Consider the following 72089-nt stretch of genomic DNA (forward strand, 5'->3'; position numbering starts at 1 on the left):
TAAAAAATGTTAATGTATTTATTTAAATTGAAGTTAGTTAACATACGATGTAGTATTGGCTTCAGGAGTAGAACCCAGTGATTCATCACTTCATATGACACCTAGTGCTCATCCCAACAAATGCCCTCCTTAATGCCCATCACCCATTTAGCCCATCCTCAACCCACCTCCCCTCCAGCAACCCTGTTTGTTCTCTGTGTTTAAAAGTCTCTTATGGTTTGCCTCCCTCTCTGTTTTTGTCTTATTTTTCCTTCCCTTCTCCTATGTTTATTTGTTTGGTTTCTTAAATTCCACATATGAGTGAAATCATATGGTATTTGTTTTTCTCTGACTTATTTTGCTTAGCATAATACACTCTAGTTCCATCCACATTGTTGCCAATGGCAAGATTTAATTCTTTTTGATCGCCAAGTAGTATTCCATTGTATGTGTGTATGTATCTTCTCTATGCATTCATCTGTGGATGGACATTTGGGCTCTTTCCATACTTTGGCTATTGTGGATAGCACTGCTTTATAAACATTGGGGTACGTGTGTCCCTTCAAATCAGCGTTTTTGATTCCTTTGGATAAATACCTAATAGTGCAATTGCTGGGTCATAGGGTAGTTCTATTTTTAATTTTTTGAGGAATCTCCATGCTGTTTTCCAGAGTGGACTTCCAGTTTAATTCATAAAGTTTAGTTTTGAATCTAATCAGGCTCTGAATTTTCATGTATATCTTTTTTTTTTTTTTTTTTAGTTTATTTATTTTGAGAGAGAATAGGGGAGGGTCAGAGAGACAGTGAGAGAGAGAATCCCAAGCAGGCTCCACACTGTCAGTGCAGAGCCCAATATAGGGCTTGAACTCACAAAATGAGATCATGACCTGAGCTGAAACTGAGAGTCAGATGCTTAACTGACTGAGCCACCCAGGCACCCCAGTTTTCATGAGTATCTTAAAAAGCAAGTATGTAACATGAGTATGTGTATTTTAACAATATTCTACCAAAATTAACACAAAAGGTTATAAATGTTGATGTTTTTCTATATCGTTACCTTATTCTCCTGTTGTTTTGTATTAATTTCATATTTATTTCTATGTTAACATGTGAAATTAGATTTGTAATGTAAATATAGATACAAGTAATATTAACAGAATAAGCACCATTGTACTCACCCCAGAAGAAGTAGTAAGCCTTAATTATTTTTAAAAACTTAGCACTTCCATTTCTGTAAGTGAAATAGTAAATAAATTTATGGTCATGTTAAGAAACATTTCTCCATGTATTGCCATCAAATTTTGCTTAATACATTTCAAGGCTATTTTATTTAGATCTACAGAAATTAATAAAATTTCTTCTTGATGGATTTTCTCTTTTAAAACCATTGAGCAACCCCAGGTCCCATTCAGTGCTTCTAATTAGTCCGTTCTCAGTACTGTTTGCATTTGCCTTTTTTGGTAGTATTTGCTATACTCACTTTTTCATTTTCATCTTGATATTCTTGTTTTGTGAATAGAGCATCCTATTCAAGTACTGGAAGCCACAGTCAGAACAATTAGGTAAGAAAGATAAATACAAAGCATCTAAATTGGAAAGGAATAAGTGAAACCATCTCTATTTACAGACATCATTTTATATATAGAAAATCCAAGTGAACTCAAACTGATAAAGCTAATCAACAAATTGAGCAAAGTTATAGAGTACAAGATCAACAAACAAAAATCCGAGAAAATAGAGAATTCTGGTTTCTTGAGGGATCTTGGCTGATGGGTTGCCACTGAGTAATGAATTGGGTGACCATGGGGGTATGAGTACTATATACCCTTTAACTCAAAGTTTCTTAGATTTGGCCAATGGGAGCCCCTTCAAGCTGGCCTCTTGTGTCTTGCTGACATGTTTCCATCATTCATTAAGCATCTCCTTAATTTCTGACAGATAGTAAAGGCTCATTTTGTTCTTTCTCAGCCCCGGCCCTGGAATTCACCATTTCTCTAAGAAATTATAGTTGCTTTCAGTGGAGAATGATATTTAGGAACCAAGACCTAGGTAATAGGTGTGCTCATTGGTCTTAGACCATCTCTGCTGACAGAGCTAGGAAATTTACGTGTGTGTGTGTGTGTGTGTGTGTGTGTGTACACAAGTACCTGTTTATATCTGAAAAAAAAATCAGTTCATATGGATACTTCCAATTTCAATCCAACATCACAAAGTTTATTCTAACCTTCCTTTCCACATCTGTAACTCCCTTTTCTTTCTTTTTTAACGTTTGTTTATTTTTGAGAGAGACAGACAGCATGAGCGGGGGAGGGGTAGGGAGAGGGGGAGACACAGAATCTGAAGCAGGTTCCAGGGTCCTAGCTGTCAACACAGAGCCCAATGCGGGACTCAAACCCACAAACCATGAGATCATGACCTGAACCGAAGTTGGATGCTTAACCGACTGAGCCACCCAGGTGCCCCTGTAACTCCATTTTCTTATAGTGAAAAACCTGGTTCTCATTATCCATCATATATTTACTTATTTGCTCATTCTTGGAATACATATTAAGTAGTTTCAGAATTGCTAATGCATACAATTGTGATAAGCATACCTACTCATTGGAGTTCATTATTTTTGTAGATCTTTTTGTCTTTGGCCTGAGGACAAATTACTTACTACATTTGGATTACTTGGGTTAGTTCTTTTTCCACCCTTCACTGTGGTTATGTTATTCATTTGATTTCTGTTTGTGTTTAGTTTTAGGGTTCTCTTCATCTTTGCTGTTGTGAACACATTTAGGGTGTCTCCCATGATTCTCACTCCTAATAACCACACTGTTGAGTAATCCCCTCCCCTTGAGTGTGGGTGGGACTATGAGCAGCTTCTAACCAACAGAATATGGTAAAGATTATGGGATATCACTCTTGTTTTTATGTTAAATTGTATGGCAAAAGTGAAGGGATTTTGCAAGTGTAATTAAGGTTCCTAATCAGTTGACTATGTAGGGGAAAGGGAAATTATACTAGGTGGCTCACCTAATCTGGTAAACACTTTAAGAGGGCCTCAGTCAGGGCACCTGGGTGTCTCAATCAGTTAATCGTCCTTCTGGCTCAGGTCATAATCTCATTGTACATGAGTTCAAGCCCCACTTTGCTGACAATGCAGAGCCTGCTTGGGATTCTCCCCCTCTCTCTACCCCTTCCCCACTCACTCTTTCTCTCTTTCTTAATAAATAAAAAACTTTAAAAAAAAGAGCCCTGTGTTGGGCTCTGTGCTGACAGTGTGGAGCCTGCTTGGGATTCTCTCTCTCCCTTCTTTCTGTCCCTTCCCCCACTCTCTCTCAAAATAAATAAGCATTTAAAAATTTAAAAAAAAGAGAGACTCTGAGAATCAAAGATTTTCTCTTTATTGCTAGCTTTGAAGAAACAAACTGCCATAAATTATTTTTTCTTTCTATTCTTTTTAAAAGTAGGTTTCACATCCAGCACAGAGCCCAATGTGGGGCTTGACTCACGACCCTGAGATCAACACCTGAGCTGAGATCGAGTCAGATGCTTAACTGACTGAGCCACACAGGCACTCCAAACAGACTGCCCTGAATTCTATAGTCACAAAGAAACTATTTCTGCCAACTACCTAAAAGAGCTTGGAAGCTAACCCTTTACTTGTCAAGCCTACTGATGAGACTCCAGCCCACCTGACAGTTTAACTTCAGCTTTGTAAGACCCTGAGTAGAAGAGCCAGCTAAGCCCAGATTCCTGACCCACAGAAATTGAGATAATAAATGGGTCTGTAGTAATTGTTTGTATAACAACAGAAAACTAATATTTGTTAATTTTATCTACTCTTTTAATATGTGAAACACTAACATTTCTAAAAGTCTAAACTACACAAAACAGTTCACTCAGGGAAGTATAACTCCCTCAATCACTTCTATTCCCTCCCCTCCCCATATGCTCTTCCCCTTCTGGATTTGGACACAAGGCATCAGAATGTCTGGCTGTGGGCTGATGTGCCAAAGCCAACAAGAAATAGATACTGCAAGAATTAGGTTCTCTCAGCCAACATGCAGAAGCTGCAATGAAAATTAGGTTAAAAAAAGCTGGGAGGCTCTTGAGAGAAGAAGAAAGTCATATAAATTCCTTGTGATACATCAAAATACAGGTAAATGCATTTAAATGCATTTAAATATTTTAGGATAAAACTCAAATGGTTTTGGCATGTATCATTTTTTCATGATTTCACACTAAATTGAGTAATTTTGCAATTACTCAACCAACTGCATTTGATAAAAAGTATCTACTATGAAAATAAATGATATAAAGTACTTTTGATATAATCATTCAGCTGCTAAGCCAACTGAACGTTTTGCCAAGTGGAGAAATAAATACCTTTATTGTAAAAGCCACTTCCACTTGGGCATTATATAACTTCCAGCTAAAAGCATCTTAATTGAAATTCCCACATTCTTACTCCAACTGCCAACCTTTCCACTGAGCTACATCCACGTCTAAATGCCTACTTGACATCACCTCTTTAACATTCAACAAGTATCTCAAACTTAACATGGCCTCACCCTACATAGTCACTGTTTACCATCTTAGTAAATGAAACTACCATTCATGTAGATGTTCGGGATGAAAATTTAAGCATTGTATTTAACTTCTTTCCTTCCTATTCACATCCAAGCATCAGCCAGCCACTCCTGTTACTTCTACACTCAAATTGTATCATTTTGACCATTTTTCATTGCCTCCAACATTTACTTCCCTAATTCAAAGCACCCTATCTTAACAAAATCAGTGGTGTCCAAATAGATTGTAGAGGAAGCAAACCTGCCACTGACATTTAGAGACCTGGGTCAACATACAAGTAGAAGTCGCCAGCCAGCTCCCTTCTCTTAACCATCTCCACCTTTGTCCCACACCAAAAAGGGGCCTCATGTTCACATTTGTGGGCACTCCAGATTGTATGTCTAAGCTGTCTAGTCTCACCATGTAGCTACCACTTGGCCACCTTGTGCACATAGGCAGCACATTGACCTTCCAGAGGACAGATGGAGGGAGGGAGCTTTGGACACAGAAGAGGCACAGACTCTGGTAGCAGCCTTGAAGCTACTTGAGTGGAAAATTCGCAGATACCCTGAGCACGGTCTAAAGGAGGTTTCACGCTCTGGACACGAATGTGTCTTTGCATCTCGATTTCTCACCAGGAAGGAAAGGGGCTTGGCCAAATGAGGGCCAAACTGTGACCCTTTGTATGCTTAATAATTATTAAAATGTAAAATATATTTGTTACTAGATACTGATAATTGTATTAACCGAATCTTTAAAAATCTTTTTGACACTTATAGAGTGTTTTGGTCACAGGGAAAAATTAAAATTTCATTTTTGCTGCAGAGAAGTAAATCAAGATGATTAGTAAAAGATTTTTAAGGATAGGCAATTATTGCATTAAGACAAAATTCAGTGGTGAAAGTTGAATGGAAACGATTTCAAGAAAAAGGCACAGTGCACACTTTCCAAACGTTAAAAAAGCTTATGTATGTTTAATTGATATTGGTATAGAAAATATGCTACAATGGTATCTTTGAATCATTTAAACTTATAAAGAAAATACTGTAGATGTCAATAATGTAAAAGGGGATACATTAGTTTTTGAAACTGTTGTAAGGGGAAGGTAGCAAAACATTTGAAAGACCACTACTCTGATAAAAGAAGATCAAGTTTAGTAAATGATGTATCAAGGTGTACCATCACAGACACGTGATGCTAAAGAGAAGTAAATGAGGTTGACTCCTATCTCATACCAGCTATCTCAACTTTTACAAGTTGTCACACTCCTGAGTCCCCCAACTGAAAAATTGGATAGGAATATTTATTTGTACTATTGTGAAGAACAAATGAAATAACATTTATAAAGGAAATTGCACAGTGTTTGGATCTTAGAGATTCCCCAGAAGTCAGCCATTGGTTTTTTATTTATCTGGATTTGACATTCATGAATTATGGTGTGAGAAGATTCTTCACTAGCATTAATAGTAGGGTCTGGATTCTTTACAAATGCCCCAATAGGCAGTGCTAAGTAAGCCCTGGTAAAATTGTGCTTTATCCGTCCCTAGGCGGGATTAGAGAAAAACATTCTAGTGTAAAGAATATGGGTGGTCCCTCAAGCCAGTCAGAGTGGCCAAAATGAACAAATCAGGAGACTACAGATGCTGGCGAGGATGTGGAGAAACGGGAACCCTCTTGCACTGTTGGTGGGAATGCAAACTGGTGCAGCCACTCTGGAAAACAGTGTGGAAGTTCCTCAAAAAATTAAAAATAGACCTACCCTATGACCCAGCTGTAGCACTGCTAGGAATTTACCCAAGGGATACAGGAGTACTGATGCACAGGGGCACTTGTACCCCAATGTTTATAGCAGCACTCTCAACAATAGCCAAATTATGGAAAGAGCCTAAATGTCCATCAACTGATGAATGGATAAAGAAATTGTGATTTATATACACAATGGAGTACTATGTGGCAATGAGAAAGAATGAAATATGGCCCTTTGTAGCAACGTGGATGGAACTGGAGAGTGTGATGCTAAGTGAAATAAGCCATACAGAGAAAGACAGATACCATATGTGTTCACTCTTATGTGGATCCTGAGAAACTTAACAGGAACCCATGGGGGAGGGGAAGGGAAAAAAAAAAAGAGGTTAGAGTGGGAGAGAGCCAAAGCATAAGAGACTCTTAAAAACTGAGAACAAACTGAGGGGTGATGGGGGGTGGGAGGGAGGGGAGGGTAGGTGATGGGCATTGAAGAGGGCATCTTTTGGGATGAGCACTGGGTGTTGTATGGAAACCAATTTGACAATAAATTTCATATATTAAAAAAAAAAGAATATGGGTGGTCAATCAAAATAACTAACACAAGAAATCTTTCTTGGCTTCTTCATTCTAAATTTGATTTTATTCTCAATTCAGAATGACTGCCTTCAAATAAGAAAAAGCTAAAAAAAGAAAAAAACCTAAACACATCAAAGAGGGGCAGCTGGGTGGCTCAGTAGGTAGAGCATGCAACACTTGATCTTGGGGTCATGAGTTCAAGCCTCACACTGGGGTTTAAAAATTTTTTTTTAATTAAAAAAAAAAAACACATGAATGATACAGAACAAATTGGTGGTTGCCAGAGGCGGGGTATGCAATCTAGGTGAAATGGGTGAAGGGGCACCTGGCTGGCTCAGTTGGAGAAGCATGCAGATCTTGATTCCGGGTCGTAAGTTAGAACCCCATGTGGTTTAGATATTACTTAAGTAAAACTTAAAAAGAAATAGGTGAAGGGGGTCAAAAGGTACAAACTTCCAATTATAAAATAAATAAATCATGGGGATGTAATGTACCGCATGGTGACTATAGTTAATACTGTATTGCATATTTGAAAGTTGCTAAGAGTTAAAAAGTTCTTATCACAAGAAAAAAAACTTTTGTAACTATGTATAGTGATGGATGTTGACTAGACTTATTGTGGTGATCATTTCACAATATATACAAATATTGAATCATTATGTTGTACACCTGAAAATGATATTATATATCAATTATATCTCAATTTAGAAAAGAAATAACTAATATAATCTAAGTTTATTTTTAAAAAATCACATACCATGAATTTCACACTTATTAGGATATTGTGAACTGTTAAGTCATGGGGGCAATTAGTGGTTCACCATGAAATATTTATATTAGATGACACAAAGTTAGAAAATGTATAAATCAATATTTATTATCAAAATTACAACCAAATAGGTAAAAACATGAGTTCATCCAAATAGCTACATGTTATATACTGATAGCTATTTCAGAATTTGAATTGCTTTGTTATTAAGATACTATTACTAAATATGCACCATTTTTTGTTATTTAATAGGATTCCTTTATAAGGAAGTAGTGACAATGTTAAGAAAACTTTCTACGAAGAAAAAGTAACATGAAAAATTATATGAATTAATTTATTTTCCAGAAAATTTAAAAAGGATCATAGACTGATCATTTCCCTGTCATAGTTTTGGCTTCAAGCATGCCTTTCTCTATTCTGAGATGCTGGAGCTGGGACTTTGACAAAGATGTCCCAGTCTCCCTTGCTACTGTTATAGTTTGCCAATGGAGGCATTAAAGGGAGACTGGAAGGCTCAGTGGGGAGAAGAAAAGGGGAAAGGGAGAAGGAACTCACTTCGGTTTTCCAGTTCTTTCAGTATCTCTAGCAGTAGAGGAGGGCTATAGCTTGCCTGCAAATTCTTTTTGCTTTCTCAGCACCAGACTGCTAAACCCAGTTAACAGCCATGTTAACAGACTCCTCTTCCAAACTGTTAGGTTCTGGTAAATCCTTCCTCTCTCCTTTGTTCCCTAAGCTCTATGGTGTTAGCTGTTTCTTGAAGTTACAAATCTGTCCCCTTTTTGCTCTTTCAGTCATCCAACATTGTATAATCAATTTCCTGTAATTAAATATTGTTTGAAATTACCAGTATAGTTCTGCTTTTTTTTACTATATCCTGATGGACATAGTCCTAACCACAATTTGTTTTAGCAGTACAACCGCTTACTTGTGGGAATACTTTGAGGACCACTGTCCTACTCTACTGGAGATGACTAGACTCAAACCAGTGTTGGACTTGGTGGTATGACATAAGAAAAGTAAATAAGGGACAAAAAGTCTTCCTATGATCAATTACTGACATTTGAAGAGATAGTCGTACACAAACTTCCTCTTTAAAAAAAAATTTTTTTAATGCTTATTTTTGAGACACACACACACACACACACACACACACACACACACACACAGAGTGAGAGTGGGGGAGGGGCTGAGAGAGACTGGGAGACACAGAATCCAAAGCAGGCTCCAGGCTCTGAGATGTCAGCACAGAGGCTGACATGGGGCTTGAACTAAAGAACCGCGAGATCATGACCTAGGCCAAAGTCTGATGTTTAACCGACTGAGCCACCCAGGTGCCCTCAAAGTTTCTCTTGAAGGTATATTATGCCAGTCAAGAATGGAGTATCTTAAATTTCTAGCATTTAGTATGAAATGTCCAAGATGATCTCTATCCTGCACTGATAATCAGATCCAGGGAAGAGCTGTTTGATGTATTGGTCAAGTAGCCAATCACAGTTATCCAAAGAACACTTACCTAGTACATTTCCCCACTGAAGCAACCCAATTATTAAATGTTCTAGAGCCTTAAAAAAAAAAAAAAAAAAAAAAAAAAAAGGTGCTTGACTTCTTCTGAAAGTAACAGTGCCCAATTTCACATTATAAACAGCAAATCGCTCAACCCTACTAGCCACACTCCTTTTGTCCAACTCTCCAGCCTTAGCTACTAGAGGTTTCTTGATGGGATGGGGATCGGAGGATTTATTCTCCAAAGATTGGTTCTCATTTCAAGAACTTCCCCCTCTTGTTTCCACATACCTCTATTTATCAAGATCTTGACTTGGGTGCACCTTCCAGATCTTCCAGGGTCTGGGGGTGGGGAAGAATGCTGCTTTGTTCAGAATTTTGACTGTTGGAGCACCTGGGTGGCTCAGTTGCTGAAGTGTCTGACTTCGGCTCAGGTCGTGATCTCAGGGTTTGTGAGTTCAAGCCCCGCGTGGGGCTCTGTGCTGACAGCTCAGAGCCTGGAGCCTGCTTCGGATTCTGTGTCTCCTTCTCTCTCTGCCCCTCCCCCACTTGTGCTCTGTCTCTCTCTGTCTCTTAAAAATAAGTAAATGTAAAAAAAAAAAAAAAAAAAAGAAAAGAAAAGAAAAGAAAAAAATATATTGACTGTCAAATACTTCCTCCTTGACCAAATTTTAGTTAGGCTCCTCTGGACTCTCTTCTCAACTAGGATTCAACTTTTGGCTTCAGTGTTTGTCTTTGCATTACCCAGTTTTAGCAAGAATTCTGTCAACTCAGTTTAGCCAGAGCTCTTGATATCTCATTACTCTTAATATCTAATTAAAGTCTTCATCCACCCAGGCGATATCTGATATCAAGAACTCTCTTGGTCAGTCCAGCAAGAATTTCCCCTTACCTTTGATGTCTCCTCTTAATTTTCCATCCACTGACTTCCCCCCACTCCCACCAACTTGCTATTGCATATAAACCCTATTTGTTCTTTCTGTGTTTGGAACTGAGCCTGGTTCTATGCTGAAGTTCTTCTCCCCTATTGCAGTGTTCCTGAATAAAATCTATTTTTGAACTTCTTTAACTACTGTTCAGTTTTGGTTTTCTTTATCATCACTCAGGGCCTCGCTTTCTTGTCTTCCTGACTGTGGATAGTTTTCTTGAAGCTGGACCCTAATTGAAGTTGTAAGGTAAAAAGGTGGAAACAGCATCAGGAGCACCCCCAGAGCTACTGGCTATCATATTATAAAGGGCTCTGGTGCAAATGAGCGTCTCCCTAACAAACGGAATGTAATCACCCTTCTGTGGTATCACATTAGGTCTTAGTAGAAAAGGGATATAAACATGAAGGTAGCAGTGACCCGGCCCATGGCCGGGGATGAGGGGTGGCGTGGGGGGCTGGGAGAACAGTTAGATCTGGAGACAGTCACACACAAAGGCACACAAAGAAACCTCTTCCACAGGCTCAACACTAAAAGCCAGCCCAGAAACGAATAAAGCTCCACCTCTGGTCACAGGTAAACTCCTTCGACCTCTGGCGTAAGAACACAAAGAAATGCTCGTCCATTTCAGGCACAGTCCCTCTCACAAACCCACAGGCACCCTCACATTCTCGGCGTCACACATCGACCCACAATCACGGGACGTGATTTTAAATACAGAAGCTGACTGCACTGACAGAAGGCTTCGCCCCGTGGTGCACAAGCACAAAAGTGTGCAGCGACGGTCACACAGAAATCGCCACATCTGAGAATTCAGTAACAATCACGGACGTGCGCAAATTCACAGTTTCCTCACGCACAGCCGCCCACAGTCACTTGCGTGCCCAAGATCCGCCAGGGTGGCACACGGTTCTCGGGTCAAGACTCCCACGGCTGCGGCCACCTGCGCAGGCGCGGAGTAGAGGCGGGCCTTGGGGCCCTCTGGGAAATGTAGTTCAGCAAATGAAGGCCGCGGCGCAAAGCTCTCTGGGGCTGGTGGTTCGAAGGGTCCTAAGGAAAAGCTGAGCTGCGTCCAGTCCAGCTGGATGTGTCCCCAGAGGAGCTCGGGGTCCCGCACGGCTCAGTCCCTGCTCCGCTTCGCTCCGCGGGGCATTCTGGGAGGGGACGTCGTGGGTCTCGGGTCGCTGGGCGGGTTTCCAGAGCCCGCGGCGACGGGAGGTGAGTTGGGCCTGGCTGAGCGCGGGAGCCAGAGGTCAGGGCCGGGCTTGAGGTGGACCGTCAGGGACCGGGATGGGGCCAGGGGGGTGCCCTCAGGGGTTCCTGTATAACTGTGTGAGAGGTCGCGATGTGACAGAATGTGATCTTGTGTGGCACCGTGTGTGTGATTATGAAAGATTGTATGTCTCAGGTATAAAACTGTGTGTGTCTGTGTGTGTGTCTGTTTCTGCAAGTGTAACTATGTGTTACTGTATATGGGTTTGTGAGAAACAGCGGGTGTGACATTGTGTCGCTGTATGAATATGTGTGATTATGTTTGACTACTTGTCTCTGTGGATATAACAGTGTTTGAATGTGTGTGACAGCAGGTGTGATTGCGAACCCATGAGCATCTTTCTCTGCAGGTATAAATTTGTATGAGTAATGGTGACCGGATGTGTGACCTTGTGTCCCAAGTCACTGCGAGATTGCGTGGGACTGTCTGTCGGAGTAATTGTGTGTCATCATCTCTGTCTTTGGGTTAATGCCACTGTGTATGTGTTTGACATTACAGGTGAGCTTGTGTGACCATGTATAGTGTATGTGTGTGACTGGGTGAGAATTTGTATGTGTACGTGAGACTGAAGGCTTGATTGTGTGGGACCTAGTGTGTGATTGTGGGCGCAGAAAGATTAAAATTACTTGCCCAAGTTCAGACAGTTTATAAGTGACAGAACAGGGTCTTGAGCCTAGGCAGAGGCCTTGCTTTTAATTACTAAACTCTCTTGGTCTTTCCCATACTGTGAGAGTGAAAACTGGGGGCCTTGGATTCTGAGGGTGTTGGAGAGGATTGTCCCTGGTCTTGGACGAGGAACTGTCAGGATATGGGAATTTAATGTGGGTCTCGTCCTTCAGTCCCCTTGTGAGTCACAGAACCCAGTCTAAAGACATTGTAGTGAGACCATCCTCAAACTGACTGCTCTGGGGATAGAGAGCTCAGTCTGAAAGCCAGGTCTTCCTCACCTTAGGCCATGCAGTTTCAGATTTTAGCTTTGTCTTTGTCAAAACTCTTCCACGTTTGGTGCTGAGAGAGGCCAATCCATGGCTCTTTTTCTGATATACCAAGTTAGCTAAATTTTGCTTCTGACTTTCATAGTTAATAAAGAAAAACGGTCTCATTTCCTTTCCAGATGTGTGTAGAGAATGTAAGCAGGGACGAAGGTAGCACTTCTTTACACCAGCAGTTGGCAGTGAGACAGTGAGGAAAGAAAGGTTCTGAGAGATGGAGTAACTTGCCCAAGGTCATGCAGCCAATGAATGAAGGAGTGGAGAGTCACCATGCGCCTGGGGGCTATGTGAAGCCCAAGTCTTTAACATCACCTTCTTTCGGAGACTGATGGCTTATCTCAAACTTTGGAAATATTACCCAAGTGATGCACCACTCTTTGCAGACAGAAATATAAAAGACATTTTTTGGGGGCGCCTGAGTGGCTCAATCACTTGAGCTTCTGACTCTTGATTTCAGCACAAGTAATGATCCCAGGGTCCCCGGATCCAGCCCCATGTTGGGCTCTGTGCTGAGTGTGGAGCCTGCTTAAGATTCCCTCTCTCTCTCTCTCTCTCTCTCTCTCTCTCTCTCTCTTTCTCTTTCTCCCTCTGCCCCTCTCCCCTGCTTGCGCTTTCTTTCTCTCTCTCTCTCTATAAAACAATAAAAAAGTAAAAGACATTTCTTTTATGCAGATGCTATGTAGGGCTCCCAGATGCAGAGAAGGCTTCATTGATTCTCCTCTCAGGTTGCAAAGGCTTTTATGGACAATTTCAAGCTGTGTTGCACTAAGGAAATAACTTTCTCAGAGACTGATTGGCCAGTGCAGAGTAGCCCAGGTTTAGGAAGTCGTATATCCTGAATTCTAGGTCAAACATGACTGTCCTCGTTTTCAGATTGAAGAAATGTTGGCTCTGAGAGAACAACGAATATTTCAGGCTGTGCAATTTGTTATTGGTTTGTATTAAAATTTAGCAATGCCTGCCTCAAGCTCTATTTCTGTGAAGTAATAAAGGTAATATCTGCATCTCTGAAAATGCCTCTCTAGTAGATATATGGCTTTGATTCCCAGGTTATGTTAAATAATTCCCATTCAGACATTGTAGGCTCTTGAAAGAGGACCAGTTTTGAGTCTCGTTGCAGTTGATTCTTACGACTTTGAGTTAGTTGCTTTAGCTTTTTGAACCTCAGTTTTACTTGTTGGCAAGATAAGGATAATAATATTTACCTTTGCGTTTTGTGAAGAATAAAGAAAACAATGACATATGTAGGGGTGCCTGGGTGGCTCAATCAGTTGAGCATCTGACTCTTGGTTTCAGCCCAGGTCATGATCTCAGGGGTCGCTGACAGCGCAGAGCCTGCTTGGGATTCTCTTTTTCCTTCTCCCTCTGCCCCTTCTCTGCTCGTGTGCGTGCGCGCTCTCTCTCTCAAAACAAATAAATGTTAAAAAAAAAAGATAATGGCATGTACAACATGTGTAACATCGCTATTTATATTACAGGAGGCCCAGTAAGATTGATTTATTCATTTAATAAATATTTTTTAAGCTTTTATTTTGAGAGAGAGAGAGAGAGAGAAAAAATGAGTGAGGGAGGGAGGGGCGGAAAGAGATGGAGAGAGAGAATCACAAGCAAGCTCCATGCTGTCAGCTGGGAGCCCAATGCAGGGCTTGATCCCACGAACCGTGAAATCATGACCTGAACCAAAATCAAGAGTTGGATGCTTAACCCTACTGAGCCACTCAGGCGCCTCCATTTAACAAATAATTTTTGAGTGCCTGCAAAGGTTCTGGCATTATTCTAACACTAGAGATACAATCAGTGAACCAAACAAATCCTAGTTCTATTAGATCCCACACTGTTGTTTGGGGAGACAACAATAAACAAGAGAAAAAAAGTAACATGTCCAATGGTGTCAAAAGCTACGAAGAAAAATCACAATAAGGAAAAAGAGACTGGAAGGGAAGTTATCTTTAGATAGAATTTTCAGGAAAGTGCCTCTCATGTGGTAACAACTGAGCACAAACAGGAATGAAGAGAGGGAGTGAGCCATGTCCAGGCAGAAGGAAAATCAAAGGTAACGGCCCTGAAGATGGACTGTGCACAGTGTTTGAGGAACTGTAAGAAAACCTGTGTGCCTGGAGTGGGGCGAGCAAGCGGAATGAGGGTAGGAAATGAAGTCTAAGGGGCATCCAAGGGCCAGATCATAAACCACCTTGTTGGCCATTTAGATTTTGTTGAGTTCAAGCTATATGTTCTTAATACCAGTGAGGACTTCAGGGGTTAAATTAATCTGCGGCCTTTTCTCAGATCTTAGAAGGCTTAGGGCTGGCCTATGCAAGGAGGCTGTAGAGACCATAAAGGGACAGGTGTTCTATCTTTGTGAATCTCAGATCAGCAATCTGGGGCTGGTTTGCCATTTTTTTTCCCCTTTAATTCTCGTTTCTCAGGACATTGTTCTCCAAAAGAGAAGATTAAAGAAGAAAGGAAGAATGGCTGTTGGACTTTGTAAAGCCATGTCTCAAGTAAGTTGGTGTTTTCACTTTGTTTCCAGAAATTCTACTTCTTTTTTTAGGACTTTGTGACTTCAGAAAGTCACAAATAGCCCAGTGAGCACTCTCACACTTGTCTCTCTCAACTACTTCATATAATCTCTCTATAAATCACTTAGTATCTTTTTTACTCAGTGCTGTGCTCAAATATGTGATGGAAGAGAACTATCCTTTTTAGATAGCTCATGATTTGTTATGCTGGGGATTAGTGCAAGTGGAATAAAGGACAGAGGTGTGATTATTGAGCACCCTATTAAATAGGGAAGTCAAGGATGGCCTCTCTGAGGAAGTGACATTTAAGCAAAGAAAAACTTCAGTGAAAGTAGGGATTAGGTTTCGTGGAGATTTGGAGAAGACCTTTAAAAGTAGAAGGAATAGCAAATATGAAGTTATTATGGTGGGAACATGTTTGATGAGCTCTAGGAATATCATTGAGCCAGTATCCTCAGAGGGAAATGAACACTATGAGATCAGAGGAGTAGCTGGGGAACAAGTTATATAGGCCGTTGAAACTCATGACCAGAACTTTGAGGTTTGTTCTAAGAGTGAAGGAGAGTCATTGGAGTGTTTGTAATGTAATTTGATTTATATTAAAACAAATTTTTTTATGTTTATTTTTAAGAGAGAGAGAGACACAGAGCACAAGCAGGGGAGGGACAGAGAGAGAGGGAGACACAGAATCTGAAGCAGGCTCCAGGCTCTGAGCTGGTAGCATAGAGCCCCATGCGGGGCTCCAACCCACAAACCATGAGATCATGACCTGAGCCAAAGTCAGATGCTTAACGAACTGAGCCACCCAGGCACCCCAATTTGATTTATATTTTAAAAGGAAAATAGAAAGGAATTAAGGGTGGAGTGGGCGATCAGTTAGGAGACTACCACAGTAATCTAGGTGGAAGGTGATAGCTGCCTGGACTGTGGTGGTATCATTGGAGCTGCTGGGATTGGGGTATATGTTGGAGATAGAAAATGTGGGATTTGGTCAGGGGTGGGTTGCGGAATGTGAGAGGAAGAAAGAAGTCAAGGATAACTACAAAGATTTTTGACCTGGGCAACTGTACAAATGGTTGTGCCATTTACTGAGATGGAAAGACAGGGCAGAATGAGATGGGAACAAAAATTGAGTTCTAGATATATTAAGTTTGTGAGATTGGGTATCCAAGTACAATATTGATTATACACTGGAATCATGATTGGCGGTGTGAATTTGAGAATGATTAGTGTATTTAAAGCCGTAGGACAGGATAGGATTATCTGATTGTGAGTGTCTATAGGAAAGATGCCCAAGGACTCAATTTAGGTATTCAGTATCTAGAGGCTGACAAGAAGAAGAGGAACCAGCAAGAGAGACTGAGAAGGACTGATGTAGAAGGAAAACCAGAAGAGTGGGGAAGTCAAAAGTACAGAGTATTTTATAGAGGATGTGACCAACAGAATTAAATTCTTCTGAGGAAGATGCAGACTGAGAACTGACCATTGGATTTGGTAACATGGAAACTACTGATATTCTTGACAAGAGCTACTTCATAGAGGGGTTGCGATGAAAGCATCATTACAGTGGGTTCATGAGGGAACACTGGCCTAAAAGGTGAGAATAGAGATGAGTCTAGACCTACACTGCCCAGTAATGTACCCAGTAGCCACATAAGACTGCTCTGAATTAAGATGTGCTATAACATATATACCAGATTTTTAATTTTTATTAGTATTGTTATTTTTTTATTTTAGAAAGAGAGAGAGAGAGAGAGTACAAGTCAGGGAGAGGGACCAAGGGAGAGAGAGAGAGAATTTTAAGCATGCTCCAAGGAGCCTGATGTGGGGCTTGATCCCAGGACCCAGGGATAATGACTTGAGCTGAAATCAAGAGTCAGACATTCAACCGACTGAACCACCCAAGTGCACCAAATATATACCAGATTTTGAAGATTTAGTACAAAAAAAGAATGTAAAACATCTCATTAATAATTTTTAGATTGGGTATATGTTGAAATAATATTTTAGATATAACGGGTTAAATTAAGTATATTATTAAATTTACCTATTTCTGTTAACCTTTTTTTCCTTTTTTGCAATATAACCTAGTGATTCAGCATGACATTTGGTCTTAAACATCTATAAAATGTGTTTTATACTTTTTTCTTACTTTTTTAAAATAAGTTTTACAGTGAGATTAAATAAGATAATAACTGTAAAATGCTTATTAGGGTGTCTGAAATGTAGTAATTGGGCAATAAATAGCAGAATATAAATAGCAGTTATTCTTATTTTTTCCATTATTAAATCTATTTGCTTTGTTGATGTAGCTACTAAACAATTGTCAACATTTATTCATTTTTGAGAGAGAGAGACAGAATGCGAGTGAGGGAGAAACAGAGAGAGAGGGAGACACAGAATCTGAAGCAGCTTCCAGGCTCCGAGCTGTCAGCACAGAGCCTGACGCAGGGCTTGAACCCATGAACTGTGAGATCATGACCTGAGCAGAAGTGGGACATTTAACTGAGCCACCCAGACGCCCCCTAAAAAAATTTATTACGTGGCTTACATTGTATTTCTATTGGATATTGTTGATGTAAACAACTCTTTGGAAGAGTTTTCTTATTTTTTTAAAAGTTTCATTTAAGTAATCTGCACACCCAACATGGAGCTCGAACTCACGATCCCAAGATCAAGAGTTGAATGTTTCTCTGACTGAGCCAGTCAGGCACCCCTGGAAGAGTTTTGTTAAGAGCAGTAAGGAAATGGGACAATAACTACAGTGAGATTGTGGAAGGGACTTTATCTATTTATAAGATGAAAAGTATTGCATCAGTTTGTATACTGATAGAAATAATCTAGTAAAGTGAGAAAATACCGATAAGGGAGATATCTTATATCTTCCTGATAATTACAAGGGAGAGAGGTGACAGTGTCTTTGTATGGACAAGTGAAGGGATTGGTCATAGATAGCAGCCTAGAGTTTTATGCACTGAAACAGAGGGAAGACAGAATATATGAGTATGGATACAGGGCAGCAAGGACTTGTAATGAACAAGAAGATGAGGAAGTTCAAAGAAAGAACAGAGTTGGTGGTAGTTTGAGAAAGAGAGACAGAAACTATGAGAGTTGGAAAGTGAATTTATTAGGGAAGTGTAGTGGTGCTTTTGTGGAATCTCTGGTCATATCCTAGAAGTACATTGGGTTAACATTTTATCAGTCAGGGTTCCAGCAAGAAACTCAAAAGGGGACTCTTTATAAGCTATGATCAGTGTATAAAGAAACCACAGAGGATAGTGCTATACCCTGGGACTCATAACAATAAAACTTGGGCCTGAACCCAGAGACAGAGAGATCTGAGTGCAGAGGGCCACTGACAGACATTGTGACCTAGGAGTGAAGGACAGGGGCCACACAGGGCGGAGCTGCAAGGAGGGTTCCAGCAGAGTAAAAATTGTGCTTCGCTTGCCTCTCTCTCATCTCTTGTCTGTGGCTGAACCCAACTGAAGATGGGGTCGGGAAAGGGAGTCTATTAATGCAATTAATACAGGGCAACCTCACAGGACATAGAGAAGTGTAGAGGGGCACACGGAAGTTATACAACAGTATGTATTTGTCTGATGTTTTTTCTCTGGCCACATTCAACCACATTTCTACTATGTAGAATAACCATATTTAATATTTATTTATTTTTGCAATTTGATGGACAACAATGGAACATTTAATTTGAAAGCACTAGCAGAAGAGATTATTTTCTCCATAATTTTAAAATATAAAGACCAGCTCAAAAAATAGAAAACTAAATAGAGCAATGTGCAAGAAAGAGTTAACATAGCAGGCCCGAAGCTGCTGTGTTTAGAAGAACCCACTTGCAGGTTGATTTGGCTGGCGTCTGAGATCTTGGCACTAGATTCATTCTCGGCACTGATAGCGATTTTATTATTTTTAATAAAAAATGAGATCATACTCTGCAAAACGGAACTTAAAATGTCATTTTAAGCATTGAGTACTCTTCCTTCCTATGGATATACTATAGGAAACTACCATTTATACACTGAGTGGCAAATATTTACTGTTTACAATGTGACTGGTTTTATAATAGACGCTGGATAATCAAGAGATTGTAAAACAGATATCCTTCCCTCATACAGGTTATAGTTCAGTGGTGTAGGCTAAACTCTTATTTTTTGATATGTAAGTTTTTTTCCAGATGTAACCTTCCAATGAAAATTCTATCTAAATATCTTCACATATACTTTATTATGTCTTCAGGACACATTTTTGGAAGTTTTTCCTTACATATAGAGTCTAAGTTTCAGACCATACCCTTTAGTCAAAGCCCAATTTAAGGCCTTTCTTCACTTCTCTGACCCATGTGATATCCCAGTTTGGGGAATATAAAGGAATCATCCCTGTAAGAATTTCCTGATACATAGTGTATGTAACATAAAACAGCCTTGTTCACATACTTGCATGCTATAAACTCATGTTTCATGCCATAAGCTATTTTTTTCCTGTGTATAGGTCTTTTTTTATTTACAAAAATGTGAAATGTTTTTCTCTCAAAATATTCGACAAACCTGGACATGTACTTGCTCCCCAATAATCAGTTTCCTTGGACCACTTAGAGAACTCTGGCAGAATTCATCTTTTCTGCCAGGACCATATGGGAGCACTTGGCAAATGAGATTTTTTTTTCTTTTTTCTTTTTTTATAATTTCAGGGTTTGGTGACCTTCCGAGATGTGGCTCTAGATTTTTCCCAAGAGGAATGGGAATGGCTGGACCCATCTCAGAAGGATTTATACAGAGATGTCATGTTGGAGAACTACAGGAACTTGGTATGGCTTGGTAAGGATGTCTCCCCCATAATTCAGAATCTTCCCTCGGGTGTTTTTGCTTCCTCCATTAGGACATTTAGGTCATCTTAAGTGCTTAGCTGAATTTCTTCTTCCTGTTCCCAGGAAATAATTTGAAGTAGTTTCAAAGAGTTAGAAATGAATAGTTCCCATTGTTGCAGAAGGATGGTTTGGAATAGCAGCATCAGTATCGCGTAGGAATTTGTTAAATTGAAAATTATAGGATCCCACTATAGACCTACAAAATCAGAAACTCTGGGAATAGGCCTAGTAATTTGGGTTTTAATGAGCCCTCCTAATGATTCTGATGCCCATTAAAGTTTGAGAACCACTGTGGTTTCTGATTCAGTAGGTCTGGGTTGAGGCCTGAGAATTTGCTTTTTTTTTTAAATGTTTATTTATTTATTTTGAGAGAGAGAACACATGTGTGCTGAGCAAGCAGGAAAGGGGCAGAGAGAGAGACTCCTAGGCAGGCTCCTATCTGTCAGGGTGAAGCCCAGCTTGGGGCTTGAACTCACAAACCATAAGATCATGACCCGAGCTGAAATCGAGAGTAGGACTCTTAACTGACTGAGCCACTCAGGCGCCCTGAGAATTTGCATTTCTAATAAGTTCCTAGGTGGTGGTGCTTCTGCTCTAGCACTTTGAGAACCACTGCTACGGAAAGAGTTTCATCTTCATCCTTTATACCAACATCATTCCCTTCTCTGGCCCTTCCTCTAATTGCCTTTCTTGCTTAATGACCAAAAGATTGCGTTTGAGTCCTAGAAAGGCTAAAGCAAGTTGATTGTCTCTGTGTGTCTCTTTCTTGCTCTCATTTTTCTTCTCCTGTAAACAGGACTCTCCATTTCTAAGCCCAACATGATCTCCTTATTGGAGCAAGGGAAGGAACCTTGGATGGTGGAGAAAGAGATGTCAGATGGTCAATATGCTGGTGAGTGACAGGGAACTGGACAAGGAGTGTTGTTGTAAGGTGCCAGCCCAACTGGTCATGAGAATGCTTCCCTGCACTTGAGGAGGCTACCCTGGGCTTGGTGGGGGTGGGTTTCTCTCTATTTCTATCAAAGTATATGCTCTATGATTCGTCTAGAAATAACCCAAATCTCAGTCCTTGCCAGCTCTTTTCCTTTTAGGATCGGAAATGTGTACATTTCCAGATTTCATTTTAGAGTTTTTATTTTTATCCAAGTTATTATAAAAGTTATACATGCACATTTCTTAACGAGTCAAGTAGGTTTACAAGGCATATTCCCTTTAAAAAGGCAGTCTTTTGTCCACCTCCCTAGCTTCCCTCTCCTTAAATGGACCAACTTTCTTTACTTTTGCAACTTTTTTGATGTTTTCTTCATTTCTTTAACAAATACGTATATGTTGCTATTTCTTAATTACTTTTTCAGGTTTAGTCCTCAACCAGTATCTTCTAAGAAAATAAGAATTTTGTTTTTGAAAATAAGAATTTAATACTTTCTTATCCTAAATCAAATACATGTATGTGCTCACACACATACACACATACACACGTGCACAACACACACACACACACACACACACACACACACACACACACACACACACTTCCCATCTCCTCAGTATCATAATTTTGATTGAATCACTGTTCAGGGTTTATATTATTGTGTTTATATTATTGTGGCTATTAAGTGCTAGTCATAGCCATTCTGTGTACATACCAAGATTACTTTTCCTACACAACTTTTTTTTTAATGTTTATTTATTTTTGAGAGAGAGAGAGAGAGAGAGACAGAGCATGAGTGGGGAAGGGGCAGAGAGAGAGGGAGACAGAGAATCTGAAGCAGGCTCCAGGCTATGAGCTGTCAGCACAGAGCTGATGTAGGGCTCGATCTCAGAACTGTGAGATCATGACCTGAGCCGAAGTCAGACGCTTAACCAACTGAGCCACCCAGGTGCCCCTCCATACAACTTTTTATTTTTCCTGGAGTTAATAATTTCTGGGGTGGCGGTGGGGTTGTCTATTTGTTTGTTTTTTTTTCCCCCTTGATTTTCTGTATACCTATTCCTCACTCAATTCCCAACTCTCCATCAACTATCTAAATCTCTTAAGACAGTCAGACACATTAGCTAATCTATTGATTTTATCATCTTGGAGGAATCTCTCCCAGACTCTTCAGATATACTTCAGTCTGGACAAATCGCTCATTACATCTGCTTGTGCTCAGTTGGGGTTTACCTGATGTTTTCTCGTGATTAGATTGAGGTAACGCATTTTTGGAAAAAGTGCAACAGAAATAATGTTAAGTTCCACTCAGTGCAACATACTAGATTCATAATATTGATATGTCTTTGATCACTTGGTAAGGTAGTGTCTGTCTGGTTTCTCCAATGTAAAGTTACTATTTTTCTATTTGTAATTAATAAGTATCTTAGGGGAGATACTTTGAGGCTATTCAGTGTCTTTGAAACTTTTGCCCACTAATTTTAGCATCCATTGCCCCATTGGATCTTGTCTGCAATAGTTATTACTGTGATATTGACCTAATGTTGATTTTTCCATTTCCCTCCTTTACATATATTAATTAGGATTGTCTTAGAAAAACTGTTTCTTTTCTCCCATTTGTTTATTTATTCAATTATTTCTTTATGGAATCATGGATTTTTATTTTTTCTGAGGGAGATAAAGCCAATAAATCATTATTTTGTTGCTCAAATTGCCCTAGCTTTGACCATTGGGATTTCATTCCGGTTGGTTTCTTTGACCTTTTAACATGCTCCTATCCATTTTTGAGCACTTCCTTCCTCCCCAGCTCTGGGTGTTCCCGGTTCATCTTGTTTTCCTTGCCCCAGCCTTGAATCAGGTCCTGCTCCTAGGAGCTCTGGTTCCTTTTATTGGGAAATGATGTTTAGAAACCAAGGTATAGGTGCTATGAGTGCTCATTGCTACTGGGATGTCTTTGCTCCTAGACCCTCACAGCAGATTGAGCTGGAAAATATATGTATATATACCAACACACACAGGTACACAGACACTTCTATATTTATTTCTGTCTCAGTTTTTTTTATATATATTAAAATTACCAGTTTATTTTGATATCTTGATTCTAGTTTTACTCCATAGGGCTTATTGTAACCTTCTTCCTTATCTGTAATTTGTTGTTCTAACAATAAGAAACAATGTATTTACTTATTTACTCAATTTTAGCATACACAAAATTTCAGAATTTCCAAGATACTCCTCTGTGAGAAACAAATTTACTAACTAGATTACATTATTCATATATGGTTCCTTTTGTCTTTAGTCTTATAGTATTCAGCCAAAATACTATTTTTCAAAGTTACTTAGGTTAGGGGCGCCTGGGTGACTCAGTCTGTTGAGCGACCAACTTCGGCTGAGGTCATGGTCTCATGGTTTGTGAGTTCGAGCCCTGAGTTGGGCTCTGTGCTGACAGCTCAGAGCCTGGAGCCTGCTTCGGATTCTGTGTCTCCCTCTCTCTCTGCCCCTCCCCCACTCATGCTCTGTCTCTCTCTGTCTCAGAAATAAATAAACATTTAAAAAAAAGTTAGGTTAGTTCTTTTAGGTTCATTTGTTACTGTTTGTATTCTGTTTGGGTTCTTACCACATCCTGGTTGATTTTAATTACTTATTTTTTTGGTATCTGAAACATTATTATGCTTTTAAGAATCAGAGCTATACAAAAATACGTCCTCAGAAATGTGTTACTCTCTCCTCATCCCCACTATCCTATTTTTATCTCCTTAACTTCTTCCTCTCTCTTATCTGCTTCTTGTAGATACCAATCTCTGTATTTTCAGGTTTGTCCTTTTTATGTTTCATTTGTACAAATGAGCCAACATATGTATAGTTTCTTGTAAGTCTTTGTACATTACATGAAGGGTAGCATACTGTAGATACACTTTGCATTTTACTTTTCTCACTTAACTATATACACAGGCAATCACTCCATATTATTCATGGAGATCTTCCTCATTTTTTTAACAGCTGCAAAATACTTCATTATGTGGGTGTTATGGTAATTTATTTAACTACTTTCTGATGTGTGGACTTTTAGCTGTTTGCACTATTTTACAGTTATAACCAGTGCTTCAGTAAATAACCATGTTCATACGTATTTTCATAATGTCAAGGCTATGTTTTCAGGAGAGTTGGAAATGGGATTCCTGAGTAAGTGCATATGTAGTTTTGTTAGGAGTTGCCATATTCCCCTCCAGAAAGGTTGTGCCAGACTACTTCTGTATTAATTTTGTATTGCTGCTGTAACAAAGTACCACAAATTTAGTGGCTGAAAACAACAGGAATTTATTATCTTATAGCTCTAGAGGTTAGAAGTAGAAAATGGGTCTTACAGGACTAAAATCAAGATGTCAGCCAAAAAAAAAAAAAAAAAAAAAAAAGTCAGCAGCCTGCCTTTTTTGTGAATGCCCTAGGGAAGAATCGGTTTCTTGCCTTTTTATGCTTTTTTTAGGACCTTTACTCAGACTTCTATTTTTAATTTTTAAAAATCACTTTATTTTAGAGGCGCCTGGGTGGTTCAGTCAGTTAAGCATCTGACTTCAGTTCAGGTCATGATCTTGTAGTTTGTGAGTTCGAGCCCTGTGTCGGGCTCTGTGCTGACAGAGCCTGGAACCTGCTTTGAATTCTGTGTCTTTCTCTCTCTGCCCCTCCCCTGCTCACACTCTGTTTCTCTTTCTCTCTGGAAAATAAATAAACATTAAAAAAAAAAAAACCACTTTATTTTACATGTGGCATTTACATACAGTATAGAATTGAGTCTTGCTTTGTGAACCAATCTAAGTATCATTTCAATTTAATAGGTGAAAATCCAGGTACATTTTTGATATGTTTGGGCTTAACTCTGTATATTGTTTTATGTGATGTTTTCTGGTATTTACAGTTTTTAAAAAAGACTTTCACTTGTCTGTTTTCCTAGCCTTTATTTTGGTCATCTAATACTATAGCTTTTATAATAATGAGGAAGATTTTTTGTTGTTGTTGTTCTAGTGTTGTCTTTGAATTTTTTTTTTTTTTTTTTTTTTTTGGCGGGGGAAGAGAGACAGCAGGGGAAGGGCAGAGTTAGAGAATCCTAAGCAGGCCCCAAGCCCAGTGCAGAGCCTGTCTCAATGGGGCTTCATCTCTTGACCCTGAGATCATGACCTGAGCCAAAATCAAGAGTTGGACGTTTAACTGACTGAGCCACTCGGCCATCCCCTTTTGTTCTAGTGTTATTGTGCTCTGTTTCTATACACAATATTTATTCTTTCTATTACTTAATAAGTTGGCTTTAAATAAACTAGCCCTTGATTTTTTAATCTATTACAGATGAGTCAATTTGTTGTTCTCTTCCCAAATTTTGTTAGTTGTATGTTTTTTATATTGTCACAGCATATTATATTTACATGCTGTTCTGTCACATTTATTCCAGCCTTTCATTTTGTCTTTTATGGGTAAATATATTCAGTGTTTTTCACTAGATCCTTTTGCTAAAATTTCTCTGGAAATTTCTCTAGATTGTCCTCTAGCAGTTTCCTCAAAAAGAGCTCATGAAAATAATGTCCCCTCCCCCAAGTTCTATCTTGTTCATAATTGGCCATTCTTTCCTTAAATTTATTATAGCATAGTATTAATGTTGAATATTGTTTATGAAGAAGTCTGATGCCAACTTGATATTTTCCCTTTAAGTATATAATTAGCTTTATATTTTGTTCTGGTCTCCTAGATGGTTCTTTAATTAAAAAAAATTTTTTTTTGTCGTTTATTCATTATTGAAAGATAGAGACAGAGCATGAGCGGGGGAGGGGCAGAGAGAGAGAGAGACACAGAATCCAAAGCAGGCTCCAGGCTCTGAGCTGTCAGCACAGAGCCCGACGCAGGTTTTGAACTCACAAACCATGAGATCATGATCTGAGCCAAAGTCGGACGCCCAACCGACTGAGACACCCAGGCACCCCGGTGGTTCTTTAATTTTAAAGTTATTTAATTAGATACGTCTCAGTCTGACCATTTTGGATCACTTTTTCCTGAAATGTGTGTTGTCTTTCAGGATGTAGAATCGAGTTTTTATTTCAGGACATATTTTTATTTCTTTTTATAGACAAAGTGAAGAATACAGGAAAGTACAGTGACTAATACAATAAATGGCTACCACCCGGAATTGATCATTGTTAATGTTTTGACATATTTTCATTTTTTGATGAAGAGATAAACTGTCTTAAGTACAAGTTCTCTTTGTTTCTCATTCTCAGTTCATTTTTCCTCATCTGCTTCTTGCTCTGAGAAGCAACAACAGTCATGGGTTCATCATATGTCCTTCTAATTCATTTTGTAAACATATTTTGTAAATATCTATGCATTTGTTGAAAAAAGTTATTTTCTTTTCTTTAATGTTTATTTATTTTGAGAGAGAAAAAATGTGTGCATGCACACACAAGCCAGGGAGAGGCAGAAAGAGAGGGCGAGAGAGAATCCCAAGCAGGCTCTGCACTGACGTGGGGCTCAATCCCACAACTGTGAGATCATGACATGAGCCGAAACCAAGAGTCAGTTGCTTAACTGACTGAGCCACCCACGCACTCCAAGAGTGTTTTTATTTTCATAGGTAGTATTCTTTACATTTTCTTCTACAACTTGCTTGAATTACTCAACATTTTCCTGAGATTTATCCTTGGTAAATCTATATGTAATATATTTCCATTTTTTAAACTGTTGTATACTATTGCATGTTTTGAATTTGCCACGTTTTATGCAACTCTTTCCCTATAGATGGCCATTTAGATTGTTTCTGTTTTTTGCTAACTCACATAGTAGCAGGGTATGTTTCTATGCACATGCACGTAAGAGTTTGTCAAGGATTTGTACATAGTAGTAAAATTGCTGGAGCATAGGAGTGCACACTTTGTTTTACTTGATACTCAAACTGCTCTTGAACATGATGGTATTATTTATACCTCTACTAACAATATCTGAGAGTTCTAGTTTCCTTATTCCCTTGATATTCTCCAACTTAAGTTTGTGATATTGCCCTTGATAAATTTTTACCAGTATGATGAAAGAGAAATGCTCTTGGAGTTGTTTTAATTTGCTTAGTAAGACTGAGCATTTTCCCGGAAATGCACTGTCCATTCAGAATTTCTGTTCTGTGAATTACCTTCTCATATTTTTAACCCATTCTTTCAGGTAAGGTTATTTGGCTTTTTCTTACTGACTTTTAGAATTTCTTTTTGTTAAAAAAAAATTTTTTTTTTTATTTTAGAGAGAGAGAAAGTGCATGTGAGTGGAGTGGGGTGGGGAAAGGGAGAGAGAGAGAATCTTAAGCAGGCTCCATGCTGAATGTGGAGCCTGACCTGGGGCTTGATCCTGCAATCCTGGGATCATGACCTGAGTCAAAATGACCTCAGTCAACTGACTGAGCCACCCAGGTACCACTAGAACTTTTTTAAAACATATTCTGAGTATTAATCATTTTTCTATGATACGTGTTTTTGTCGTCTTTTCCAGACTCTCCCTTGCCTTTTACCATTGTGGTGCCTTCTCTCACCCAGTTTTTTTTTTTTTTTTTTTTTTTTTATGTTTATTTATTTTTGAGAGAGAGAGAGACAGCACAAAATAGGGAGAGGCAGAGAGAAAGGGAGACAGAGGATTGGACCCTTAACCTACTGAGTCACCCAGGTGCCCCGACTCACCCAGAGGTTTTTTTTTTGTGTTTTGTTTTTATTTTTTTATTATTTTTTTTAATTTTCTTTTTTATTTTTTAAAATTTACATCCAAATCAGTTAACATATAGTGCAACAATGATTTCAGGAGTAGATTCCTTAGTGCCCCTTACCCATTTAGCCCATCCCCCCTCCCACAACCCCTCCAGCAACCCTCAGTTTGTTCTTCATATTTATGAGTCTCTTCTGTTTTGTCCCCCTCCCTGTTTTTATATTATTTCTGTTTCCTTTCCCTTATTTTCATCTGTTTTGTCTCTTAAAGTCCTCCTATGAGTGAAGTCATATGATTTTTGTCTTTCTCTGACCAATTTCACTTAGCATAATACCCTCTAGTCCCACATAGTTGAAAGATTTCATTCTTTTTGATTGCTGAGTAATACTCCATTGTATATATATACCACATCTTCTTTATCCATTCATCCATCATTGGACATTTGGGCTCTTTCCATACTTTTACAGTCTTCTCCTATAATCCATCTGAGCTTTAATTTTAAAATATGATGTATTAGGCCTTTTTTTCCACATGGAGTTTTCCCAGTACTGTTTATTTGTCCATTTCTTCTCTATTAATTATAATGTCACCTCTGAAATATGCTAAGTCCTTATGTTTGCATGAATCTTGTTTCTGTCCTCTGTTTTTTTGTTACATTGATCTATTTACTTATTCCTAAGCCAATGCTATACTATTTTCCTTACTATGTAGCATTATATACCTTTAGATGTTTGGTTATTGTTGGTATATAGAAAAAGTATTAATTTGCATTATTGTATCATCTATCTAGCCAGTTCAATATACTCTTTTTTGTAGTAGGTTTTCAACAAGTCTCTGAGTGTATTAGTCAACATAAATCTAATTATTTTAACAAAGCCTCAGTGAATAAAAACAATAGGGATTGTTTCTTGCACATGTCACGTCCAGTGTGAGGTTATCCTGGGCCTCTGCTGCATGCTGTCATTCAGCTATACAGCTCTATTTCATCTGTTGGCTGTGTCATCTCTTAGGACTCACCATTGCCTGGAAGTCCTCTGCTGAATCCTCTGAAGCCAGCCACTGAGAAAGAAAGGGGGAGATAGAAACACACGCACACACACACAAATGGATGAAGGATCTCTCAGGACGTTTTTATTTTTTTTTATTTTATTTTATTTTTTTTTTTTTTTAATTTTTTTTTTCAATGGTTTTTATTTATTTTTGGGACAGAGAGAGACAGAGCATGAACGGGGGAGGGGCAGAGAGAGAGGGAGACACAGAATTGGAATCAGGCTCCAGGCTCTGAGCCATCAGCCCAGAGCCTGACACGGGGCTCGAACTCACGGACCGCGAGATCGTGACCTGGCTGAAGTCGGACGCTTAACCGACTGCGCCACCCAGGCGCCCCTCTCAGGACGTTTTTAATGGACTGGTCTGGAAGTACCATTTGTGGCATCTATCACTTCTGATTAGCCAGGATTCAGTCACTTGGTTGCAAGGGAGTCTGGGAGATGTTTCTATGGACTTAAGAGGAAAAGGCAAACTATTTGCTGGATGTAATAATACCTTTTCAGTATATATGTTCCCTTTTCCCTTTTCTTATTTTAATTCTACTTTATCAACCACAGTTTCCATATTTGTGTTGAACAATTGCTATAATTTTTTTCTTTCTGATATGATGGGACATTTTTAGGGGTTTCAAACGAAATGTGCCTATTTTTTTCTATCCCTAGCACTATGTATTGTATGTACGGATGTATATATTTTAAGCATGAGAGGCTTTTGAATTTTATATATTTTCAGCATCTTTCAAGGCAATTATTTTTTTCTCTTTTACTATTTTTTCTTCTATAAGAGTTATAGATGAAAAATTCTATAAGAATTTATAATAGGGGCACTTGGGTGGCTCAGTTGGTTAAGCGTCCAACTCTTGATTTTGGCTGAGGTCATGATCTCATGAGCATGAGATCAAGCCCTGTGTTGGGCTCCATGCTAAGCATGGATCCTGCTTAAGATTCTCTGTCTCCTCCACTCATGCTCTCTCTCTGTCTCTCTGTCTCTCTCTCAAAATAAATAAATAAACATTAAAAAAAAAGAATTTAAAAAACAAACAAAAAAAGAATTTATAGTAAAGATTTCCTCTTGCTGAACTATTTTTATATTTCTGGATTGCATACTTGCTTCTGTGTATTATTCATTCAATATAGTGCTTGATTCAATTTTTAATATTTAAAGTTTTGCCTGTTATCTATGGGGGAGAATAGTCTGATATAAAGGCAGTGAAATAGATCAGTGGAACAACAGAGAAAGTACAGAAATATACCCATGTACACATGAGAACTTAGTATTTGATAAAGGTAGCTTTTCCAATTAGCAGCATGGAGAGATTTTTTTTAAAGTTAAGGATGGTATTTTTATAATACTGGATTTTGGAAAGTCTTTCTTAAAATGACATCAAGGCAAGACTCTATAATGGAAAACTGGGAGATTTGACTTCATAACATGTTTTCAAAAATTTTATCGAAAGCACTATAAATGAAGATGACATGTGACAATAAAAAATGATGATTTGAAAAAAGTGGGAATTTGAGGGAAAAAAATATTATAAAGCCTTAATGCCATAAATGTATAAATGACTTCTTTAAACCACTTAAAAGAAAATGCTAGTGCAATTAAAATATGTGTAAAGGATATGAATAAAGAATTCACCAAAGATGAAACCACAAAATACATAGTCAGTACATGTATTTTATATCAATATATAAAAATCCTCTTTTTTATAATCAGAAATTTGGAAATTATAAAATAATGAGGTACTCTTTCCTTACAGGGGCAAAGATTTTAGAATGATGTTAGGATAGATGAGTTTGATGACATGTACTTTATGTTCTGGTAGTAATGCAAATTGATAAGAATTATTTTGGAGGGCAGTTTGACAATGGATATTAATAGTTAAAATATGTATCTATATAGTGTTATTTAATTCTTCTTTTATAAATCTTAGAAATATAAAATTGTGCAAAACAGACTGCTGTTTATTTGATTTGTAAGTGATTACTTTTTTAAAAAGTTGGTTATGAGGAATCATGAAAAATACACACGTGAGACATTTTATTTTAACTGTATAACATATATATAAATATTCATTAATTTTCTGATATAGTTATAAAGCCTTTATTTGAATATGATCTGTTGGAGTTTAGCACTGTCCTCCTTGTATAAGCCACACTCGTGATGCACTATCTACAATATCTATTGCTAATTTTTTTAAGCAAAGCATAACATTTCAAACCAATGTGAGTAAAGAATCTTTGTAGAGATTTTAACGTTTTTAATAGGCTTTCACAATTCTTTTCCACATGGAATACAAAAGCAAGTTTTTAAGTGACACACTTTTAGCCTATTTTTCTAAAAACTTTCAACTTAGTTTTCATTAAAAAACAACTTTCTTAGTCTTTCTCCCTCTGAGTTATTTCACTTAGCATAATTCCCTTTAGGTCCATATGTTTTCACTCATATCTGGAATCTAAAAAAAAACAAATGAAACAAACTCAAAGTAGAATCAGAGAACTCAAGTAGAATGGAGAACAAACTGACATTTGCCAGAGGGAAGGAAGTGGAAGGATGGGCAAAATGGGTGAAGGGGAGTGGGAGATACAGGCTTCCAGTTATGGAATGAGTAAGTCATGGGAGGGAATAAAACACACAGCATAGGGAATCCAGTCAGTGATACTATAATAGCATTGTATGGTGACAGATAGTAAGTACACTTGTGGGGAGCATAGCATAAGGTATACAGAATTTGGATCACTGTGTTGTATATCTGAAACTAATGTAACATTGTATTTAAAAATTATTTTTCTCCAAATTTTTATTTAAATTCCAGTTAGTTAACAAACAGTGTAATATTAGTGTCAAGCATAGAATTTAGTGATTAATCACATACATACAAACTCAGTGCTCATTACAAGTGCCCTCCTTAATACCTATCACCTATTTAATCCATCCCTCTGCCCACCTCCCTCCAGTAACCATCAGTTTGTTCTCTGTAGTTAAGAGTCTGTTTCTTAGTTTGCTTCTCTCTTTTTTGCCCCTGCTATATTCATTTGTTTTTGTTTCTTAAATTCCACATGAGTGAAATCATATGGTCTGTGTCTTTCTCTGACTGACTTATTTTGCTTAGCATAACATTCTACAGCTCCATCCACAGCATTGCAAATGGCAACATTTCATTCATTTTTTATGGCTGAGTAATAATCCATTGTATATATGTACCACATCTTTATCCATTCATCAGTCAATGGACATTTGGGATGTTTTCATAATTTGGCTACTGTTGGTACCTCTGCTATAAACATCAGGGTGCATGTATCCCTTCACATCAGTATTTTTGTATCCTTTGGGTAAATTCCTAGTAGTGCAGTTGCTGATTTGTAGGGTAGTTCTATTTTTAACTTTTTGAGAAACCTTCATACTGTTTTCCATAGTGGCTGCAACAGTTTATATTACCACCAATAGTGTAAGAGCATTCCCCTTTCTCCCCATCTTTGTTAATACTTGTTTCCTGAGTTGTTCATTTTAGCCATTCTGACTACTGTGAGGTGATATTGCAGTTTTGATTTGTATTTCCTTCATGATGAGTGATGATAAGCATCTTTTCATGTGTTAGTTGGCCATCTGTATGTCTTCTTTGGGAAAATGTCTATTTATGTCTTCTGCCCATCTCTTCACTGGATTATTTGATTTCTGGGTGTTGAGTTTGATAAGTTCTTTATATATTTTGGATACTAACCCTTTATTAGATACATCATTTGCAAATATCTTCTCCCATTTTGTAGGTTGCCTTTTAGTTAGTTTTGTTGATTGTTTCCTTCTCTGTGCAGAAGTTTTTTATTTTGATTAAGCCCAATAGTTTATTTTTGCTTTTGTTTTCCTTGCCTCAGGAGACATATCTAGTAAGAAGTGGCTATGGTCGATGTCTAAGAGGTTACTGCCTATATTCTCCTCTAGGATTTTGATGGTTTCAGGTTTCACATTTAACCAATATTGAATTTTTTTGTGTGTATGGTAAAGAAACTAGTCCAGTTTCATTCTTTTGCATGTTGCTGTGCAGTTTCCCCAACACCATTTGTTGAAGAGACTGTCTTTTTCCATTAATATTCTTTCCTGCTTTGTTGAAGATGAATTGACCATATACTTGTGAGTTCATTTCTGGGTTTTCTATTCTGTTTCATTGATCTATGTATCTGTTTTTGTGCCAGTAACCATACTGTCTTGATGATTACAGCTTTATAATATAACTTGAAGTCTGGAATTGTGATGCCTCTAGCTTTGCTTTTCTTTTTCAAGATTACTTTGGCTGTTCGGGGTCTTTTGTGGTTCCATACAAATTTTAGGATTGTTTTTTCTAGCTCTGTGAAAAATGCTGTTGGTGTTTTGATATGGATTGCATTAAATGTGTAGATTGCTTTGGGTAATAATAGACATTTTAACAACATTTGTTATTCTTCTGTGGCTCCTGTAATATGAATGTTACTACTTTTGATGGAGTCACTGAGTTTTTGAAGTCTATTCTTTGATCCATAATTCTTTCTCTCTTTTGTTCACCTTCATTATTTTCCATTATTCTATCTTTAATATCACTTATTTGTTCCTCTGCTTTTTCCATCCTTGTGGTCATTACATCCATTCTGTTTGGATCTCAGTTATTATATTCTTCATTTCCCACTGATTGTTTTTTTAACTCTTTTATCTCTGTGGTAAGGGCCTCCCTGAAGTCTTCCATTTTTTTTCTCAAGCCCAGTAAGTATTCTTATGATTGTTTCTTTAAATTTTCCATCAGGCATATTACTTATGTCTGTTTCCATTAGATCTCTGGCTCTGACCTTGTTCTTTCTTTTGGGATGAATTCCTACACCTTGACATTCTGTCTCTGACTTCTTCTGTATGTTAGAAAAGCCTGTTATGTTTCCTGCTCCTGAGAGTAATGGCTTTATGAAGAAGAGCTCATATAGTGTCCAGGGCATGGCGCTTCAAGGAATGTCTCTGGTGTGTACTATGTGCCCTCTGTTGTTATGTTTTTTGGCTGCTCTTTCAGGCCAGTCATCTGCAGAGGCTCTCCTTGCCTGCAGTGGGCAGTGTTTGGTCCTTGGCCAGAATGTAGTGAGTTTTAACTAGATGTGGTTATGTACCTGAAACTATGTAACATTATGTGTCAGCTATACTCAAAAACATTTTTTTTTAAATCTCTTTCAACACTCATTAAAATTTTTTTTGAAAAATGTTTATTTATTGCAACTAGATGGATGGAACTAGAGGGTATTATGCTCAGCGAAATTAGAGAAAGACAAATATCATAGGACTTTACTCATATGAGGACTTTAAGGCATAGAACAGATGAACATAAGGGAAGGGAAGCAAAAATAATATAAAAACAGGGATGGGGACAAAACATAAGAGATTCCTAAATATGGAGAACAAACAGGGTTGCTGGAGGGATTATGGGAGGGGGGATGGGTTAAATAGGTAAGGGGCATTAAGGAATCTACTCCTGAAATCATTGTTGCACTATATGCTAACTAATCTGGATGTAAATTTAAAAAATAAAGTAACAATAAGAAGATGTTTATTTTTGAGACAGAGAGACAGAGCATGAGCAGGGAAGGGGCAGAGACAGGGGAAGACACAGAATCCTTAGCAGGCTCCAGGCTTGGAGCTGTCAGCACAGAGCCCAATGCAGGGCTCAAACTCACAAACCGTGAGATCATGACCTTAGCTGAAGTTGGACATCCAACCAACTGAGCCACCCATCCACCCCAACAGTATTTTAAGTTTTTTAAAATATATTTTTTTTATTTGAGTAAACTCCATCATCCTGAACACACTTAGTTGAAGGGAATCTTATGGAAAAAACACATGGAAGGATTCCATATCTATCTGAATATGTATGAGAGGTGCAGCTAAGGACCAGCTAACATTTTCCCTTTTTTTTTTTTAAGTAATCTCTACACCCCATGTGGGGTTTGAACTTACAATCCCAAGATCAAGAGTCACATGCTCTACTGACTGAGCCAACCAGGCACCCTTTTCCTTTTTTCTTTTATTAAAAAAATTTTTTTAATGTTTATTTTTGAGAGAGAGAGAGAGAGACAGAGACAGAATGTGAGTGGGGGAGTGGCAGAGGGAGAAGGAGACTCAGAATCCGAAGTAGGTTCCAGGCTTAGAGCTGTCAGCACAGAGCCTGATGCAGGGCTGAAACCCAAGGACCGTAAGATCATGACCTGAGCTGAAATTGGATGCTTAACTGATTGAGCCACCCAGGCACCCCTCCTTTTTTCTTTTAAATAGAAATAATATTTATTAGAAAATATTCAAGCAATTAACAAATGTATAAAGTAGAAAGTATACTCTCTCAAGATATCATCCAAAGACCACTCCTATTCATGGTTGGATCTGTATTTTTCTACAATGTCTCTTGCACAGATACACACACACACACACACACACACACACACACACACACACACAATTTTTATATGCATCTATTTTCAACTTGCTTAAAAAAAACTTTTTTAACTTAAAACATTGTATTGATGAGGATGTGGAGAAAAAGCAACCCTAGTGTACTGCCAGTGGGAATGTAAACTGGTACAGCCACTGTGGAAAACAGTATAGAAGTTACCCCCCAAATTAAAAGTAGAAATACCATATGTTACAATTCCACCAGTGAGTATTTACCTGAAGAAAATGAAAACACTAATTCAAAAAGATATATGCACCCATATATTTATTGCAGCATCATTTGTAATAGTCAAGATATAGAAGTAACCTAAGTATCCATCAATAGACAAATGGAGAAGTAAGATATGGTGTATATATGCACAATGGAATATTACGAAACCATAAAAAGACACAATCTTGCCATTTGTGACAACACTGATGGACCTCTACGGGGCATTATGCTAAGTGAAATAAGACTGAGAAAGACAAATACCATATGATTTTACTCAGAAGTGGAATCTAAAGAAACTAAAACAAAAAGCAGAATCAGACCTCTAAATATGGAGAACAAACTTATGGTTGTGAGAGAGAAGTGGGGAAGGGGATGAACTACAGAGCTCTTTGCTCTGTTCTCTACATCCCATAAGCTTGCATGCTTCAGGTGTTTCTCTTGACATTTCCCTATAATATTAGAGAATTTTACAAGTCACCCTGGTTGAGTCCTTTCCTAGGGATTTTAATGAAATGAAGGTATAAAATGCAATGCTTAGGTCATATTATTGGTCCGGAAACTTTTTTTCTTCAGAATTTTTTTTTATATTATTGCTCATTTTTTGCCATGAATCCTTTAAAATAATTTCATAAGTTCAGAAATAAAATCCTTGATTTTATAAAAATAAAATTCTGATCGAAACTGACCTGATACAAATTAAGTTGGGGTAAACAAGCATGTGTATCCATTTTTTTTTTCTTTTGGTACAGTTATATCTTACATTTTTATTTACTTAAATCTTCTTTGAAAAAATCTTTGAAATAATTTCATACCATTTTATGGGACCTTTTTGGTGTTTCTATATACCATGTTCCCTTCTCTCTTCCAGTCACTTCTGTACCAATTGTAATCTCATTTCCTTTACTTCAAATTCTCTTGCATTGTCTTACCACTTGCAGTCTGGCTTCTACCCCTCTAATTTTGCTAAATCCAGGTATCTTTATTTTTCTACTTGTCAGCATACTGAGATGTATAAGATAGTTCTGCTATCCTTTTTCTCTGTCCAAAGTTCTGTTTCTCTCTCCCTTTAACCTACTCCTGTCCCTATTTTTCTGTCTTTTCCTCATTCAAACATAAGATCTTTGTCATGTTACTTTGGATCTCTATCCAGTGCTGTCTAGTAGAACATTCTGTGAGGATGGTTATGATCTGTGTTTGTGCTTTCCAGTATTGTAGCCACTAGCCATATTTGGCTGTTGAGCACTTGAAATATGACGAGGCATTACTGAAAAACTGAATTAAATTTTTTTTTATTTTAATGAATTTAAATATGTGTTGAATTGCCATATGTGGTTAGTGGCTACCATATTGGACAGCATAGCTCCATACAGGTTTTGTTTTTGCTTTTTGGTTTTATTTTTGGAGAGAGACAGAGCACAAGTAGGAGAGAGGGACAGAGAGAGAGAATCCCAGGTAGGCTCCATGCTCAGTGTGGAGCCTGATGCGGAGCTCAATCTTATTACCCTGGGATCATGACCTGAGCTGAAATCAAGAGTCAGATGCTCAACTGACTGAGCCACCTAGGTTCCCCTCTATATGGCTTTTTAAAGGTGAAGATCCAATCTCTAAGTCTATGGGTCATTGGTCAGTCAGGCTATTCATTGGAACATGAATTCTGGGCTTTAGCAGTAAACTTTCTCCTTAAGATTTCTCCTTAGGTCCTGTCCTTTTTTCCCCAGATTTCCTACTAGAATCTTCTGGGTTTCATGCCAGGAGATTACTTACTTCATCAGGATATCTACCAGTTTGTCTACTGCTCATCAGCTCAGCATGTGAGAGACTCTACAGTCTAGTAAGAAAGAACTTTTCCTCTTCCAACAATAAATAACAATGCTTAATACTTTTTGTGCAGTTCTGATTGGATTCCAAAGTTGATCATTCTTTGATTTTTAATTTCATCCATTTGTAGATTATAATTAGTTGGAAATCACACATCTCTAATTGAAATCACACATCTCTAATTGCCTGGATATATTTTAACCCCAAAGGGTTTACTTCTCCCATTCTGTGTCTTGCCACTTGACCATCAGTCTATTTCATAATCCCTTTTCAGACATAATGGTGTACGTATAAGAATAACTGAATGAATACATATTAATTTGTTTCATTGTGTGATAAGTGTCACTGAATACCTATAATGAACCAGATACTCCTAGATATTTTCTAAATTTATTATCCTTTATTCTTATACCATACTAGTAAGGTCACCTCATTTTGCCTGCTGTGAAACTGAGGCTTAAGAGGTGGGTTAATCAATTTGTTAAAGGTAGAATAACTAGCTAGCTAGATGCAGAAGTAGGATTAAACTCGCCTATGACCCCAAACCCTATGTTGTTTCCATTGTGACACATGGATGCCCATTTGGCTCTCTCCCAATTTACCTGAATCCATAACTTCCCTTTTCCCCTCAATCACTGATATGAGTGAGTTGTCTTCTCTCTTTTGCTGAATGTCACCATAATATCTTAATACCACTGATTTCTAAGTATTTCTCTACTCCAAGCATAATGAATATGTCTTCCTTCATACTTACTTCTTGCTGTATACTTTCCCTAGGCTATACTCTATACTTTCCCCTGGAGTGCCCTATATGGAGTTCCTTCCCCTATAGTATTCATTTGCCTAAGTACAGAATATCTTTTTTTTTTTTTTCCACAAAAAAGCTTGGAGCTCTAGGCATCTGGTTGGAGCTCTAGGCATCTGATGTTGGAAAATGTTTGTAGTCTTCTCCCATCAGTCTTCTTTTACTCAGCATTACAGTAGGTATTGTGTAAAGCTTCTGGAATAGAGAATAGGTTTATTCTTGGTAAGAGGAAATGTAGTGACCCTAGGTGATGAATATAGGAAAGGAGGTTCTAGGAGAGTTGGTGAGGGAACAGAATGAGTTTCTGCCAAAAAAAAAAAAAAAAAAAAAAAAAGAAAGAAAGAAAAGAACAACAGTGTAGACCTAACAGAGGATAAGTGAACAAATTCCTCTCAGGCCTTGGTTGAGATAGAGCCCCAAGTATGAGAAAATCTGTGGCTGTGCATAGGAGGGATAGGTAGGGATGGGGCTTTCCTTGAGTGGAGGCTGTATTGGAAAGAAGAAAGATACAGATGCATAATGTGTTCTTTGCTTTTTAATTTGTGCTGACCTGGGCTGGAAGCAGCTTTTCTTTCAATAGATGGGATGCGGTTCTGGAAAAGACTATATCTAATTAACTAAAAAAAAAAAAAAAATGCTAACATATACAGTTCTAAAATAATCCCTGTGAATATCAAAACATGAAAGTGACTGTTAATAAAATAATCACTGCATTTTGGAAGCTTGATCATAGCCTTGAAAATAAAGCTCAGATTCTCCAGGAATTATTCCTTAACTAAACTAGTGAGTTTTGATCCCTCTTTTCTGACACTTATACTACTAATAATCTGTATCATATTAGCTAGTCCTTCATTATGTTGTCATGTTGAATTTTTGTATGCACAAGTTTCACCTCCTTAGAGTTTAAAAAAGGGAGAAGGCCCTGTGTGTGTCTCAGACTTTTTTTCCTCTACTGGATGCTGGGCACATAGTAGTAGATTCTGTACAGTTGAATATATTGGCTGATTATTGTGTGTGACATGAAAAGGACTTTCTCAGGGCTCCTGGGTGACTCAGTTGATTGAACATCCAACTTCAGCTCAGGCCATGATCTCATGGTTCATAAGTTCGAGCCTGCGTCGGGCTCTGTGCTGGCAGCTCAGAGTCTGGAGCCTGCTTTGGATTCTGTGTCTCCCTCTCTCTCTCTGCCTCTCCCCTGCTCATGCTCTGTCTCTCTCAAAAATGGGTAAACTTTAAAAAAAAAAAAAGAAAAGGACTTTTTCATTTTCCTTTTTTTAATGTTTATTTATTTTTGATAGAGAGAGACAGACAGAGCACAAGCAGGGGAGGGGCAGAGAGAGAGGGAGACACAGAATATGAAGCAGGCTCCAGGCTCTGAGCTGTCAGCACAGAGCCCTGACACGGGGTTTGAACTCAAGAACTGCGAGATCATGACCTGAGCTGAAGTCAGACGCTAAGTCACCCAGGCACCCCTCCTTTTTTTTTAAGATTTTATTTTTAAGTAATCTCCACACCCAACATAGGGCTCAGACATACAACACCGAGATCAAGAGTTGCATGCTCCATGCTCCACCAACTTAGCCAGCCAGGCTCCCTCATTTGCCTTTTTTTGTTGAGGTCATCTTTTAAAAACAGTTTTCTTTCCATCTTGTCTCAACCAACATCCTCTCCTGAAAATATCAAGTGTCTGTTCTGTAGGTAGCATTTTTCTCTCAATGATGAGAAAAGCTGACCTCCAGATTTATTCTAGACACCTAAAAAAAAAAAAAACCCAAAACCATGATAATTTTTTTCTGGTCCTTGATAAAATCTTAGAAGTTGTTGAGCTTTTTGTTAGCATTCATTCATTCATTCATTCAACAAAATGCTACCATTGTCCTAGGCACTAAATGCAGCAGTAAGAAGAAAAAGAAGTAAACATTAGTCACTGACTCATGGAGCTTTTAGTCTTATGAATAGGACTAGATAGTGAATAGGACTTGAGACATCAAGGCAGGGAAACTGATTATGATCTAATCAGTTGTTTCCAATTTCTTATTTTCTCAGCCTTTACCTTTGTCTGCATCTAAGTACCCTACATTTTATCTGTATATAAATGTGCTTTGTGCCCTACGTTTCCTCTATCACCTCCTCACCATCACCAACACATATATCTTCCTTTATCAGCTCTCTTCGTTCTTCTTTCTTTGTGTTTTGTTCATATTGCATGGCCATATTTGAAAGGTGTCAAAACCACGTACTTTCTCCCCTCCATCCCCCCCCAAATAAATTCTTATTTCTTCTATAACAGTTTTCTCCTTGCAAAGGAAAAAAAAGGACACATTTGCTTTCTTGATATTTTTCAGACTGGGAGTCTTGGTATGAAATCAAGGAATTACCTCCAAAATGGTACATTGATGAAGAGGAAATATCCCAGGGCATGGTAATGGAAAGACTTACAAGTTATAACCTTGAATATTCCAGTTTCAGAGAAGCCTGGAAATACGAGGGTGAATTTGAGCGGCATCAACAAAATCAGGAGAGGCATTTCAGGCAAGTGACAACTCTTAGGGAAATCTCTGCTGTGAAAAGAGACAATAAATATAACAATTCCGAGAGAAGTGTTCTCTTGAAGTCAGTACTTTCGACACAAGAGAGAGTTCCCACAGTGGAGCAAATGCATAAATTTGATATTTATGATAAAATGTTTCCCCCACATTCCATCCTAATTGAACATAAAAGATTACCTGCTGAGAAAGAATCTTTGATAGATAATGAATGTGAAGAATTCAACCAGAATACATACCTTAGTAAAGATATAGGAAGTCCTCCTGGGGAGAAACCTTATGAAAGTAATGATTTTTCAAATCTCTTAAGTTTCCATTCATTACTTACTCAACATCAGACGACTCATTTTGGAAAATTACCACATGGATTCAATGAATGTGATGATGCCTTTAGCTGTTACTCATTCTTTACTCAACCTCAGAGAATTCACAGTGGAGAGAAACCATACACATGCAATGACTGTGGAAAAGCCTTTAGCCATGACTTCTTTCTCAGTGAACATCAAAGAACTCATATTGGAGAGAAACCCTATGAGTGTAAGGAATGTAACAAAGCTTTCAGACAGAGTGCACACCTTGCTCAACATCAGAGAATCCACACCGGAGAGAAACCCTTTGCATGCAATGAATGTGGGAAGGCCTTTAGCCGTTATGCCTTCCTTGTTGAACATCAGAGAATTCACACAGGGGAGAAACCATATGAATGTAAGGAATGTAACAAAGCCTTCAGACAGAGCGCACACCTCAATCAACATCAGAGAATTCACACTGGAGAGAAACCCTATGAATGTAATCAATGTGGAAAAGCCTTCAGCAGACGCATTGCCCTTACTCTGCATCAAAGGATTCATACAGGAGAGAAACCCTTTAAATGTAACGAATGTGGGAAGACTTTTGGCTATCGCTCACACCTTAATCAACATCAGAGAATTCATACAGGTGAAAAGCCCTATGAATGCATCAAATGTGGGAAGTTTTTTAGGACTGACTCACAACTTAATCGACATCATAGAATACATACTGGAGAGAGACCTTTTGAATGCAGTAAATGTGGGAAAGCCTTCAGTGATGCTTTAGTTCTAATTCATCATAAGAGAAGTCATGCAGGAGAGAAACCCTATGAATGTAACAAATGTGGGAAGGCCTTCAGTTGTGGCTCATACCTTAATCAACATCAGAGAATTCATACTGGAGAGAAACCCTATGAATGTAATGAATGTGGGAAGGCTTTCCATCAGATCTTGTCCCTTAGGCTACACCAGCGAATTCATGCTGGAGACAAACCCTATAACTGCAGTGAATGTGGGACTAATTTTAGCTGTGCCTCAGCCCTTAGACGACATCAGAAAATTCATAATAAAGAAACTCTCTGATTATAACAAGTATAAGGAAGAAAACAGTCACCACTCAGTCCTTACTAAATAAATATCAGTCAATTAATTCTTTGGTTAATGATTCTATGAATGTAGTAAATATGGAAAAAGCCTTCAGTTTATGAGCATCCCTTATTTGAAATAGCCTGAATAGTAGACATCTGTTACTTTTGGATCTGTTCTATGCCCCGTTTGAAATTTACCTCACCCTCATTGCATATCATTCTGATGAAACTATTAATCAGGGAAAGCAGTGGATTGGTCATGGGCTGGCCACAAGCTAGTTAATAAGGGATTGGCAGATGGCCTTGTCTGGACCACTAGAACCCTATAACAGGGTATTGTTATGGATAGTCAGAGAAGATAATGTTTTTCCTGGAATTGCAAGCTGCAAGGACTTTTTTTCCAGGTTAAAAACTCACCAGTAGCCTTTTTGCCACCACATGAGGAAAGCCTTCCCAGGATCAGTCCAACACAGAGAGACAGAAATCTGATGACATTGTTTTATCTTCTCAATTCAATCATGCCTGAAGTCTATACCATCTTTTACTTTTTCATTTTTGTGATACAATAAATTTCCTTTTTTTGCTTAAGTTAATTTGAATTGGATTTTTGCCTCTTGGAATTATAGTACTGATTCATGCACCCTGTATTTGCTACATGTGAGAAAGCCTTAATATTTTATATGGTGTAATTATCCTGAGAAACCTTTTGCTGAAACAAGTTTATGGAAGTTCAATATACAGCCTTCACAAAGCTGAGAGAATTTTTACATTTTATTTGTTGATAAAAGTTAGTATTTATTAGACTGCTTCATAATAAGGATAATTTTTTTAAAAATTCACTTAGTAAAACTCCTTAACAGGCTTTCCCATAAGGAATTAAAATCATCTGTGGTAATGACTCACCATAGGCCTTTAAAGAAAGAATGACAAGCTGAGAGAAAAGTTCATGAATGGCTCTTCATCTTAAAGGAATTATTTGATTTTCTGTTTACAGTATGGATTTAAATATACTGTGTAATAGAATATAACAGAATTGTAAATGAGGTCTTCTTTTGTGGGTAGATTATAATTTTGGTTTAAGAAATTTTTATCTTGTTTGGAACTAGAGATTCAGACAGACATTACTGGCAGAAAGGATGAGACATTTTCAACTCATGGCGAAGGTAAAACAGTTGGAGCGTAAAATTTTGAGGGCATAAATGATTACCATTCTTCAGAGTAATAAGGCATATGAGGGTATAGGGCAGTATATTCCTATTTTATTTGAGTGGATGTAGGGAAGTAAACTTTGATGATATGGTAATGGGGCCACCTTGAACAGTTAGAACCATTAGAATTTTGGACATTGTCTGGACAGCATCTATGAAAACAACAGAACAAAGGAATTATGAAAGAATAAAGGATTTATATATGCGCATGGAGTGAAACAATGACTACTACTCTTAAAAGTTCTTTATTAGTCAACTTATTCTTACATCTAATACAAATCTGAAAATTTCCCAAATATTAAGACAAATGGCCTTGAAACAACTTAAACCATAGATTTAGTATGATTTAATACTTCAAACCTTGAACAGAAAAAAATGATTATAAAACGCTGCCAAACATAACACATCTAACCTAAAATGTCAAAATCATATGCTAAAAATCCATGTCACTTCTTTATTCTTTCTTATATTTCCTAGGTGTATAGAAATACTTATTTTAATACTTTCTAAGAGTTGAGTAATAACTTATTTTGGAACACTCCCCAAGGTTACAGTAAACTTAACAGGCCTAAAGGAAAAAGAATAATGACTCAGACCAAAGAAGAGTTTGAGTTATTCACTAACTGATTCTGATCTAAGTATGGCACCTGATTTCTTCCTCTGATTGATTGTTTTTTCAATTAAACTTCACTTGTAATGTTGTAAAATCTTTTACACCCATGCCTTTAGCATAGGTGTTTGTACTTATATCTGGTGTTTTACCTCACAGTGAGGTATTAAATTTTATTTATCTGCAACTATACAACCCACTGTCTTATTGTGATATAGTGACTTGATCTTTTTAGCATTATTAAAAACTTATGCATTATTGGGATGCCTGGGTGGCTCAGTTAAGTGTCTGACTTCGGCCTGGGTCATGATCTCATGGTTTATGGGTTCAAGCCCTGTGTTGGGCTCTGTGCTGACAGCTTGGAGCCTGGAGCCTGCTTCAGATTCTGTGTCTCCCTCTCTCTCTGCCCCTCCCTTCCTCATGATCTGTCTCTCTCTGTCTCTCAAAAATAAATAAACGTTGAAAAAAATAAAAAAAATTATGCATTATTAGTATCTTAGAGTTATTAGGATCATCTAGAGATTTCTTGTCCAAAGAGATGTGGTTTGAGTTTGTTCAGTTAATTCTCTTTAGAACATGGACTAATTGATTTAAACACAATGGCAAAACCCTTTCCACTTGGTTATTCGATATGATCAATGGTGATGGAACTATTGGATTCCTTTTTTAATCTGGTTATTATGCTGAACATATCTTTCTGCCTTGTCGGTTTATGCAATTTTTGCTTCTCATATTTAAAAGTTTTCTTTTATTTACTCTTGATTAAACAGGAGGGGTGTGTGCCTGTGTGTGTGTTTTATTGAAAAACTTTGTATAGAGTACCTGCTGTGTGCCAGGCTTTGTTCTAACCTAGGCATTGGAGATACAGTAGTGAACTACACGGACAAAAATCACTGCTTTTTTATAGAGCTAATTTCTAGTGAGGAAGACCAACAATAATATATATATATATATATATATATATATATATATATATATATACATGAAAAAATATAGTATGTAAGAGAGAAAATTCTAAGGAGAAGAAGATGAAAGAAGAGGTAGGGGACTGGGTTGATATTTTAGATTGTATGGCCAGGGAAGGAAGCCACCTTTGAAGTTGACTTTTGATTAAAGACCTGGGAAAGGTAAGAGATCTGTCTACCTATACTGTGTACACACACACACACACACACACACACACACACACACACACACAGAGTTATATGCCTATTGGAAAGATAATCCATATAGATATATTTATATATATGTAATCCATGTATGTAAATATTACACTTTATACTTACCAAATTCATTCTCATATTTTATTATGCCTCTGTATTTATTTGCATTATTGCATTTTAACATTTTTCTTTTTAGTTTCATGCATTCATGGTCTTTTAAAATCCTAATACATTTCAATTGATTATGTATATTTTTTGATGCTCATTGTCAGAATGAGCCATTGGGAGCTGCTTTAGGCTAACTCTTTGCTCCCTTCAGCACTGCTCTGACATTGTTGCAAGCATCCGTACTTTCTGGCAATAATAGGATGTTCCAGGCCCATCATCATTGTTTCCTGCCTAAAGTCATGAAGTTAGCTACCTTGCAAGGAATTTAGGGAGGGAGAAAACAAGCATGCATTCCAAAGGGGATATGAAATCAGAAAGATAAATTTCCCTCTTTTTTAAAAATTTAAATCCAAGTTAACATATAGTGTAATAATGATTTTGGGAATAGAATTTGGTGATTCATCACTTACATTTAACACCCAGTGCTCATCCCGACAAGTGTCCTTAATACCCTTCGCCCATTCAGCCCATCCCCCCCACCCAACACCCCACTAGTAACCCTTAGTTTGTTCTCTGTATTTAAGAGTCTCATGGTTTGTCTCCCTCTCTATTTTTATCTTATTTTTGCTTCTCTTCCCTTATGTTCATCTGTTTTGTATTTTAAAGTCCTCGTATGAGTGAAATCATATGATACTTGTCTTTCTCTGGACTGATTTATTTCTCTCAACATAATACACTCTAGTTCCATCCACGTTGTTGCAAATGGCAAGATTTCATTCTTGATTGCGGAGTGATACTCCTATATATATATATATATATATATATATATATATATATATATACACACACACACACACACACACACACACACACACACACACACACACCACATCTTTATCCATTCACATGTCAATGGATATTTGGCTCTTTCTAAATTTTGGCTATTGTCGATAGCGCTGCTATAAACATTGGGATGCATGTGCCCCTTTTGAATCAGCACTCCTGTATCCTTTGGATAAATATCTAGTAGTGCAATTGCTGGGTCATTCTGTTTTTAATTTTTTGAGGAACCTCCGTACTGTTTTCCAGAGTGGCTGCACCAGTTTGCATTCCCATCAGCAGCGCAAAAGGGTTCCTCTTTCTCTGCATCCTCACCAACATCTGTTGTTGCCTGAGTTGTTAATTTTAGTCATTCTGACAGGTGTGAAGTGATATCTCGTGGTTCTCATTTGTATTTCCCTAATGATGAGTGATGTTGAGCATCTATTCATGTGTCTGTTAGCCATCTGGATGTCGTTTCCCCCCTTATGAAAGGAAATAATGTTCTTCAGTTAAAGGTATTGCTAGCTAGACTTGGGGACCTAAGAAAGAGTGTAAAGTAAGATTGCATTTGCCATACGTACTGTATTTTCTATCATTCCTGTTGCCCAACAAGAAAAATCCCAATTTCATGGTAGAACTTACTTTAAATAAGTATATACTAAGCTCACACTAATAAGAACTATGTATTAATTACCTTTTATAAAACTTGAAATTGTTTCAGAATTTTTGAAACACTGTTTTAAGTTAAAAATTACCAATTTAAAATTAATGATAATTTAAAATTACCTCAACTGTTGTAAATGAGTCAAAAGGAAATGTGGCTAAGCTTCTTCAGGTGTGTTATGATTCCACTTGTTCTCTTCTGCACACAGACGTTTTTCCATCCTTTTCTAAAGTTTTCCAGATCTCTCTTCCTGAGCAAACACAATACAAAACTTTGATATATACGTAAATTTCCCACAGAGTCCTGTACCTTTTTGTAGTTACTATATTTGTATGCTAGGACTTTGCGTGAATTTAGGGCAAAATTGCTGTCATTATGATAGGGCCTCTTTTAGAGACAGCTGGAAAAATGTTTCCTTTTTTGAATATAATTTCATATTGATTTTGAGTTCCTACCTAGCATGTTAATTTGCTGTATCCTACTAAGATTTTCTACTTTGTCCATAAAGCTCAAAAGAGAGACAATGGGTTATATGGTGGAGAAAAGCAGATTCCTTGAGGCCATGAGGTGAGGATATATTAGTGACAGAGAACTGACTGGTCAGCTTTCTTAAAGGCACTTGCATGATCATTCATCACATATTCTTCCAGAAAAGATCTGCTCTTTTGTTTATTGGCACAAGTAGAGGTGTTGGAGTTAGACCTTCATATGGATGTCAACTCTTTTAGGAAAAACTAAAAAGTGATTATACTTCTTTCTTTCTTTCTTTCTTTCTTTCTTTCTTTCTTTCTTTCTTTCTTTTCTTTCTTTCTTTTAATGTTTATTTTCAGAGAGAGAGAGAGAGAGAGAAACAGAGCAAGCAAGTACAGGGGGAGGGTCAGAGAGAGAGAGAGGGAGAGGGAAAGAGAATCCCAAGCAGACTCCATGTTCAGTGCAGAGCCCCATGACCGTGAGATCATGGCTTCAGCCATGAAACCAAGAATCAGACACATGAGGCGCCTGAGTGGCTCTGTCGGTTAAGTGTCCAACTTTGGCTCAGGTCATGATCTCATGGTTTGTGAGTTCAAGTCCCGTGTCGGGCTCTGGGCTGATAGCTCAGAGCCTGGAGCCTGCTTTGGATTCTGTGTCTTCCTCTGTCTGCCCCTCTGCTGCTTGCACTCTGTCTCTCATATTGTCTCAAAAATAAATAAGCGTTAAAAATTTTTTTTAATTAAAAAAAAATCAGACGCTTAATCAACTGAACCTCCCACATGTCCCTGACTACTTCTTTCAAGCTCAATTTAGTTAACTATAAAACTGAAGTGATAATTCTAGCCTTTCAAGTTTTTGTAAGGATTACTTGAAAGAATGTAATATGTGTAAACGGTTAAGATGGGATTTATTAATCATGAAATCAAGCAGAAAGTTCAATTGCATGCCTGAGAGCCAACTGCTCATGTGAGACAGAACTGTAAATTCAGCCCCTGTGAATTTGCAGCTCCAGAGTCTCGGAGTTCCCTCTGTTTGGATGTTTGAGGCTGTTAGGACTCTGCCTTCTATTAAGATAGAGGCCAAGAAGGTATGGCTCTTGGTTATTTAAATTTCCATTTATATTTTTGGACTTCATAGTACATTATCAAAATTGTTTAGTCCAACACTCATTTCTTGGTTTATTTTTTCCCTCATAATTCCCAATTCCTATTCTCCATAGGCATGCATCCTTAGGTGTGTATAAATCGTTTATAAAATCAGTCACATATATGCTTGAAATGTATACCAATGGTATTATGCTATAAAAGTGTCATTTTTTCCTATTCACTGTTTTTGTTTGTTTGTGGTGTGTGTGTGTGTGTGTGTGTGTGTGTGTGTGTGTGTGTGTGTGTTTAAAGTTTTCATTTTAATTTCAGTAGAGTTAACATGTAATATTATATTAGTTTTAGGTGTACAATACAGTGATTCAGCAATTTTTTACATTACTCAGTGTTCATCATGATAAATGTACTCTTTAATTCCCATCACCTATTTCACCCATTCCCCTACCCCCTTCTCCCCTCTGGTAATCATCAGTTTGTTCTCTATAGTGAAGAGTCTTTTTCTTGGTTTCTTTTTTTTTCCCCTTTGCTCATTTGTTTTGTTTCTTAATTTCCACAAATGAGTGAAATCATATAGTATTTTTTTCTCTGATTGACTTATTTTGCTTCACATTATACTCTCTAGCTCTATTCCTATTGTTGCAAATGGCAAGATTTCATTCTTTTTATGGCTGAATAATATTGTTTTATATATATACCACATATTCTTTATCCATTCATCTATCAATGGATACTTGAACTGCTTCCATATTTTGGTTATTGTAAATAGTGCTGTGATAAACATAGGGGTGCATGTATCCCTTTGAATTAGTGTTTTTGTATTTTGGAGGTAAATACCTAGTAGAGTGATTATTAGATCATAGGGTAGTTCTATTTTTAATTTTTTTATGAAACTCCATAATGTTTTCCACAGTGGCTGCATTGGTTTGCATTCCTAGAAACAGTGTACAAAGATTCCTTTTTCTCTACATCATTGCCAATACCTGTTGTTTTTTGTGTTGTTGATTTTAGCCATTCTGACAGGGGTGAAGTGACATCTTATTGTAGTTTTGATGTGCATTTTCCTGAGTATCTGATGATCCTCATGGGTCTGTTGGCCATCTGTATGTCTTCTTTGGAGAAATGTCTGTTCATGTCTTTTGTGCATTTTTTAATTGTATTATTTGCTTTTTGGGTGTTGAGTTGTATCAGTTCTTTATATATTTTGGATACTAACCCCTTATTGGATAGTCATTTGCAAATGTGTTCTCCCAGGTTTTTCTTTTTTAATTTTAAGGAGGCTTCATGCCCAACGTGGGGCTTGCACTCACACTCTAAGGTCAAGAGTCACATACTCTGCTGACTGAGGCAGCCAGGCGTCCCTTATCTTCTCCTATTCAGTAGGTTGCCTTTTAGTTTTTGTGATTTTTGTTGTTGTTGTTGTTGTGCAGAAGTGTTTTATTTTGACATAGTCCCAGGAGTTTATTTTTGCTTTTATTTCCCTTGCCTCAGGTAACATATCTAGAAAAATGCTATGGCTGATATCAAAGGTTACTGATTACGCTCTCTTGTACGATTTTTATGGTTTTGGTTTCAGGTGTCACATTTAAGTCTTTAATCCATTTTGAGTTTATTTTTGTGCATAGTGTAAGAAAGTGGTCCAGTTTCGTTCTTTTGCATGTAGCTGTCCAGTTTTCCCAACACCATTTATTGAGGAGACTTTTTCCCATTGCATACTCTTGCCTCCTTTGTTGAAGATTAATTAACCAATAATTGTGAGTTTATTTCTGGGACTTCTATTCTGGTCAATAGAAATTGATCTATGTAGTTTTTTTTAATGCCAGTACCATAGTATTTTGATTACTACAGCTTTGTAACATAACTTAGAGTCTGGAATTGTGGTACTACCAGCTTTGTTCTTTTTCAGGATTGCTTTGGCTATTTGGGTCTTTTGTGGTTCCATACACATTTTAGGATTGTTTGTTCTAGTTCTATGAAAAATGCTGTTGGTATTTTGATAGGGATCACATTAAATCTGTAGATTGCTTTGGGTAATGTGGACATTTTAACAATATTTGTTTTTCCAGTCCATGAGTGTGGATTGTCTTTCCATTTCTTTGTGTCATCCTGAATTTCTTTCATCAATGTTTTTTATATATAGTTTTCAGAGTATAGGTCTTTCACCTAGATATTTTATTATTTTTGATACAATTGTAAATGAGATTGTTTTCTTAATTTCTTTTTCTGCTACTTCATTGTTAGTGTATAGAAATGCAACAGTTTTCTATACATTGGTTTTGTATCCTGTGACATTACTGAATTTATCAATTCTAGTAGTGTGTGTGGGTGGGGGAGGCTCTTTAGGTTTTTCTATATGTAGTATCATGTCATCTGCAAATAGTGAAACTTTTACTTCTTCCTTGCCAATCTGGATGTCTTTAATTCCTTTTTGTTGTCTGATTGCTGTGGCTAGGACTTCCAGTACTATGTTGAGTAAAAGTGGTGAGAGAGTATATCCTTGTCTTGTTCCCGAGCTTACGGGAAAAGCTCAGTTTTTCCCTGTTGAATATGATGTTTGCTGTGGGTTTTTCATATAAGGCCTTTATTATGTTGAGGTATGTTCTCTCTAAACCTCCTTTTTAGAGGTGTTTTTTTTTTTTTAATCATTAATGGATGTTGTACTTTGTCAAATGCTTTTTCTGTGTCTATTGAAATGATCATATGGTTTTTATTCTAGTTTACTGATGTGAGGTATCATGTTGATTGATTTCTGACTATTAAACCACCCTTGAATCCTGGGAATAAATCTCACTTACTTGTGGTGAATGATTTTTTTAACATATTGTTGGATTCGGTTTGCTAGTATAATGTTGAGAATTTTTTCATCTATATTTATTGAGATATTGGCCTGTAGTTTTCTTTTTTTGGTGTTGTCTTCATCTGGTTTTGGTATCAGAGTAAGGCTAGCCTCATATAATGAATTTGGAAGTTTTCCTTTCTATTCTATTTTTTGTTTTTGTTTGTTTGTTGTTTTTTGGAATATTTTGAGAAGAATAGGTATTAACTCTTCTTTAAATGTTTGGTAAAATTCCCCTGTGAAGCTGGCTGGTCCTGGACATCTGTTTGTTGGAGTTTTTTGATTACTGAGTCAATTTCTTTGCTGGTAATTGGTCTGTTCAAATTTTCAATTTCTTCCTGCTCCAATTTTGGGAGGTTATATGTTTCTAGGACCTTATCCATTTCTTCTAGATTGTCTAATTTGTTGGGATATAATTGTTCATAATATTCTCTTATAATTGTTTGTATTTCTATAGTGTTGGTTGTTATTCCTCCTTTTTCATTAGTGATTTTATTTATTTTCATTCCCCCCCTCTCTTTTTCTTAATGTGTCTGGCCAAAGGTTTATTAATTTTGTTGATCTTTTCAAAGAACTAGCTCCTGGTTTCATTGATCTGTTCTATTGTTTTTTAAATTTCTAAATCATTTATTTATGCTTTAATCTTTATTATTTTCTTCCTTCTGCTAGTTTTGGGTTTTGATCTTTTCTAGCTCCTTGAGGTGTAAGGTTAGATTGTTTGAGATTTTTTCTTGCTTCTTGAGGGAGACCTATATTGCTATAAACTTTGCACTTAGAACTGCTTTTTGCTGAAGCCCAAATATTTTGGACCATTGTATTTTCATTTTCAAGTTCCAAAATGTGGAAATGAGTAACAGTGAAAACACTAAATGCTAAATTGTAGGACACAACTTATATAGTAGAGGGAAATGCAGCAGGGGCACCTGGGTGGCTCAATCAGTTAAGGGATTGACTTTGGCTCTGGTCATGATCTCACTATTCCCAAGCTGTTCAAGCCCTGTGTTGGGTTCTGTGCTGACAGCTCAGAGCCTGAAGCCTGTTTCAGATTTTGTGTCTCCCTCTCTCTCTGCCCCTCCTGCTCGTGTTCTATCTCTGTCTCTGTCTCTCTCAAAAATAAACATTTAAAAAATTTTTTTTAAAGAAAAACAAAAAAATCTAAATCCGCAACTCAAAAATGTAGGGACAGAGCACACTCAAACAAAGAATTAAATTATAAACATAAAGGGCAGAAATCAATAGAGAATTAGAAGAAATAAGAGAAAGGAATAGCAAACCAAGAGATAGGTTTTTAAAAGATCAATGATCAATAAGTTATATAAACCTCTGTCAAGGATAAGTACAAAGATGCAAATAAGAAAATGAGTAAGATGGGAATGCAAACTGGTGCAGCCACTCTGGAAGACAGTATGGAAATTCCTTAAAAAATTAAAAATGTAACTACCCTATGACCCAGCAATTGCACTACTAGGTATTTATCCAAGGGATACAGGTATGCTGTTTCAAAGGGGCACATGCACCCCAATGTTTATAGTAGCATTATCAACAATAGCCAAAGTATGGAAAGAGCCCAAATGTCCATTGATGGATGAATGGATAAAGAAGATGTGGTATATATAGAAAATGGAGTATTACTCGGCAATCAAAAAGAATGAAATCTTGCCATTTGCAACTATGTGGATGGGACTAGAGGGTATTATGCTAAGTGAAATTAGGGAAAGACAAATATCATATGACTTCACTCATATGAGGACTTTAAGATACAAAACAGATGAACATAAGGGAAGGGAAGCAAAAATAATATAAAAACAGGAAGGGGGACAAAACATAAGAGACTCTTAAATATGGAGAACAAACAGAGGGTTGCTGGGGGGGGGGGTTGTGGGAGGGGAGATGGGCTAAATGGGTAAGAGACATTAAAGAATCTACTCCTGATATAATTGTTGCACTATATGCTAACTAACTTGGATATAAATTTAAAAATAAATAAATTATTTAAAAAAGAAAATTAATAAGAAACCAAATGAAGTTAGAAGAATAATAAAAGAATCTTATGAATGACTATTTACAAATTTTATACCTTAGACAAATGAATATATTTCTTAAAAAATACCAAAATTGGCATAAGAAACAGAAAATTTGAATAAACCTGATAAGTTGAAATGGTATACAAACAGTTCCTCAAAGGAAAACACCTTAAGCCCAGATAGATTTACAAGTAAATTTTAACCAAACTTTTATGAATGCAGTTGTTTACATATTTGATAGGAGACAAACAAGGTAAGAAACAACATTTGATAGAGTCCAAATGACTTAGAAGTATATGAAGATATGCTCCAACTCACCAGTAGTCAATAAGAATGCAAACTAAACAAACAAACAAACAAACAAACAAACAAACAAAAACAACCAAGGAAGATATTATTAAGTTTTACCAGGACATAGAAAAAGGTGCTGCTGGTGAGAATGTAAACAGATGCAGCCACTATAGAAAGTAAGCTGGTTGTACCTACAAAAATTGTGTTGAAAAAAAAAAACAAAAACAAAAAAGCAGATGCAATACTCCTGGGTAAATATTCTAAACTAGTTCAGATCTGCAAGGGGATACTCTCTGGAACGTTCTTTGTTGCAGCCAGGAGTTGTATCCTTCACTTCAGCCAGAAAAGAATAAATAAAACGTAATAGATATATACTATTAATTACTATGCAAGTGTTAGAAGTGATAATGGCATTAGGTGACTGTCCATAGAGGAACATGATATATCTAAAAACAGTGCTGAATAAATGGATGTCAAAAGAAAGCCAGGATAGCATTATTTATATTGGACAAAATAGAATTTATTTATTTATTTATTTATTTATTTATTTATTTATTTATTTCTGTCTGTACTGCATTTTATTTTTTATTTATTTATTTTTTTAATATATGAAATTTATTGTCAAATTGGTTTCCATACAACACCCAGTGCTCATCCCAAAAGGTGCCCTCCTCAATACCCATCACCCACCCTGCCCTCCCTCCCACCCCCCATCAACCCTCAGTTTGTTCTCAGTTTTTAACAGTCTCTTATGCTTTGGCTCTCTCCCACTCTAACCTCTTTTTTTTTTTTTTTTCCTTCCCCTCCCCCATGGGTTTCTGTTTGGACAAAATAGAATTTAAAACAAAGACTATATGTAACAAGAGACAAAGAAGGACACTATATAATCACAAAGGGGACAATCCAATAAGAAGATACAAAAATTGTAAATAATTATGCACCCAATATGAGTGTACCCAAATACATAAGACAAATAATAACAAACATAAAGGAAATAATTGATAGTAATACAATAATGGTAGGGGACTTTGACATCCCACTTACATCAATGGACATATCACCTAAACAGAAAATCAAAAAGGAAACCATGGCTTTGAATGATACACTAGACCAGATGGATCTACATATATATTCAGAACATTCCATCCTAAAACAGCAGAATACACATTCTTGTCAAATGCACATGGAATATTCTCCAGAATATATCACATATTATGCACAAAACATTCTCAAAAAATTTAAAGCATTGAAGTCAAACCATGCATCTTTTCTAACCACAACGCTATGAAAACTAAAAATCAACTACGAGAAAAAATGTGGAAGGAGCACAGATACATGGAGGTTAAAAAAAAAAAAAAGGAACACGTAAAGTGTGATCTATCCATTTTGGATATTCCATATAGATGGAATCATATAATATGTGACCTTCTGTATCTGACTTCTTTAGCATAATGGCTTGCAGGTTCGTTCATGTAAGCCTTATCTGTTACTTCTGTACTCCTTTTTTTATGGTTGAATAATACTCCACTGTATGTATATGCCACATTTTGTTTATCTGTTGATATTTTGGTAGAGATTTGGGATAGTTACACCTTTAGGCTATTGTGAATAGTGTAGTGCTGCTATGAACATGCATGTACATGTTCAGTTCTTTGGGATATATACCTAGGAGAACTGTTGGCTCATATGGTTATTCTGTGCTTAATTTTTTGAGGACCTGCTAACTGTTTTTCTACAGCGGCTGAAGCATTTTGCATTCCCAGCAGCACTGTACAAGGTTTCCAGCTTCTCCATACCCTAACACTTATTTTCCTTTTTAAAATTATAGCCATAGTAATGGATGTGAAGTGGTACCTCATGTGGTTTTGATTTGCATTTCCCTAATGACTGATGATGTTAAACAACTTTTCCTGTATATCTTTTTTGGAGAAATGTCTTTTCAAGTCCTTTGCCCAAATTTTAACTGGGTCATTTATCTTTTTTGTTGTTGGGTCATAAAGGGTTCTTTATATATATTGGATTCTAGATCCTATCGTCTGTAAAAGATTTGCAAAGATTTTCTCCCATTCTGTATGTTATCTTTTCATTTTCTTGATGATGTCCATTAGTGCACAGTAGTTTTAAATTTTTATCAAGCCAAATTTACTTGAACAATGAGATGTAAGCAAAGGGGATGATTGTCGTTTCTGTGCCTGCTTTCTCTGACCTTCCTCTGCCCTACTGGCTGGGAGATACTGAGAATTTTAACATCCCCTTTTGCCCCAAAGATGGAAATTACTTGGTTAGGAAAAGCAGAGCAATTCCACCAGTCATGGACTGCTCTTCCCTAGACTCTCATATGAGGGAGGAAGAAAATATATATTTAAGCTTCCAACTCTTGATTTCTGCTCAGGTCATGATCTTATGGTTTGTGAGTTTGAGTCCCACATCGGGCTCCACGCTGATGGTGTGAAGCCTGCTTGGGATTCTTTCCCTCTCCCTCTCTCTCTGCCCCTCACCTGGTTGTGTTTTCTCTTTCTCAAAAATAAATAAACTTTGGGGGCACCTGCGTGGCTCAGTCGGTTGAGCATCAGACTTCGGCTTAGGTCATGATCTCATGGTTTGTGAGTTCGAGCCGTGCGGTGGGCTCTGTGCTGACAGTTCAGAGCCTGGAGCCTGCTTTGGATTCTGTGTCTCCCCCTCTCTCTGCCCCTCCCCCATTCGTACGGGTTCTCTCTCTCTCTCTCTCTCTCTTTCAAAAGTAAACATTAACAAAATAAACTTAAAAAATATATATGTATTATATGATATATATTTTTTAGATCACTGTGTTTTGGGGTCTTTGTTATATCAGCTTAATCTAGACCCTAGCTTATACTGCCTCAGTGTGCCATACAAATATTCATTTTGTTTCTGTTTGTGCCGTGATGAAGGTTGGGAATCACCATGACCTGGACCATTTCTTCTTTGTCCCTTTTGCTAACTCCTCCTCCCCAGTGTCATCAAGGGGGAAATCCTTTCCCTCCTACCCATTCAGGTATGTAGCTTATTCTGGTCCCAAGATAGAGATTGGATACCCCCAATTCTTGCAGAAAAATTGGGCATATGGGGGTGTTGACCATTACCTTGCTTTGGGTTGCACCTGGAGGAAAGCTTGGTGAGCCTCAATGCTGGAAGTCCCAAGGATGTCCCCATCCACAATCCCCCCCAGGAGCCCAGCACCCGTGAAAGACTGTACTGCATCACGAGTTGCCCTGGCATAGTGTTTCCTCATGGGTTCCTTTCCTATCTGGGAGACAGGAGTTCTGCCTCCTTCAAGAAAGATACTTTCATTGCTGTTTCCGCAGCTCTCACAAGTCTTTCTTCTGCTCTGCCCGGTCTGAGTCGAACAGTGACACCAGGAAAACCAAGCCTCCCAAAGTTTATCTCCATGCTTCTGAGCTAGGTCATAAGGCAAGAAGCTGCCAAAATTAATATGAACTTCGGGCTACTTGGCTTACTGGTACCTTTGGACGAGCCCCACTAGAGCGCTCCTCTCCCAGGAGGAGCCTCACACTTCCAGGGCTTCTTGACAACAGCACCTGGGGGCTGCACTGGTGGGCAGGGGTCCATAGAACTGTCCTTCCTCCACCCTTCAGAGTTGATTCCTTTCCACCTCTGACTTCGGTGCCCTTCATCCGCCCCCCGCCAGTACCCCTTCTCTTGTGCAAGAACACCACTTGAGGCCCTAGCCCTAGCTTGGCTGGCTGGAACCGGAAGCCGAGGGGATTTGGCTCTGGGGCGCACCAGTGCCCGCCAGTTGTGCGGGTTAGATCACTCGGAGCACCTGCTTCTCCCTCCTGAACTACGAGCCCCAACGCCCTTCGAGACGGATCGTTTCCAGCCTTCCCCCAACTACATTTCCCAGAGTCCACCGGGGCCCTTTTGGGCCCTCTGATGCGCGTGGCAGCCTGCGTGCCTGGCCTTTCTTTAAGGTGAGAGGAGGGGGCGGGGTGTGTGTGTTTCGGTATGATTTTCGCAAAGGCGTTGGGCGCTGCTTCTCTCCTGCTGCACGTGAGGTGGTGCGGCCTCCTGCCCCTCTTCCTCCCTCCCACTCCCCGTCAGGAAAAAAAGTTGTGAACTCAAACTCCCAGAGCCTAGGGGCAAGTTCTGTGGAAGAATGCAGCCGTTTTGACCCGGATGCAGGCCCTCTTTGGTGTTTGAGTGACTCAAAACCAGACTTTTGGGGTTTTTTTGCGGGGGGGGGGGGGGGGGGCGTGAAGAATCTTAATGTGTATCAGGGGCCAGAGAAGGAAGCGGAATGAGTTTGAAATCATGCATGTTTGGAAGCTGCGAGACAGGTGTGGAGTCTTCTGTCTCCTTTTTCTTCCTCCAGACTTCTAGAACTCTAGTCCTAACAAGAGGAGCCTGAGGGAAGAAGTTTGCACTACTTAAAGCCTTAAAGTCTTGGCCAGGTGAGTTGTATCTTCCCTCTTTCTTCAAACACCGTCTTATTTTTCATGACTTATGCTCCATATTTTGTCTAAAGGTTGCTATCCTGACAGGCTTCTCTGGGCAGTTGGTCCTCAGTCCTCTCACTACAGTGGGTGAGAGGGCTAAAGATAGGCTCGCAATTAGCCCACTCCCCACTCTGATTGTTCCTTCCCTCCCCACCCTGTCTTCATGTAATTCGGAAATTATTCCACACATCCAGGGAACTCGGTGCTCTGCACAGCTCTGATGGTGCAGAAATACATACCCTGGAGAGAATTAGCTTTGCAACTTGTGGGGTCATCTGGAGTATTTACCAGCCTATGAAGCACAGGCACTACCCAGCCAGAAAGACACAGGTCCCGGATGAAGCAAGGCCTTGGAAGCCGCCTGCTAGATCTGATGTTAACCTTTAGTTTCAAGATTGGGGAAATTGGGGAAGGGGATTTGAATAGCTCAGTTTGGAGGGTGGTTGGTGCAGCAGCTGTTTACCAACCATTTTATCAATCTGTAAGGCTCTAAGACTGACACATTCTCTTTGCATTTTAACATTTCTGAAGTTGGGATGCTTGTTTTTCAGTCAGTTCAGTTTAATGAAATAACAGTAACCTTGCCAGCATCATGCATAGCAGTTTTTAAAGCCACAAAGGAGATAGTCCTGACACCTGACAGGGGCCACCTGCTTTAGGAGGGCTTTAAAAGGTTTGTGATTGAGGCCTTTAGCATAGAGATGTGGGTCAACAGGTAAATTTGGGCAGAGAATTGATGGGAGATGAAGCACAGAGTTCATTATTATTTCTGAAGGGTCTGGTTAAAGTTGAAGGTTTGGGCCGTGAACATGTATGTGCAACTCTGGGTCAGCCTCCCCAGTTCGTCAGGGTGTGGTGGTGTCCAGTGGACAGTTACAAGTCACAAGTAAGGAGATGATCTCCTTAACCTGAAGTTTGGGGACTCCCTAGACAAGTTCCTGGAAGCCCATGAACTCTCGATGTATGAACAGTGAGTTGTATATTGCATGTTGGGGCCTAGCTGTATTTTTCTAGGCACCAGGTCTGAAATTTGGCTTAGATTCCTAAAGAGATATATAATTCCTGTGTTAGTTCAGGCTCCTATAACAGAATACCATAAACTGGGTGACTTACATAACATTCATTTCTCACAGTTCTGGAGTCTAGAAGCCAGATTCAGAGTGTTAGCATGGTTGGGTTCTGGTAGGGACCCTATTCCAGGCCGCAGACTGGCAACTTCTTATATCCTCACATCGCCCAAAGAATCCCTTTGGGCGCTCTGGTCCCTTTTTTGTCTTATATAAAGCACCCGCCCCCCCCCCCCCATTCATGAGGGCTTTATCCCCAAGGCCTAATTGCCTCCGAAAAGCCCCACCTCCAAATACCATCATATTGGGTATTAGATTTCAACGTGTGAATTTTGGGAAGATGTGTTCAGTCCATAACAACCCCCAAAGTGTTAAGAACCCCTAGACTATACTGTAAGAACTGGCAAGGGTGTTTGCAATAATCTTGCCCTAAATTGGTATATAACAGTGAATGTATAGCTAAGTAATTTATACATACCATAAACATGTAGCTAAGTAATTTGTACATACCATAGAACTTTGTACAGCCATAAATCTTATTTGATTGTTCACAATTACGCTGAATATAGACTGGATATTAGGTGATGTGAAGACTTATTGTTAATTTTGTTAGTGTGGTGCCATTTTGTAAGATGCTATTTTTTAGAGATGTAATCTAAACTATTTAGAGCTGAAATGTAGTCATATCTAATTTAAAGTAGTTTAGCAATATACATAAATAAAATATGGCACTATGTGAACAATCATTAAATATAAGTGATGATTATGAGCCTGTTCATTGCTTTCCTTTGTATATTAGAAAAATTTCACAATAAAACCATTTTTAAAAATCATTTTTAAAAGATTTTATTTTTTATTTTATTTTTTAAAATTTTGTTTCATTTATTTATTATTAAATTTACATTCAAGTCAGTTATCATACAGTGCAACAATGACTTTAGGAATAGATTCCCTAATGCCCCGCACCCATTTAGCCCATCCCCCCTCCTACAACCCCTCCAGCAACCCTCTGGTTGTTCTCCACATTCAAGAGTCTCCTATGTTTTGTCTCTCTCCCTGTTTTTATATTATTTTTGCTTCCCTTCCCTTATATTCGTCTGTTTTGTATCTTAAAGTCCTCATATGAGTGAAGTCATATATTTGTCTTTCTCTGACTAATTTCGCTTAGCATAATACCCTCTAGTCCCATCCACGTAGTTGCAAATGGCAAGATTTCATTCTTTTTGATTGCTGAGTAATACTCCATTGTATATATATACCACATCTTTTTTTTAAATGTTTTTTTAAATTTATTTTTGAAACAGAGACAGAGCATGAGCAGAGGAGGGGCAGAGAGAGGGGGAGACACAGAATCAGAAGCAGGCTCCAGGCTCTGAGCTGTCAGCACAGAGCCTGATGCGGGGCTTGAACTCACAGGCTGTGAGATCATGACCTGAGCTGAAGTCGGACGCTTAACCGACTGAGCCACCCAGGCGCCCCGACATCTTCTTTATCCATTCATCCATCGATGGACATTTGGGCTCTTTCCATACTTTGGCTATTGTTGATAGTGCTGCTATAAACACTGGAGTGCATATGCCCCTTTGAAACAGCATACCTGTATTCCTTGGATAAATACCTAATAGTGTAATTGCTGGGTCATAGGGTAGTTCTATGTTTAACTTTTTTGAGGAGCCTCCATACTGTTTTCCAGAGTGGCTGCACCAGTTTGCCTTCCTACCAGCAGTGCAAAAGAGATTCTCTCTTTCTGCATCCTCACCAGCATCTGTTGTTGTCAGAGTTGTTAATGTTAGCCATTCTGACCTGTGTGTATCTCATTGTAGTTTTGATTTGTATTTCCCTGATGATGAGTGATGTTGAACATTTTTTCATGTGTTGATTGACCATCTGGATGTCTTCTTTGGAGAAGTATCTATTCATGTCTTTTGCCCATTTCTTCACTGGATTATTTGTTTCTTGGGTATTGAGTTGATAAGTTCTTTATAGATTTTGGATACTAACCCTTTATCTGATATGTTGTTTGCGAATATCTTCTCCCATTCCATTGGTTGCCTTTTAGTTTTGCTGATTGTTTCCTTCACTGTGCATAAGTCTTTTATTTTGATGAGGTTCCAATGGTTCATTTTTGCTTTTGTTTCCCTTGCCTCTGGAAGCGTGTTGAGTAAGAAGTTGCTGCGGCTGAGGTCAAAGAGGTTTTTGCCTGCTTTCTTCTAGAGGATTTTTATGGCTTCCTGCTTTACATTTAGGTCTTTCATCCATTTTGAGTTTATTTTTGTGTGTGGTGTAAGAAAATAGTCCAGGTTCATTTTTCTGCGTGTTGCTGTCCAGTTTTCCTAGCACCACTTGCTGAAAAGATAGTCTTTATTCCATTGGATATTCCTTCCTGCTTTGTCAAAGATTAGTTGGCCATATGTTTATGGGTCCATTTCTGGGTTTTTTATTCTGTTCCATTGATCTGAGTGTCTGTTCTTGTGACAGTACCATACTGTCTTGATGATGACAGCTTTGTAGTACAGCTTGAAGTCTGGGATTGTGATGCCTCCAGCTTTGGTTTTATTTTTTAAGATTGCTTTGGCTATTCAGGGTCTTTTCTGGCTCCATACAAATTTTAGGATTGTTTGTTCTAGCTCTGTGAAGAATGTGGTGTTATTTTGCTAGGTATTATATTGAATATGTAGATTGCCTTGGGTAGTATTGACAATATTTGTTCTTTCTATCCAGGAGCATGGAATCTTTTTCCATTTTTTGGTATCTTTTTCAATTTCTTTCATAAGCTTTCTACAGTTTTCAGCATATAGATTTTTCACCTCTTTGGTTAGATTTATTCCTAGGTATTTTATGGTTTTGGTGCAATTGCAAATGGGATAAATTCATTGATTTCTCTTTCTGTTGCTTCATTATTGGTGTATAGGAATGCAACTGATTTCTGTGCATTGATTTTATATCCTGCCACTTTGCTGAATTCATGGATCAGTTCTAGCAGTTTTTTTGTGGAATCTTTTGGGTTTCCCATATAAAGTATCATGTCATCTGCAAAGAGTGAAAGTTTGACCTCCTCCTGGCTGATTTGGATGCCTTTTATTTCTTTGTGTTGTCTGATTGCTGAGGCTAAGACTTCCAATACTATGTTGAATAACTGTGGCAACAGTGAACATCGCTGTCTTGTTCCTGACCTTAGGGGGAAAGCTCTCAGTTTTTCTCCATTGAGGATGATATTAGCGTTGGGTCTTTCATATATGGTTTTTATGATCTTGAGGTGTGATCCCTCTATCCCTACTTTCTTGAGGGTTTTTATCAAGAAAGGATGCCATATTTTGTCAAATGCTTTCTCTGCATCTATTGAGACGATCATGTGGTTCTTTTCCTTTCTTTTATTGATGTGATGAATCACATTGATTGTTTTGTGGATATTGAACCAGCCCTGCATCCCAGGTATAAATCCCACTTGGTTGTGGTGAATAATTTTTTTAATGTATTGTTGGATCCGGTTCACTAATGTCTTGTTGAGGATTTTTGCGTCCATGTTCATCAGGGAAACTGGTTTTCCTTTTTAGTGGGGTCTTTGTCTGGTTTTGGAATCAAGGTAATGCTGGCTTCATAGAAAGAGTTTGGAAGTTTTCCTTCCATTTCTATTTTTTGGAACAGCTTCAAGAGAATAGGTGTTAACTCTTCCTTAAATGTTTGGTAGAATTCCCCTGGAAAGCCATCTGGCCCTTGACTCTTGTTTTTTGGGAGATTTTTGATGACTAATTCGATTTCTTTACTGGTTATGGGTCTGTTCAAAAGTTCTATTTCTTCCTGTTTCAGTTTTGGTAGTTTATATGTTTCTAGGAATTTGTTCATTTCTTCCAGATTGCCCATTTTATTGGTGTATAATTGCTCATAATATTCTCTTATTATTGTTTTTATTTCTGCTGTGTTGTTGTGATCGTCTCTTTCGTTCTTGATTTTATTCATTTGGGTCTTTTCCTTTTTTCTTTTTGATCAAACTGGCTAGCAGTTTATCAATTTTGTTAACTTTTTCAAAGAACCAGCTTCTGGTTTCATTGATGTGTTTTACTGTGTTCTTGATTTCGATAGCATTGATTTCTGCTTTAATCTTCATTATTTCCTGTCTTCTGCTAGTTTGGGGTTTTATTTGCTGTTCTTTTCCCAGCTCTTTAAGGTGTAAGCTTAGGTTGTGTATCTGAAACCTTTTTTCCTTCTTTAGGAAGGCCTGGATTGCTATATACTTCCCTCTTATGACTGCCTTTGCTGCATCCCAGAGGTTGTGGGCTGTGGTGTTATCATTTTCATTGGCTTCCATGTATTTTTTAATTTCTTCTTTAACTTCTTGGTTAGCCCATTCATTCTTTAGTAGGATGTTCTTCAGTCTCCAAGTATTTGTTATCCTTCTAAATTTTTTCTTGTGGTTGATTTCGAGTTTCACAGTGCTGTGGTCTGAAAGTATGCAAGGTATGATCTCGATCTTTTTGTACTTGTTGAGGGCGGATTTGTATCCCAGTATGTGATGTATTCTGGAGAATGTTCCATGTGCACTGGAGAAGAATATATATTCCGCCGCTTTAGGATGAAATGGTCTGAATATATCTGATAAGTCCATCTGGTCCAGTGTGTCATTCAAAGCTGTTGTTTCCTTATTGATTTTTCTGTTTAGATTATCTGTCTATTGCTGTAAGTGGGGTGTTAAAATCCCTTAATATTATGGTATTATCAATGAGTTTCTTTATTTTTGTAATTAATTGATTTATATATTTGGGTGTTTCACATTTGGAGCATAATGTTTACAATTGTTAGGTCCTCTTGGTGGATAGAGCCCTTAATTATGATATAATGCCCTTCTTCATCTCTTGTTACAGTCTTTATTTTAAACTCTAGATTGTCTGATGTAAGTATGGCTACTCCAGCTTTCTCATGTCGACCATTAGCATGATAGATGGTTCTCCATCCCCTTACTTTCAATCTGAAGGTGTCTTTAGGTCTAAAGTGGGTTTCTTGTAAACAGCATATAGATGGATCTTGTTTTCTTATCCATTCTGTTATGCTATGTCTTTTGATTGGAGCATTTAGTCCATTGACGTTTAGAGTGAGTACTGAAAGGTATGAGTTTACTGCCATTGTGTTTCTTGTAGAGTTGGAGTTTCTGGTGGTGTTCTCTGGTCCTTTTTAGCCTTTGTTGCTTTTGGTCTTTCCCCCCCCCCCATCTTTTCTCCCCTCAGAGAATCCCCCCTTAAAATTTCTTGCAGGGCTGGGTCAGTGGTCACAAACTCCTTTAATTTTTGTTTGGGAAACTTTATCTCTCCTTCTGTTTTGAATGATAGCCTTGCTGGATAAAGAATTCTTGGCTGCATATTTTTCCTATTCAGCACATTGAATATATCCTGCCACTCCTTTCTGGCCTGCCAAGTTTCTGTGGATAGGTCTGCTGCAAACCCGATCTGTCTTCCCTTGTAGATTAAGGACTGTTTTTCTCTTGCTGCTTTCATGATTCTCTCCTTGCCTGAGTATTTTTGGAATTTGACTATGATATGCCTTGTTGATGGTCGGTTTTTGTTGAATCTAATGGGAGTCCTCTGTGTTTCCTGGATTTTGAGGTCTGTGTCTTTCTCCAGGTTAGGAAAGTTTTCCGCTCTGATTTGCTCACATAACCCTTCTACCCCTTTTTCTCTCTCTTCATCTTCTGGGACCCCTATGATTCTGATGTTGTACCTTTTTAATGAGTCACTGATTTCTCTAATTCTTAAATCGTGCTTTTTTGCCTTTGTCTCCCTCTTTTTTTTTTTTTTTTTTTTTTTAATTTATTTTTGGGACAGAGAGAGACAGAGCATGAACGGGGGAGGGGCAGAGAGAGAGGGAGACACAGAATCGGAAACAGGCTCCAGGCTCCGAGCCATCAGCCCAGAGCCTGACGCGGGGCTCGAACTCACGGACCGCGAGATCGTGACCTGGCTGAAGTCGGACGCTTAACCGACTGCGCCACCCAGGCGCCCCTGTCTCCCTCTTTTTTTCTGCTTCATTATTCTCCATAAATTTGTCCTCTATATCGCTGATTGGCTGTTCTGTCTCATCCATCCTTGCCACTGTGACATCCATCTGAGATGGCAGCTCAGCTACAACATTTTTATTTCATCCTGACTAGCTTTTACTTCTTATCTCCACAGAGAGGGATTCTAATCTGTTTTCAATCCCAGCTAGTATTCTTATTATCGTGATTCCAAATTCTGGTTCAGACATCTTGCTTGTATCTGTGTTCATTAAGTCCCTGGCTGTAGTTTCTTCCTACTCTTTCTTTTGGGGTGAATTCCTTCATTTTGTCATTTTGAAGGGAGAAAGAAGTTAATAAGGTAAAAAAATTAAAATTAAAAAATTAAAAACAACACACACACACAAATCAAATAAATTATGCTAGATCCTAGGTGTGTTTTGGTCTAGTTGTTGAAAGGAGCTTGACAGATTAGAGAAAAAGGGGAAAAAAGAAAAAAAAAGTTTGAAAATTTGAAAAAATGAACACAATGAAATAGAATAAAATGAAATGATGGAAGTAAAATAGAATTTGAAAAATTTACAAAAAAATAAAAAAATATAGAATTAAGGGAAAACATTTTTAATAAAAATTGAAAATAAAAATAAATTTTTTCTTTCTGTATTCAAGAAAAAAGAAATGAAAAAGAGAAAAAAAAAGAAAACAAAAAAAAGAATATTGAATAGGTGGACCAGCAAACAGACTGAAATACAATTGAAATTACATCATTTTCCCCTACAAGTCAAACTATGAAGCAACTTATAGTCCGTAAACTAAGCAGGCAGAGAAACTTGTGGTGTTCCTGAAGAGCGAGGTTGGCCCAGTTGGGCAGGGCTTAGTGTAATGGTTCCATTCTCCACTAGATAGCACTGCTGAGCTTACTGGGGTGGATGGTTGTGGCGCTTGTAGGTGTGTATGTGTATGCGTGGGAGGGGTGAAAATGGATCACCCAGCTACCCAGTCTTTAGTATCAGAACTCTGTTCTCCCTGATCAGCAATTGCGCACCCGTCCTCTGTCTCCGGCTTCTGTCACTCCCTGCTTTTACACTGTCACCGAGCCATCAGGTTGCCAGGCGGCACCTCCCTCCTGAGTTTTATCTCAGATGTGGCTGTGTTTCCCAACCCCTCACTTCTGAGAGACTGCGGCTTTGTCCCACTCAGACCTTCTGGGGGAGGGTCTCACTGAGCAATGGCTGGGTGCCGACCACACCCAGGAACGTTTGAGGGACTGTGCTGCTGCCAATGCCCAGAGACTACAGCTGGGTGCCAGCCCGCCCCAGAAAACATTCACGCGACTGTGTAGCAGCAGCATTTCAGGATTATGGAAAATCATAACACACATCTGGCACCAGGCTTCACCCTTAGTGACCTTGTTCCAGCACCAGCTAATGTGGTTTTCCTCTGGGGTCTGCTGGCACCTTTGCCTATAGGGGGGCCACACAGCTTCTACCAAATGTCCTCCCAGCAGGGGAACCGCCTCTCCCCATGTCGCCCGAGGACTGCCTGGACTTCACTCTGCTCTTGGGGATTCGCCCTTCCTACCAGCACACCGCCAGGTATTGAGCTGCGGAGTTTCAGACTCTGTGCTCCCCCTGTTTATAGAGTCTTAGTGGAATTTAAACCCTCTCCTTTCTCCTTTCTCCCTTTTTAGTTCAGTCCCTGTGACTGTTTCCACTTTTCCACTTTCTCTCCAGCTGCTTTTTGGGAGAGTGCTTTTCCCATACTCTCCTCCAGTCTCTGTCCTCTCTCTGCAAGCAAAAACAACTCCCTGCCCTCCGCGGCTACTCTCTCCCCCAGTTTACCTCTCCACGCCGTGTACCTGCTGAGATCTGTGGCTCACGTTGTGCAAATTGTTGTGTTAATCCTCAAATCAATTTTCTAGGTGTGCAGGATGGTTTAGTGTTGATCTGACTGTATTTCATGGATGCAAGATGCAACAAAACCTTCCGTGCTGTTCCACCATCTTGGCTTCTCCAAGACTTTATTTTTTAGAACGGTTTTAGGTACATTGCAAAGTTAAGAAGAAGGTACAGAGATTTCCCATATGTATCTTGTCCCAAGACGTGCATAGCTTTCCCTATTACTAACATCACCCACCAGAGTGGTACACAGTTGATGAACTTACACTACCACATCATGTCACCCAAGTCCCTGGTTTACATTAGGGTTCACTCTTTGTGTTGTACAGTCATTGGGTTTGGACAAGTATATAGTGACATGTATCCATTATTATAGTATCATACAGAGTATTTTCACAGCCCTAAAAATACTCTGTGCATCCCTCACCACCCCTCCCCCCCCCCCCCCCCAATCTCTGGCAACTACTGATCTTTTTACTGTAGTTTTGTTTTCTCCACAATGTCATATCGTTGGAATCATATTGTATATAAACTTTTAAGATTGACTTCTTTCAGTTAGTAATATGCATTTAAGCTTCTTGCATGTCTTTTCATGGCTTCTTAATACATTTTTTTAGTGCTGAATGATATTCTGTTGTCTGCATGTACCACAATTTATTTATCCATTTACCTACTCAAGGATATCTTGGTTATTTCCAAGTTTTGGCAGTTGTGAATAAAGCTGCTATAAACATCTGTGTACAGATTTTTGTGTGGACATAAGTTTTTAGCTCATTGGGTAAATACCAAGGAGTGTGACTGCTTGATCAGATCGTTAAGAGTAAGTTTAGTTTTAGGGCACCTGGGTGGCTCAGTTGGTTAAGCATTTGACTTCAGCTCAGGTCATGACCTCGTGGTTCATGAGTTCGAGCCCCGCATCAGGCTCTGTGCTGACCACTCAGAGCCTGGAGCCTGCTTTGGATTCTGTGTCTCCTTCTCTATCTGCCTCTTCCATGTTCACACTCTTTCTCTCTCTCTCAAATATATAAACATTAAAAAATGAAAAAAGAGTATGTTTTGTTTTGTAAGAAACTGCCAAACTTCCAAATGGCTGTACCATTTTGCATTCCCACCATTAATGTATGAGAGTTCCTATTCCACATCCTTTTAGCATTTGTTGTCAGTGTTCTGGATTTTGGCCATTTTAATAGGTGTGTGGTGGTATCTTGTTTTTTTTTTTTTTAATTTTTTTTTTAACGTTTATTTATTTTTGAGACAGAGAGAGACAGAGCATGAATGGGGGAGGGGCAGAGAGAGAGGGAGACACAGAATCTGAAACAGGCTCCAGGTTCTGAGCCATCAGCACAGAGCCCGACGCGGGGCTGGAACTCACGGACCGCGAGATCGTGACCTGAGCCGAAGTCCGACGCTTAACCGACTGAGCCACCCAGGCGCCCCGGTGGTATCTTGTTTTAATTTCATTTCCCTGATGACATGATATGGAGCGTCTTTTCATATGCTTTATCATCTATATGTCTTTTTTGGTGAGGTGTCCCGGTCTTTTGCCCATTTTTAAATCAGGTTATTTGTTTTCTTATTGTTGTGTTTTAAGAGGTCTTTATATATTTTGTTTAACTCCTTTATCAGATATATCTTCTGCAAAAATTTTCTTGCAATCTGTTGCTTTTTTTCTCATTCTCTTGACATAGGTAGATATTTAAAAAATTCCTACTTTTTGAAATAAATCACAGAAAAATTAAACAAAAAATGTCACTAGGAAAAATATTAGCTAATATTCACCACGATGAACCAGAATACTCCAGAAATTAAATTGTATTTAAATAATATTTGTAGCAAAAAAAATTAAAAAAAATTTTTTAAATGTTTATTTGTTTTTGAGAGACAGAGACAGAGAATGAGCAGGGGAGGGGTAGAGAGAGCGAGGGAGACACAATATGAAGCAGGCTCCAGGCTCCAAGCTGTCAGCACAGAGCCCAATGAGGGACTTGAACCCACGAGCCATGAGATCATGACCTGAGCCAAAGTCGGATGCTTAACCAACTGAGACACCCAGCTTCCCTTATTATTATTGTTTTTTTAAATTGAAGTGTAGCTGACATATTAGTTTCAGGTGTACAACATAGCGATTTGGCAATAATGTGCATTATGAGATACCACAATAAGTGGTTACCATCTGTCACCATACAAAGCTATTACAGTATTATTGACTATATTCTCTATACTTTTCATTTTTGTGACTTACTTATAACTGGAAGTTTATACCTCTTTTTTAAAAATATTTTTTAAGTTTTATTTATTTATCCAAGTAATCTCTACCCCCAATGTGGGACTTGAACTCATGACCCCAAGATCAAGAGTTACATGCTCTTCCAACTGAGCCAGACAGGCACCCTGGAAGTTTTTGTATCTCTTAATCTCCTTCACCTATTTTGCCTAGCCCTTTTCCCTTTCTCCTCTGGCAACCACCAGTTGTTCTCTGTATTTATGAGTCTGCTTCTATTTTTTGTTTGTTTTGTTTTTAGATTCCACAGATCAGTGAAATAATATGGTGTTTGTCTCTGACTTATTTCACTTAGCATGATGTTGCCAAGGTCCATCCGTGTTGTTGCAAACGGTTTCTTTTTTTATGGCTAACATTCCTTTGTGTATATATACCACATCTTTTTTTTTTTTAAAGTTTTTATTTAAATTCCAGTTAGTTAACATATGGTGTAATATTAGTTTCAGGTGTACAATTTACTGATTCAACACTTACATACAACAATTTCCCTCGTTAATCCCCATCACCTATTTAAACCCATCCCCCCCACCCAGTTCTCTATAGTTAAGAGTCTGTTTCCTGTTTTGCCTCTTTTCACCCCCCCCCCTTTGCTCATTTGTTTTATTTCTTAAATTCCATATATGAGTGAAATCATATGGTATTTGTCTCTCTCTGATGTATTTCACTTAGCGTGATACTCTATAGCTCCATCTATGTTGTTGCAAATGGCAAGATTTCATTCTTTTTTTATGGCAGAGTAATAGCCCATTATACATATACACACACACACCACATCTTCTTTATCCATTCATCAGTCGATGGACATTCAGGCTCTTTCCATTATTTGGCTGTTGTTGATAACATTGCTATAAACATTGGGGTGCGTGTATCCCTTTGAACTAGTATTTTTGTATTCTTTGTATACCACATCTTCTTTATCCATTCATTTATCTATGGACATCTAGGTTGCCTCGATATCCTGGCTATTGTAAATAATGCTGCAATATACATAGGGGTGCATATATCTTTTCAAATTAGTGTTTTTGTTTTCTTCAGTAAATATCCAGAAATGGAATTACTAGGTGGTATGGTATTTTGCTTTTTAATTTTTTTGAAGAACTGTTTTCCATAGTGACTACACCAGTTTCCATTCCTACCAGCAGTGTACAATGGCTCCTTTTTCTCTACATTCTCACCAGCACTTGTTAAATTTCTTGTCTTTTTGATACTAGTCACTCTGACTGGTGTGAGTTGATATCTAATTGTGGTTTTGATTTGCATTTTCATGATGACTAATGATGCTGAGCATGTTTTCATGTGTTTGTTGGCCATTTGTATGTCGTTTTTTGGAAAAATGTCTATTTAAGTCTTTTGCCCATTTTTTAATCAGATTTTTTTTTTTGGTGTTAAATTTCTTTTACCCAGCAAAACTATGTCTAGTTCTTTATTTAACTGCTCCATAACATTGCAACTTTATTTGCCCACTGCCTGAGTGATGGATACTAGATTGCTTCTCTCCCACCATCAAACACCACCCCTTCAACAACACAACAAACAAGACTGATTAAAATTCTTTTATATCTCTCTTACGGAAATGTAAAAATTTCTTTGGGTTATATACCTGGGAATGGAATTGCTGTAATATAGGGCTCACTTGTGCTTCATATGACTAAAAACTGCCAGGCCACTTTCCAGAAGAGAAGGGCTGGCTATTCCTGCCAGTAGCATACAGGAGTTCTTCTTTACCACACTACTAATCAACATCTGGCATTTATCTAGCTTTCTAACTCTTCACATTCAGATAAGTATAATTGGTATCTTGTTTAAGTTTTATTTATCTATTGAAAAGTTCAAATATTGTTTATTTGACTTGTTAACTATTTGGTTTTCCCATTCTATAAATTGACTTCTCATATCTTTTTTTCTTTTTTTAACTGGGATATTTATCTTTTTCTTTTTGGTTTCTATAGCTTAGCTGTGTATTCTACTTCATAGACTAGTTGATATTTATGTTAGTGTTAGATGTTACAAATATCTTCTCTTAGACTGTCATTTTTTTCCTAGTAACTTTGGGGTGCTTTGCTTAATAAACATTAATTTATTAGTAAATTAATTATTATTTTTTGTTAACTATTAATTATGTAGTAAAAGCCATTAATTCCTTTTGTTTTTACTTACAATTTCTGCTGTTCTTGGCTCTTGTTTAAGATCTCCCCAATTTAGGTCACAAAAATATTCTATAAGACTTTCTCCCATTAATTTTATCTTTCACAATTAGGAGTTTATTCCACATGGAATCGTTATTTGTATATGGCACATGGTAATAACTCACTTTTATTTTTCTCTGTAATGAGCAGTTTCCTAATACTATTTTCTAAAAGTTTATCATTTCCTCATTGACAAAGAGAGTGTGTGTATTTATTCCATTCCATTGGTCTATGTTTAAGTGTTGGTTCTCAACCTCTATAGTTCCCCATGTGAAATTTGAAATTGGCCCCTATACACAGAGGGCAAGGAGAGACTCAAGAAAGAGGCCCACCACTCCAGATTGGGTAGGTGGCAGGGTTTTGTTGTTGTTGTTTATTTTTATTTATTTGTTTTGTTTTTAGGTGGTAGTTTTAATAAGCAAGGGAACTTACATATGAAGCTTGTCTTGGGTGGCTGCAAGACCAGTAGATCCCCGCATCTGCCTGCCAGAATCCTAAAGGTTTATATAGAGACCTTAACAGGATTCAGTCACATATACCATCCAGATGGTCTCAACAACACATGACTCAAGGCTTGTCCTTGAAGTGGCTTCTAGTATGGGAAGAGTGGTGGAATGTACATCCCAAGGGCGGGAAGGAGGTAAGGAGCCTCCAAGTGTCTGAATCCACTCATGGGTCAACTGGAGTCTTGAAGACGTCCTCCTACAGAAAGTAAGCAACTATTAAGTTAGAGGAAAGAGTCCACACAAAATCACACTCACTTCCAATACCAATTGCAAGTTGGGGGGGCTCCTAAAACTACCCTCAGTTCTCATAATTTGCTAGATAGGCTCAGAACTCACTGAAAGCTTTTATATTCACAGGTATGACTTATTACAGGGAAAAGATATAGATTAAAATAAGTCAAGGGAAGAAGTACATAGAAATGTGTCCAGGAAAAGGACCAGATGTGAAGCTTCTGTTGTCCTCTCCCTATGAGGTCAAGACAGTGTTTTTCCAACACCGATGTGTAATAATACACAGAGAGTACTGCAATCAGGGAAGTTCACCTGAGCCTTGGTGTTCAGAGTTTATACTGAGGCTCCAGCACATAGGCATCACTGATTGTGCATGTGGTAGTTCTGAGTCTCTTGTTTCCAGCCCCTCCAGAGGTTGATTGAGCCCACATGCCTGAAACTCCCACTTTAAATCGCATTGTTAGACTCTCCAGTGTGATCTAAAGCCCCTAAGCAAAGACATTCCTACCATGCATGACATTCAAAGATATG

The 72089-nt window shown here is 38.1% G+C and overlaps 1 protein-coding gene across 3 annotated transcripts; it reads left to right on the forward strand.

Moving 5' to 3' along the window:
• Window positions 1-11067: 11067 nt before the first annotated feature.
• On the forward strand, window positions 11068-43713 carry ZNF527 (zinc finger protein 527). Of its 3 annotated transcripts, XM_060652070.2 has the most exons (5): window positions 11068-11274; window positions 14748-14822; window positions 19546-19672; window positions 20519-20614; window positions 40053-43713. In XM_060652070.2, the coding sequence occupies exons 2-5, from the start codon at window positions 14790-14792 to the stop codon at window positions 41624-41626; spliced, it is 1830 nt and encodes a 609-aa protein (XP_060508053.1). In that variant the 5' UTR covers window positions 11068-11274; window positions 14748-14789; the 3' UTR covers window positions 41627-43713. The 3 variants fall into 3 exon arrangements, with proteins under 3 accessions (XP_060508053.1, XP_060508054.1, XP_060508056.1); XM_060652071.2 differs by lacking the exon at window positions 11068-11274 and having other exon boundaries at window positions 19546-19662; XM_060652073.2 differs by lacking the exons at window positions 11068-11274; window positions 14748-14822; window positions 19546-19672 and adding an exon at window positions 36803-36915.
• Window positions 43714-72089: the final 28376 nt, after the last annotated feature.

Source organism: Panthera onca, chromosome E2 (assembly GCF_046562875.1).
Source record: "Panthera onca isolate mPanOnc1 chromosome E2, mPanOnc1 haplotype 2, whole genome shotgun sequence".
Taxonomy (NCBI): domain Eukaryota; kingdom Metazoa; phylum Chordata; class Mammalia; order Carnivora; family Felidae; genus Panthera; species Panthera onca.

What these genes read in the sequence shown, in the direction of transcription:
- ZNF527 (XM_060652070.2), top strand. Translation starts at nt 14,790, where the DNA reads ATGGCTGTTGGACTTTGTAAAGCCATGTCTCAA. An exon ending in TTTGTAAAGCCATGTCTCAA is followed by an intron (nt 14,823 to 19,545) that starts GTAAGTTGGTGT and finishes TTATAATTTCAG; the next exon opens with GGTTTGGTGACCTTCCGAGA. An exon ending in GTCAGATGGTCAATATGCTG is followed by an intron (nt 20,615 to 40,052) that starts GTGAGTGACAGG and finishes GATATTTTTCAG; the next exon opens with ACTGGGAGTCTTGGTATGAA.